This window comes from Pseudorasbora parva, chromosome 1 (assembly GCF_024679245.1).
Source record: "Pseudorasbora parva isolate DD20220531a chromosome 1, ASM2467924v1, whole genome shotgun sequence".
Classification (NCBI taxonomy): Eukaryota; Metazoa; Chordata; class Actinopteri; order Cypriniformes; family Gobionidae; genus Pseudorasbora; species Pseudorasbora parva.
This window is the reverse complement of record NC_090172.1, coordinates 27,051,744-27,117,468: the sequence shown is the minus strand read 5'-3', so window position 1 is coordinate 27,117,468 and position 65,725 is coordinate 27,051,744. Positions and strand designations below refer to the sequence as shown.

The 65,725-nt window shown below is 41.1% G+C and overlaps 1 protein-coding gene across 1 annotated transcript; it reads left to right on the top strand.

Annotated features, from left to right (window-relative positions):
• The first annotated feature begins 5,996 nt into the window (after positions 1-5,996).
• On the top strand, positions 5,997-43,104 carry lrrc4cb (leucine rich repeat containing 4C, genome duplicate b). Its single transcript, XM_067437446.1, has 2 exons — positions 5,997-7,058; positions 39,287-43,104. The coding sequence occupies exon 2, from the start codon at positions 39,337-39,339 to the stop codon at positions 41,230-41,232; it is 1,896 nt and encodes a 631-aa protein (XP_067293547.1). The 5' UTR covers positions 5,997-7,058; positions 39,287-39,336; the 3' UTR covers positions 41,233-43,104.
• Positions 43,105-65,725: the final 22,621 nt, after the last annotated feature.

Below are 65,725 nucleotides of genomic sequence, written 5' to 3'. Positions count from 1 at the left end.
TGTGTATGTATGTGTGTGTGTGTGTGTGTGTGTGTGTGTGTGTGTGTGTGTGTGTGTATGTGTGTGTGTGTGTGTGTGTGTGTGTGTGTGTGTGTGTGTGTGTGTGTGTGTGTGTGTGTATATATATATATATATATACAGTCTTGTTCAAAATAATAGCAGTACAATGTGACTAACCAGAATAATCAAGGTTTTTAGTATATTTTTTATTGCTACGTGGCAAACAAGTTACCAGTAGGTTCAGTAGATTGTCAGAAAACAAATGAGACCCAGCATTCATGATATGCACGCTCTTAAGGCTGTGCAATTGGGCAATTAGTTGAAAGGGGTGTGTTCAAAAAAATAGCAGTGTCTACCTTTGACTGTACAAACTCAAAACTATTTTGTACAAACAATTTTTTTTCTGGGATTTAGCAATCCTGTGAATCACTAAACTAATATTTAGTTGTATGACCACAGTTTTTTTAAACTGCTTGACATCTGTGTGGTATGGAGTCAACCAACTTGTGGCACCTCTCAGCTGTTATTCCACTCCATGATTCTTTAACAACATTCCACAATTCATTCACATTTCTTGGTTTTGCTTCGGAAACAGCATTTTTGATATCACCCCACAAGTTCTCAATTGGATTAAGGTCTGGAGATTGGGCTGGCCACTCCATAACATTAATTTTGTTGGTTTGGAACCAAGACTTTGCCCGTTTACTAGTGTGTTTTGGGTCATTGTCTTGTTGAAACAACCGTTTCAAGGGCATGTCCTCTTCAGCATAGGGCAACATGACCTCTTGAAGTATTTTAACATATGCAAACTGATCCATGATCCCTGGTATGCGATAAATAGGCCCAACACCATAGTAGGAGAAACATGCCCATATCATGATGCTTGCACCTCCATGCTTCACTGTCTTCACTGTGTACTGTGGCTTGAATTCAGAGTTTGGGGGTCGTCTCACAAACTGCCTGTGGCCCTTGGACCCAAAAAGAACAATTTTACTCTCATCAGTCCACAAAATGTTCCTCCATTTCTCTTTAGGCCAGTTGATGTGTTCTTTGGCAAATTGTAACCTCTTCTGCACATGCCTTTTTTTTAACAGAGGGACTTTGCGGGGGATTCTTGAAAATAGATTAGCTTCACACAGATGTCTTCTAACTGTCACAGTACTTACAGGTAACTCCAGACTGTCTTTGATCATCCTGGAGGTGATCATTGGCTGAGCCTTTGCCATTCTGGTTATTCTTCTATCCATTTTGATGGTTGTCTTCCGTTTTCTTCCACGTCTCTCTGGTTTTGCTCTCCATTTTAAGGCATTGGAGATCATTTTAGCTGAACAGCCTATCATTTTTTGCACCTCTTTATAGGTTTTTCCCTCTCTAATCAACTTTTTAATCAAAGTACGCTGTTCTTCTGAACAATGTCGTGAACGACCCATTTTCCTCAGCTTTCAAATGCATGTTCAACAAGTGTTGGCTTCATCCTTAAATAGGGGCCACCTGATTCACACCTGTTTCTTCACAAAATTGATGACCTCAGTGATGGAATGCCACACTGCTATTTTTTTGAACACACCCCTTTCAACTAATTGCCCAATTGCACAGCCTTAAGAGCGTGCATATCATGAATGCTGGGTCTCATTTGTTTTCTGAACCTACTGGTAACTTGTTTGCCATGTAGCAATAAAAAATATACTAAAAACCTTGATTATTCTGGTTAGTCACATTGTACTGCTATTATTTTGAACAAGACTGTATATATATATATATATATATATATATATATATATATATATATATATATATATATATATATATATATATATATATATATATATATATATATATATATATATATATATATATATATATATATATAATGATAATGTTGATGAGTCATTTACTATTAAATGTATGAGTCATTTAATATTAAAGTAAAACAGGAAAAAAACAAAAAAAAAACAAGAGCAGTGGGACAGCATTATTAATGATTTAAAACTATAGCCTTGGTATCTTTAGAAAGACTCTTCTCTTGTCTTTCTTTCTACTTTTTGAAGTCTGTCCCAGAAAGCTGGCATGTTTCTGAATGCAAGCTAGCTGGCTCTGAACTGCAGATGTGTGGGGCGTCACGAAAAAGAGTACAGAATTAATGTTTGAGGTATATGCTGCTACAAGCAACTGCTGGAAAATGACAGATTTTACAACAGATTTTACAATCCATCCATCCATGCAGCTGTTCATCCATGTTTGACAAACTGCACTGCACCATATAGCAAACAAAAAACAGCCTACCTGCTGTAGCAATGTCTCACTACAGTTTTATCAGAAAATGAATTAATTCATCCTGTCAGCATAAACTGCTGAGCTTCAGAAAACTGAATCAAAGAAGGCAACACAACTCAGAATTTTCTAATATGAAAGGTATTTTTTTGTTTTTGTTTTTGTGATGAATTTCATTTCAACAGTTGCTTGCTTAGCAGCATACTCTTCTCCCTCTACTAAAAGTATTAGAGCCCATCCCCACAAAAAATTAAAAAATACAAATCTCTTTATTTGCAAAGTACATGAACCATAGTTGAGGCAGCATTTTCCCCTCTGTCTTCGCTGGCAGCAGAACCAGCTGAAAGGGGACATCCTATAGCATAGCCCATCCTATCTATGAAATCATTATCAGCAAATGAAAGCGCAACAGGCACATAAGACAGTAAGGGGAAAATGAGGCTCGGTGTATACTGACAGTCACCCATTGGCCCTTATTTAGTGTGAGGGCTGGGGGCAGAACAAGTTTTACCCCAGACCTCAAGACATCTAGCCTGACAAGCCAGACCCACATCAAGATGTTTGGTCTGGAAACTCACCATTGATTGACAGGGCTCAATCTGAGGGGCGGGATAAACGGTTGTCTTTCAAACTCCCTCTGCACGCGATAGGATAGCGCTACACCAACCAGAGCAACGTTAATTAAACATTCGCCGTATCCGGTCAGAAAAACTCAGAACACATCTTCCCTTTTTAAGAATGACTTCAGTGCCGTTCTTTGTTCTTTTCTCAGAGAAAAGCTTAACTCCAAGTCTTCCAGACTTCCAGACAAAGACCGCAGGATTCACAGGATTGCTAAATCCCAGGATTGCTAAATTCACAGGATTGCTAAATTCACAGGATTGCTAAATCCCAGAAAAAAAATTGTTTGTACAAAATAGTTTTGAGTTTGTACAGTCAAAGGTAGACACTGCTATTTTTTTGAACACACCCCTTTCAACTAATTGCCCAATTGCACAGCCTTAAGAGCGTGCATATCATGAATGCTGGGTCTTGTTTGTTTTCTGACAATCTACTGAACCTACTGGTAACTTGTTTGCCACGTAGCAATAAAAAATATACTAAAAACCTTGATTATTCTGGTTAGTCACATTGTACTGCTATTATTTTGAACTAGACTGTACATAAAGTTTTGGAAATATGTATGTCATTTTTTTACAAATTATTCCTTTGCTGAGTGATAGTTTTCTACAGTCTGTTGTAGTAATGAGGTGATTCAGACAAACATATGACATCCACGCTCTATGCCTATGAATCATCATCCTTATTACGCATTCTCATTGGTTGGTCTTACAACTAACATTATACAAGGTAGAATTGCCCGATTTCAATTAAAATCACAATGCATCTGATGCCAACCTCTCACTATTATCAAATTAACACAAAGTAAACAATAATTGTATACTATCATGCTTTTCACAAACTGAAAATCCACTGAAAACATGTTTGACTTACAGTATGCAAAGTACACATGATCTGGACATGGACTAAATCTGTACACCTTATTTACAGTTTAAGCATTCTTAGTGAAGTTCGATCACAAAGAATGATCAGAGCATGAATTCCATCTATAAAAGAATAATGGGTAAGCATACTTTTAAAGTTGACGCACTGCACCTCTTTACAGTTTACTGCCTACATTTGTTTGCATTATGGAAAAGGGGAGTGGGCAATTCCTACCAAGCAATTTTGAGTTTACGTTTATGCTAAAACAAGGCCAAATTTGGGCTGACAGTAAAAAATTTAATAGACGTCTAACCATAGCCCAAGAATAGACAGTCATCAATCATGGCAACACACAGGCATAGAAAATGTCAAAGAAGTGGAACCAAACACCTTGTAATCACTGTTGACTTTGCTTACATGATGGAATGTCATACTAATTATCATACAAGTTATTTTAGCATAAATTATATGTAACCCAATTCAAGGTTCTTTTGGCTAGAAGTGGGTTACTCATAGCTGGACTATATTAGGTCTATAGTTAATCTAGAAGGTGGAATGACGGCTATTGCTTGCTGGGTTAGCACACCCGGATGAAAAATACAGCACACCCGGATGAAAAATACAGCACACCCGGATGAAAAAGTTACCACTTTGCATTGATTATGTATGCTGGAAATACAAAATGCATAATATGTGAAATATACTATACCAACAATGCAAGGTTCTTTCCCCCTCAAACTCACAGCCAGCTCACATTATATATGTATGTGAGATTGGTGTTATCTGTGTGGTAAAAGTTTAGAGCGATGGAATTATGCTTGTTCTTACATTAACTGCAGCGACTGTCCCCCCAGTTAGCTATGGTTGAGTACATAATTGTGATAAAGAGAATACTATCAGTAACTCTCCTTTCATTAGATCACAGAATAGTGGAATAGAGTGAACAGTATATTGCACTGATTAAACAAAAGGCTCTTTTAATGGACCATGTCACTATCAATGGCTGCTGTTACAATTTAACACAAGGTGAATATGCAAAAAATGCAGATATGCTATGGAGCACTAAAAAAAAGCTGTATATTCTCAGCCTATAAGGTTTACATGTGACGCCACATCCCTCCTAAAAAGAAATGTATCAAAACAATGTAATGAGGCCTGACGGGGCTAACATTGTTGACACTGACCTGGTATGATAGACTCTACCAGACCAGGTTAATGTCAGTCCTGGTAGTCCAAATGATCAATCATCTAGACCAGCGAATCACCAGCTTGGTCGAAGTCAATCCAGCTGCCATCAACAGCTGCATTTTCTAGAAGGGAACACAAGTGTGCTTTAGTGCAGCTGCAATAAGGCTATTATAGCATATTAGGAATCTCCAGGCTATCTGGCATGCTATCTCCTAATAGCATGATAATTAATGATCATTAAGGATCAAGTGTTCCACTTTGTGTTCTTTATAAAAGCTTATGCTTACGAGCATTCACATTTACTGCTGAATATGTATGTAAATGTGTGTATGTAACCGATGGGATCATGAGAAGTTTAAGTTTGATATGGGTCTACATTTTGGGGGTCACAAAAAATTTGAAGGACAATACATTCAAAATAATTTTACTTGGCATCAGCAAAAAGCATGCCTTTTCTTATTTAGTTGGATTTTTTTTTTTTCTTCTTTTTTTTTTTTTGTCATTTCACAATATTTCACTATTTACCTCCAGCGAAAAAAAATAAAAATACAAAAATACAACCCTTAGGTATACATAAATGATTAGGATTTGTTTTTGTTGCCATGCAGTGTTTTACGTCCAATGGTTCTTTAGTCATTCATTCTAAATGACTAAATCTTTAAAAAAATATAGTACAATAAATTGTTAAATGTGATAAATGGAATCATAAATAATTAATTAAAGCTGCATACAGTAGGTTTCATTGATCAAACAAATGAAACTATATGGCCTGTTAACACAAAAAAAACACCAAATTGTAAAATAAATAGATAAAAAACGAATGTGTCCATACATGTAGGAAAGAAAGAATGATAAAAATAATTCTGTAAATAACATTTAGAGATGTGGTGTTTCTGGTGATCGTTGGCAAAATATCGATAAATTCCGGTAGGTGGCAATCCCACATCAATTTGCCTAAAAAAAGAGGAGAGGGCAAATCACTACCGCACATTAATAACGCCAAGTTTGAATAAAAATATCACGCTGTTCTTTTGGCTTAGGACGAACGAAGTAAGTAGACTGCGCGCGCGCGCTCTCTCCCATTGCTGCGCATCATTCAGCAACAGATGCGTTTCAAACGCGCAGTGTCAGGTTTAATACATCGCCCGTCAATCGCTGCAAATATTCCCTTCTTTTGAGCCACATTTTCACAGACGGTGACTCTTTCTGTGTGCTTACACTTTCTATTTACATTTTCTGACGAAACATAGAGCTGCCTGGCGCAACAGCGATTTGTAAGCAACACGAAAGAAGGGGAAAACTGCAGCGCCAAACAAACGTCGCTGTAAATGAGCCCAGACGCGGTGAGCTGAGATTCGCGAAAGGAACGTGTCAAGTTTAATACGCCTGCATTAAACGACAGAATTAGTTAGAAGACACCATACCAACACGAATTAAAACGTTTGTGCTGGATGTTGGGTCTCAAGTGTTCAGACGAGCCGGTGGTTCAACTTTAAGGAGGCTCTGCAGTGGACATCGCTCACGAGAAATAAGGCGAGAGGAAGGAGTGCAGACTCAAGGAAGCTGTGAGGTGATGCTGTAACACATTCAACAGCATTCAGCGGAGTCAGCGCGTTATGTTACATCTATGGACTGCGGTGGTGGATGTGGGCAAGATCTGAGGAGCGTGGGGCCAGTATGCGTTGAAGAACGGCGGTGTATGTCAGTGGTTTTAAAGGGCACCTCTTGATCAGAGAAACCTGCCAAGTACTAACTCCACTGGATTTTACTCAAAGGGAGGCTGTTGAAAGCCCATGTGGTTTAGACATTTCCTTCCCGGATGTGGATACTAGGCTTATTTTATGTGTCCAGCAAAACATACCAACGGTGGTAGATGTATGCCCCCTATTCTTTACAGATTTTGTAGAAGATTTGTTCTCTTCCAGCCCCCCTCCCCCTTTTTTGCACCTGCTTTGCTTTGTCAAAGCTCACCGAGCGCTTTAGAGCGCACTGCTCTTACTTGCATCTCCGTACATCGTGCATGGATTCTACATGAACTGGGGTTTTGTGAGGGCTGCAGTGATGCTCCCATCTACTGATATCGCTTCACAGCTCGCATTTCCTGACAAAAATGGGTAAGGAACCGTACCCTAATCTAACCGGTCTGTGCAGATCTATTTGAAAGCGAACCTATATGCTATATTATTAAGTTGACGCTGAATGGATGCATTCTATCTATCTATCTATCTATCTATCTATCTATCTATCTATCTATCTATCTATCTATCTATCTATCTATCTATCTATCTATCTATCTATCTATCTATCTATCTATCTATCTATCATTGTTGCATGGGGTAATTGTTTTGCATTATTTCTGTGGCTATAATGTGGTTGATTGTGCAATATTTGTCATAGTGATCTGTCTTGTGCTTTTCTGTTGCTCTACTTACCATTACTTTTGCTAGAATATGGCGTTGGGTCATTCATATTCTGTTCACATGTGCATTGCTATGCTCTAAAGAGACAAGGGGAAAGAGGCAGTGTATCCATGATGGTCGACACAACTGTTCCTCATTGATTCTAATAGACCCCAGTGAGTTTTGAGGCTTCCTGGATACTGCAAGGAAATATTAGTAGTTAGCACATTGCAGCATAACCCACTGTATAATTAATTTGTGATTGAATTAAAAAAAAAAAAAAAAAAAAAAACTCCCAGCAGTGTAGATCCAGGAAGGCTGGCATCTCGCACTGGTGCTAATCTGCATTTAACATTCAACCCTCACAAGGCTTCAGAACTTCACTATACTGAGGTGCTGTAATGGACACTGTAAGCAAATCTGATTCATTGGAAAAGCTTCTGAGCCATGTATTGGTTTTTGAGAGAGCTTATGTAATTTATGATGGATGATTCATGGGTTCGTGGGTTGTTGCTTCACCAGGGGTATTGAGGATTGAGGAGCTTTTTTTGGGGGGGGGGGGGGGGTGCATTGCAAGTTATGGCAGAAAAGAACATTATGAGATGACTGCCTACCTCAAAGTTGCTCAATTACTGTGTTTTAGAGAAAATGAATCAAATTTAAATAAAAAAAAATTAAATCTCTAAAATTAAAAATCCTTTGCAGTAACAAATCATTATTAATTTTCTAGTTTGCAAGGATGGAGTGCTTTTTGGAACAAAATTAGTTACTTGTTTGTTTTCTGGAAACTTACTTGTTTCCAGTAAATGATCAACTGGTTACCACACTTTTCTGAAAACATACTTATTCAGTTAGTACGTATCAGTGGCTAATTTTGTTCCAAAAAAAGTTATGTCAAATTTAAGTTTTAGACAGATAAGTCTAAGAGGCTAGCAATTGCTAGTTATTTTTGAAAGCATGAGATAACTTCACCCCCCTAACTTCAGACTGTCTCTGAAACATGCATCCTCCAAAACACATGAATGATCACCGCCATAGCTGAGTCTGCAAAGCATCATGAGAGGCGGCGTTAAATTACCTAATGTCTCAAAGCATGTAACATTACAATAAGAATAACTAGGTGTGTGACGAGACACTTATTTCACGAGGCAAGACAAAACACGAGATAGGGTTTGAGGAAAAAACACATTTTTGCACAGCATTTTTAAGAAATCCTCAATGACAACATTCATGACTGGAAAAGTGGTCTGCAGATGCATTGTGAAATGTTTTATCTTGTAATGAATGTCATTTCAGTTCTACTTTCTGAGTATGAATTATCATATGCATTGAAAGACAACAATGTAAAAGCACTCTAAAAAGTTTTGCCACAAACTCAGCTGACTGGCTTCTCTCCTGTATGAGTCTCTTCAGACCTTGTACATGAATTATGAGCCTCCAGCACTTCTTGTTGAGGCCTAATAAAACTCTTTTCCACAAATTGAAATAAAATAAAAAATAAAACAGTATACATAGCAAATATAATAAAACTTAAATAAATAAAAATAAATAAAACTGTTTTTTCTTATAGTCTTATTAAGTGCGAACAAAAACAAAGTGCAACAATAATCAAAGTAGTCTCTCAATATTCAAAGTGCAAACAGAGACCAAAACAGAGGCCAGAGCTAAGAGGTGGTTACAACTTCACACCCCAGCCTAAGATCCCTTGATATCGGGAGACAGGCTATTGTATGTAGGCTAATTTGTGCCCATCAGGGAGCTTGCGTTTTTCTTTCGGGAATCGAATTTAGTCGCGAGACAGATTTTCACTCAACATGAAATCTCGTCACATTTTAATAACGCGAGATCTCGCGGCACAAGATCTTGTTACATCCCTAATAATAAGATAAACAATTTACAGTGCTCTAACTTGTACCACCTGACTGCTGCAGATTAATTTCAACATTGACAGTGTTGCGATAGAAAGGCATAAAATCGAGTCTGTGGATATGAATAGCTCCAAATAGAATATCACGGGTTGCCATATCTTCGTTACGGTTACAGCATGGCGTGAACGCAGCATTGTTTTTTCGGTTAAAAGGTGGCTGCTGTTTGTTTGTATGCTGGATGATTGTTTGTGTACAACTCTCTGCATAGCCTTACAGTACATGCTGATGATTTGTGATTTCTGCACAAATAGGGTGCACAGAGGTATGGAAATACATAGTATGACAGGCAGGTATAGCAGGACATCCTAATATTGCATTCAAACCAAATACAAAGATTGGACAAATATTTTTTTGGTCCTGGGGAGAGTCCATATTTAACAAAAAGTGTTGAAAAACATTTTGAACTTTTAAACAAATGAGCTAATTCATTGTTTTTCTTTTTCTTTTTTTGTCCTTAATACATACTTTTCTCCAAGCGCTGCCTAAGCTGCTAAGATAAAAGAGAAATAACAGAACAGCAACAATATTTGACAAATTAATGCTTGCAGATATAATAATAATGATGTGTTTCAGATAAATATATGGGCTTTAACTTTGCCTTTCACTGCAAATAATCCATGACAGATGTTCTGAGCATATTCAGTCCACCGTGGACTATAATCATTTTAGCCAGCTTAAATGAAAGCTTCAAATAGCTTAATTACAGTGTTTTAGAGAAAATTAATTCTCTAAAATTAAATATGTGATTAATATCCATATCCATTGGGGTCACTATGTAAAAAAAAAAAAATATTAATTTGCAGTTTGAAAGAATTGAGTAATACTGTTCACAGTGAAACATCACCTGATAATCACACCTTTTTGTTGTGAAAACATTCTTTTTTTCTAAGATTCTGGCCTGGAATTAATTCCTGGGCTGGACATTCCTCATCCCCTCTTTTTTGATTGATAATATGTCACAAGCAGTTCAAAGAAACAAGGTTCAGTGTGTAATACAGACACTGACATGCTGTCAGGATGAGTGTTAATGTATTGAATGTGTCTGCAGAGCCAAAAAAATGCCAGATACCATTCAGTTCCCCTAAGGCAAGGAGGAGCCTGTAAACGAGAGCATTTAGCCAATATCACACACATTAACCTCAGTAATCTCTGCCATTTAGAGAAAAATGAAGCAGTTCAAATGCTTCTGCTCAACCTGATGCTTCATAAAGACCATCTCTAATGTGAGTCAGGCTTTGCAAAATTAAAAAGTTCAATGACAGAGACTGAAGGGATAGTGTGGACCAGCTTCTTCAAACGCACAAAATATGTGCTAAAAGAGGATTTTGCTTTTGTGAAATATACTAAAACAACAAAACCTTTTGACCGCACCGTGGTGTACTGTTCTCAAGTCAGAGGAAGTAAAGTTAGACAAGATAGCCTATAATCCAGCCTACAATGAGACTCCTTCTGCAGTTTTGTTAATCGTGTGGCGTCCCTATTACTCCGTCCCAGCAGAATTTAAAGTAACAATAGTACAATGATGGAATATTAAGTGGGATAAATGCCTGACTTCCTCTTTAGCTAAAATGTTTGACCTTTGGACCATTACTGTAGAATCGATAGCACTTTGTTAATGCATTTATGTCAACCATTGTGAAATGTACAACAAACATTCAATTATTTTGCGGTTATTGATGAAATTTATATGTTTGAAGGTAATATTAGCTACACTGTACATCGCTAATACCATACTAGCAAAGATAGTCACTCAATTTAATGCAAAATAATATCTTTTGAATAATGCCATGCCATTACTGTTGAATGTTACTGTTACTGTTGATGTTTCGTGTATTAGTCATACCCATGCATTTAATAATCATTGTGCTAAAATATTGGATACAAGACTACAAGGCACAAGCTTGTAAAGCTTTGTTTATCCTGTAACTTTTAACAATCCTCATATCTGATCGACGCCCGAGACGACTGAGCAACGGAAAAAACCCTCTGGTTTTGATGTGTGATATTCAGGCTTTATGTTTATGTTTAATAAGGTCTCCAGTGGCAGATTCTTGCTGATGATAATTCTGGAATCACCAAAGGCTGTTGCTGGGTCATGTGGCCTCTGTGAATGCCTTTTCACATTACTCTTCTGTGAATTTGTACTGGAGCGAAGATACCGTGGTTTATTACCTGCAGTATGTTGGTTGTCACAGTAGATCTCCCTTAACAATTTTGACTGCACTGAGGTGAATGTGCTCCTGGAATGGCCTAACCTGGTTTCCTTGCTCATTGCCTACTTGCCTGCCAAGCAATATTGGGGTCATAGGTTCAAATCCCACTTGGAGCCATAGTAAAATTCATCAAGCATATATGTAATGAGCTACCCTCCATAGTGACACAAGCTAACAATTAGATCCATCCAGAATGCCTTCATTTATAGTCCTGTGAAGCTGTGTGAACTAATATATAAGCACGTCCTATTGATGTTTTTAGCTCGAACACATTTTATATTCTTTATCGTCTCTTTTATTATGGGAAAGACGCAATGAATCACTTGTTGATGTAGATATATCAGTCTGTGATTTATAATTAGTCTGCCTGTGGCCATCGCAAGATCGCCTAATGTGAATTACGTAAGCAAAAGATGTAGGTCTTGGGGAAGAGGATGCAGCCCAAATGGCTACAGATAAATGATGGAGCAAACATGCTGCACTGGTTTTAGTTCAGCAGCAGATGTCTAATGCCATACACGGACACAAAAACCCTTTCTGAGAGACATTTGGGCACACTGGAGAGGAGCCAGAGTGTTGCACAGATGCATAGGCACAGAGGGGTTAACGTTCATGCATTTTAAATCTATGGCGATAGGTCCTCTGAGCAGCTTATTAAGCAAACCTCTCATTTCAGTGAAAATGAAAATTGACTCCCATACCCCTAGGCCTCAGTCACTGTAATAAATGTCTGTGCATTTGAAATACTCAGCCTTTGCGGTTCAGACAGAGCCGCCATAGAGATTGTGCTGTCACACAATAGCGACAACCTCTGCGCTGATTGTTAATTCAGAAATCCTATGTCAACACTATATCCTACAGATGAGCCAAATGGCATAAATTGTACTGTTCAGTGAGATTAGTCAGGGGAGACAGAGAGGGAGGTGTTCTCAGCTCAGCTCAGCTTATAAATATCACTTTGCCTTGATTGCACTGTATGTTTGTCATCACCGCCGTGGAAGGCACAGTACAAATCTGGGTTGCTCATTATATTGGAACCCCTTTTTAAACAGCAACCCTCCCCTCCCCTTGAGGATGTCTTCTCTCACTCTCAGCATATTTCGGATATGGGGAGAGGAACTTGAAGGCAGTTGGCTTTTTCAAGCCTCTCAGATCAGTTGGCCCGGATTCACAAACACAAGTGTGTCAAAGAGATCCATGTCTTTGAGGCTGATAAATCACAGACTTCCTAGAATGCCTACTGTTGTGACAGGGTCCAGGATCGAAGCTGTTCCACAATAAAAACATTTGCCAACCAACAGACTCTCCTAATATGATGGCAGAGGCGGATATCGGAACAGCTTGGCATCTCAGCAGACACTGCAATACATGAGCCAGTGTCTGAACAGAACGCTTGAGTCGCAAATGCTGTAATTAATAAATGCATTCACATTCTGTGCTGAAACCTCATCTATCTATCTGTCTATCTATAATCTATATTTCGGTCTGTCTGTGTGTTGTTCTATCTATCTTTGTCATTCTGTCATTCCATCATTCTTGTTCTATCATCCTTTTTTTTTTGTCTGTAAGGCCTATACATTTAAACTTTTAAAGGGTTTTTAAAAAGTTAAAAAAAAAAAAAAAAAAGGGGAAGGGGAAAAAGAAGGAATTTGCCTAATTATTGAATGTTTTTTCTTGTCCAAACCAGATTTGAATTTCTCCATTTATTTAATAATTATTATAATTATTTTGTTAATTATTTTATTATTATTTTATTAAGTGTTTTAATTGTCCTTGTTTTTATGATTAATTCTTACACATGGTACTCGTATTTTGCATGCATATTTTATCACTATTTTAATTCATTTCTATGTAAAGCACTTTGAATTGCCATTGGGTATGAAATGTGCTATACAAATAAACTTGCCTTGCCTTGCCTAATCAAACTGCATGTGTTTTTGGCACGTGTGAAAAAGAGTAATATCGTCATATTCTTTGTCATAAACTCCTCGTGTGAACCATTATATGCAAAACGATCCATTCAATTATTAAAATCTGTATTGCTACAGAAATAAAAGTACTGTATATACAAATGTGCATTTCTAAGAAGCATTAACACAATAGCAGTCAGCTAGACAAAATGACATTCTTGTATATTATAATATATTATAAGTGGTTAAGCAACAAAAAGTTGAACAAAAGTTTTTTTTTACTTAACAAACATCATTGACCACCATGGTGAAAAGTCATCTAAACCTTTTGACCAGTACGGCTCATGATGATGATGCCAAGAAAAAGGAAGGAAAAAAAAACTTTTAATTTTGGTCACAATACACAATAACTATGTTTATAACTAGAGTTACTCCATTGTGCAGGCATGGAAAGTTGTGATGTCCCAGAGAACAGTTGTGACAGTTACAGTTTAGAGAATCTTAAGACTATTTTGTGTTTATTAAGTGTTATATAGACTGCAGTTGTGTTTGTTTTAATGCACTCATCTAGTCAGATTTTAGAGACAGATCTGTTTTAAAATTGCTCTTGATATTTTTTACAATGGTTAAAAGCATTTTGGAGGTAGCCAGAATACTTTTTTTTATCAATCTGTTTTTCAGAGCTTGATAAGATATGGTATTACAGGTACAGTCGAAACTAAATTTATTCTGACACCTTCAACATTTTCTCACATTATCACAATTTATTCACTATAGTTTAGAAAATGGTAATAAAATATGAGAATATCTCAGAATTAAACTGCATCAGGACAAATTCATCTTGATAATGGTGGATAACTTTGATAGAAAGGTGTGTAATGGATTACAATCAGCAAATCAACTGTCAGCTGTTAAATCAAAGCAGCACTGGGTAACTTTTGCTCTCGGGGTCCCCCTACAGTTGGGAAAAAATAACGTCCTCAACTACTGTCGTAAGCTCTGTCATCCTACAACAGGGGATGCCATCGCGCGTGCATTTGTTGACATGACCCTCATAGCCCTGAGCTAGTGATGCGCGGGTCGTCTCATAACCCGCAGACCCCGTATGTTTATTTAATTGTCGCGGGTGCGAGGCGGGTTGTAAAAATGTACACAGTGGTGTGGGGCGGGCAAAATAATTTCATAAAAGCGGCCCCGCGGGTTGGTGCAGCACTAACAGTTCCCCTGAACACTGCGGAGGAGTTCACATGCAGGTGTTCTTCTGGCGTCGCGTGTGAAATGTCTTCATCCCAGGTACAGTCAGTGGCATATGTTTCAGCATGTCATATGAATATAATTACATGGGTTTTATTTTTTTCAAACGCCAAATAATCGCAATGCTCAAGTTTAAAAGCCAGCGTCATTATAGTAGTCTATTGGTTAGCGTTTTACAGAATCTATATGATACTTCAGTTCAATGTTTGAGTGGTATGTAATCACCATAACAAGCAGGACAGCATTGGTCGGGCACGCCTCCTTCAGCTCACGCCGACGAGCAAACGCTGGTCACATGTTGATCCTCGTCCTGCCTTTAATCCCATCACTTTTTCGTTTCCTCTTATTGCTTTCCACCAACAAAACCTTTTCTTTCTTATTTATCTGTGCTGCTTCGGACATGACTATATTATCCGACAAACAAAGTTGGGCTCGCACGTCCGAATTTAAGGAAGTGTGGGTGTTGGTGGAAGTGACGTATATGCCGTAAAGCAGTCGAATTTTGTAGTTCTACCAGAAAGACTCAGGAGAATATATTGACAATAGTGCATTTATTAATAGCTCAGCAAGCTGATAGTGTACAGAGTCATTTGGCATAGCCCCCGTCCGAAGAGCATAATCCGAGGGTCTCGGATCTGCAATTCCTGCCTGAAGACGAGGGCAGGGGCGCAGCCGACCCCCCGGCAGGGTATGGACAGGGCCATCCTGGTGGTGGTGGAGAGGATGGGGGTAATCGTCGCTTCAGTATCTGCGAACTCAAACATGTGTAAGTACAGAGCCTTTATACCGTGAGCATGAGAATATCATTGGATTAGAGTGAAGGCATTAAGTGATGTAGTAATTGAGTCTTCCCAGCAGAACTTATGCTAAAGCTTTCATTGCTTTTTGTTCTCGGATTACTACCCAAAACCCGAAATTTAAAAGTACGATTAAAAACGATACAGACCCCGTCAGGTTATGGCAGATGTGTCATTCAACCTATTGTAAGTCGATTTATCATCACAAGAGTCTTGAAAATATATTATGAAGGTTGAAAAGTTACCTAGTGCTGTTTAAAGTAACACTTAGATAATACAGGTTCACAAATTACCAAGCAATGTTTAATGTTGTTCAGTCTGTGGTGTAACAGGTCACATGAGCAATTCAAGAAAAAACACTTAAGCAAAACATGTTCAGGTCAAAGTGTCTGAATAATTTTGGTCCCAAATTGTTATGAATTTTACTGGTAGTCCATTCTATAATGAATTATTTGGCTATAATGTGTCACAGTTTACTTTATTTTTCTATCCTCACTTTGAACTATAGTGTCCTGCACCCACTAGTAAAACATGATATCTATGAATTTTTTGTTTGACAATATATGGTATATGGAAACCTGACTGTTCAATGGATATCAAAACTTAAAAAAATATAGGGTAGGAAGAGAAGCCACTAAGAGTTGTCAAATGTTTTAAAACAGGCACACACACACACACACACACACACACACACACACACACACACACACACACACACACACAAAAAAACTACTGATGACCAACACATCTTACATGAGATTTTTAACCACCTTCATATTAGGTGACCTTAACTACCAAATCAAAAAATAAGTACAATGTACTTGTGTTTATATTGTACTGCACACACTTTTGCTTATATTGAGGTGGGATACGGCTAAAGTTAGGGACAGGTGTGGCGGTATGGGTAAGTTTAAGGGTAGGGTTAGGGGTAAGGGAAGAGTCAACAGTGTAATAATAAATGTGTTACAGAAATTAATTACAGACGTAATTACAAGCAGGTTTTTTTTTATGTAAGTAAATGTAAAAACATGTATGTACATCAAATGCATTGTATCAAATAATTGATTTTAATGTTAGTACATAGTATAAGGCCACCTAATATAAAGTGGCTCCTGTAATAAAACGTAAATAAAACATAACATTAAATTTAGACCTAGTCCGCTCTCATCCTTTACTGCTGTCGCTCCTCCTTATATGCGTCCGAGCTCCTCCGTGAGAGGATTCGAGACCGTTGTGACTAGTGCAATCAGCAGTAATCTGTGGAAGATCTTGCAAGTCTAAAGTCCGTGTTGACGACGCTCATTGAAACGGTAGGCAGAAATGTGGGGCAAATGAGTCTTAATGTCGAAACCATCTTGCGTAGAGCTCATTGTACGTACACTGTAAAAGATTATTTTTAAAATAAGTTACCTGTTTGCCTTAAAATTTTGAGTTCATTGAAATTAAAAAATTTGAGTTAATACAATAAACATTTTTGAGAATCGCCAAAAGTTTCATGATTTATAAAAAAATAAAAATATTTGGTTCAGATACCATAATATTTTGAGTTTCTATTTATTAAACCAATTTCCTTCATTATATCAACTCAAATTTTTTATTTATATAAACTTAAAATTTTAAGGCAACCTGGTTACTTATTCTTTTAAGTTAAAGCAATAATATATTTTTTACAGTGTAGAAACATGGATTCGGCGAGAACGTAAAACATGAGATAATAATGTTGTTGCAGAATTGTTTTAAATAACAGTATTTTGTTAAATGCTTGACATAGTTGAAAACAATTAGGATCTTCTCGGGTCCATTTGAAAAAAAGTACATTTATTTTTAATTACCCGAACGAGACTTGAACCGCTCGGGTCTCAGGCCAGACCTCGGGTTCTCGGATCCAGGTGGACACGTGAACACCTTTACCCACAGGGAGACTTTAGGATTTAGATTTTATTAGATTTAGAATTATTTTGTGCCAACTGCAGTTGATATTTTTAGATTTGTAGAGATTTAGATTTGTATATATTTTATTTTTTAATATATCTTGGATGGATTGTTGCATTTGTTATTATTATTGTATTGTTTGTTATGGTATGTATTATGTGTTTTGTCAGTCAAATGGTGTGCACTGGCCATGTCATCAATGTCCAAGACAAATTTCCCAAAAATGGGACAATAAAGTAAAGTATAAGCCTATTCTGTTATATTCTATTAAAACATATTAAAAAAAAAAAAAAAAATCGTTGCATCAGTATTGATTTCATCCTAAGCTGCCCTGGTGACTTTCTGTAGGAATTTTTATCACACACTACTATCCAAATATTTCAATTGTTTTATAAACTTGAAAACTGGAATGAATTGAGGTAATATGCTGGCCTCCTCAGAGAGACACGCAGGGGCTTGAAACATACTGGATTTATGTGTGCCGGCATGCTTGCAGCTGAGTGCTTCAATTGGCCAGGCTTCATGCAGAGTCAATACTAATGACGGAGGAGACTATACGGCCACAGTCAGATTATAGCTCGGAGGCCCTCAGCTGCTCCTATTGTCATCTCAAGCAGGGAAAGTAATGGTTACCACTGTTTGCCTCCCCTGTTCTCTTCTGCATTGTCTGTGTTGTGCAGTCATTAAGGTTAATGACTAGGCGGATATATTTGTTTTGAACAGTGAAAAACATAGCTCACGGGAACATGTCGGTGTGCTGAATGAGATTTGGGGCAGTGTGCTTTCACGCCATATTTCTCCACCAGAAAAAAGTTGTTGGTCTGAGTAGAGCATACCATTCACTTCGGTGGAGTGAGCGCTGCCGCTCGAAAGCGCATGCTGCAGAAGCTCGCGTTGTAATTCATGTTTTTTGTATGTGACAGCACCGCGTCGGTGTGATAGATACCTCGGCAGAGGCGGCACTTCAGCCGCATCTCATTCCCGCAAATGGATGCCGAGTGTCCAGCCGGATAATCCCTCTGCTGACAGGGGTGCAAACAAACGAGGGCGTTCCATACGTTGCTAAATTAATCAAGATTGTCATCACCAACAGCCCATCTCATTTGAAGCCTTAAACACAGGCCTCGGTTTATCCACCTCGAGTCAATATAAGAAGCGTCTGCCCATATGTGCTAGTTTTCAGAGAGGAATAGGTGTAGGTGCGATAAAAAGAACAGCTAGTGTTTCGCTAACAGGGCCTTCATCGATATTGGTTGATGAGTAAAACAGTCTCCCTTGTATTAATCGACCATGGGGGACCACTTAACTGAGTCAAACTGCCCGCTTCCACACACTAAGGCATGTCAGTGCATTAGAGGAGCAAAGGCTCTTTGATTGGATTGGCTGTGTAATGCAATCTGTATGCATGGGATGAGCACCATGCTAGCTGTGGCTCCTTCATTTGTGCTCAACCAGCAGGGTCAGGCTGTTTTTTTTATTCCTCACTCTTCTTGCCTGCTCTATTTTTGCCTTCCACAATCATCAAGTTTAATTTAAGCAGATGCACAAAGCGAAACGCCAAGTTCTCATGGCAACACTGAATCTGCCACATCTGTAGTATCTGTATAGTGACATACATCCCCATTGAATGATTATTTTGAATGCAATAAAAACCCTGCTGTACACTACCAACCTAACTATAAATCTAACGGTGGAAATGACAGTGTAGAATCATCTACTGAAGCGATTTCTGTTGTAGACAAAGGTGTTGTGTTTTAATTACTACACATGGTAACTTAGCTAATGAATAATGAATGTGGCTCTGCACTGTATGTGCTCTGCCTTTTAATGCACCACTATCACTCTTTGCCTCAGTCTCCTGACTCTCTCTATTCTGCTCTATCTTCATCTGTCTCTTGAGTTCAGTTTAAGAGGAAGACAGACTTGATATGTCTTCACATCTGCTTCTCAGAAATAAATGTGGATTTAGGAGATATTGAAAGGAAAGTGACTCTTGGTCAAGTTAATGACTCTTTCTGATCGTGGGCAGAGTAGTCTCATTAGGAAAAGTCACTCTTTAGAGAGTTTTAGAGAGTTACACCACCAAAATGCCACTGTATTTCAAAAATACACTACTATTGCAAAGTTTTGGGTCAGTACGAATTTTAAATGTTTTTGAAAGACGTCTGGTGTGCTCACCCAGGCTGCATGTATTTGATCAACATTACACTAAAACAGTAATATTTTGAAATATACATTTATAGTTAATGTTTTAATATGTTTTATTCGGGGGTATTTTAATGCAAAGTGCCATCCAGTGAGGGCAAAGCTGATTTTTCAGCATCGTTACTCCAGCCGTCAGTAGCCGCGTTTCCATTACAGATTTGCGCAAAACATTTGCAATATTTTCTAAATGTTGATAAAAAAAAACTATTGCAAAATGACAGTGTTTATATTAGCCGCAGTTACTGTATTGAACTAAAACATATTATTTTCCTCTCACGATAGGTCATTCCAAAATGATGGCACTTAGGTTTGTATATCCCATCCACTGCACTAGCCATTATTTTTATTGGAAGGAGACTTGTGTGTGTTATCCAAGCATTAATGGCAAGGAAAGCCCCTTAGGTTACTTAAGCAAAACGTAGGCTATATGAGGTGTGTGTGTGTGTGTGTGTTTCTCCCTCAGATCTGCTTCAAGGTCTTCATGATAATGTGGCCTTTCTGTGTTTAGAATCCAGTATTCCTGTAATTATATTGTATTGAGTTTAATAAAGAACTTTTTCTCGTCTTCTGTCCAAGCAAACCGTCATCTGTAAAGAATGACCGACTTTTTCGCAAGCCAGGTTGACGCATATAGAAAAGAGCGAAATGTTTACATTTGCATGGTGGAAACTCAAAGGTTTTTTTTTTTTTTTTTGTCTTTACCACTTGTTTTTACCACTTTACTACCATTTTTTTTTTTTTTAATAAGACAGCGTTTGGAGTGAGAACATGCAAAGCAATCCATTCCCTGAGTCCACAAATAAAAGTAGGCAGGTTATAGTTTATAATTATGTCTTGAACGTGTTTGTATGGCTAAAAATAACGGAGTATTGCAAGTTTTTTCTGCTATCTTAAAGGAAGAAAAAAAAGAAAAAAATCCTGCGACTTCATCAGCCGTGGGTTAAAGAAAACATAGCCTAACTACGTTTAAGCCAACCTGATCTCATAAGCTGTGTCTCATTTCGTTAAATTTTGAAGGCTGCATCCTCCGGAGGACACGTCCTGTGTAGGATGCAGTATACGGAGTGTCCTCAATCAGAAGGAAACGAGACGTCCTTCATATCACGTTGCTATGCCAACACATTCAGCCTCGTTGCGCTCTCACGCCAGTTATATGAATGAAAATTATTTATAACTTGAAAATTACTATGAAATGTTTCTTGTCATGACAGCAATGTACTGTTCTAGACGTTTAAAAAGCACTAAAGCGTTGTAATCCTGTTAAACACAACTATCTGTTTGAGGTAATAGAGCTTTAAAATAAAAACAAGCTTGAACTTACATTTTAAACACCACACCTACGCTCGCATGTATATCTGGCAGTGGTGCAGTTTTTCATATAATATAAAAAAATATATATGACGGTTGTTAACGGCGACGCAAAGAATTATGGGTTATCTCCAGCTGCGAAGGATACAGCTCATGCACACTCCGAATTCCTGTGAAAGAAGGACGCATTCGAAGGCCGCATTTGGAGTGTCCTACTCACTTTTTTGAAATGAGACGGCCTTATGACGTATGCACCCTTCAAATGCGACCTCCGAAGGACGCAGCCTTCTGAAATGAGACACAGCTATAGAATTCCATGAAATGAACACGGACCCTTAATTCAAAAATCTGTGGTAGTTTCACGGAAAATTCAGTGATGGGTTCACAGAAGTGATGCCTATGTAAGTCAAGGGCAGGCAGCATCCGTGGTCCACACACGGATTCCCTGTTCCAACACCTTATATTCGTCAGTTTGATTCAGTCAGCATAATTTATTTACATTTATTTTTCTTTTTATTCAGACACGTTTTGAACACTTAACTCAATCCCTTCCATAAACCTACCCATTTGTGTATTATAAAAAAACAGGATACAACAGGCAGACACACAGATACGGCAGGCACAATTTATTCAGAAACTACAAATATTCTAAGAGTTCTGAGGCCAAACGATTGATTTCTGTGAAGAAAATCCCCAAAGCGATCAGTAACGTCGAGTCCATCCGCCGAAAATGAATACATTTCAAATATTGTAGAATCAAATAAGAAACGTCACATCATTTTTGACAGCATTGGCTGTTGTATGTCGCGTGACCAATTGCGTCATTACGTCCGCTTGGATTGTAAAATGCCATTGGCTCTCGTGTGTCTCGTGACTGATGCCGTCATGCTGAAGAGTCGTTTGTATCATTTGAATCATGAGAAATATGAATGAGTGTGTGTGTGGAGCGCGATCATCATTTCAACGATTAAAACATTAAGATTTGAAGATATCGTATGACTTCAGAAGACTTGGAATGCAACATGCAACATATATACTTCTATACTGTTTTTGGTCCGTTTTTGCAATAAAAAACTGTCTGTGACTGTAGTCTACATTTATTTGCCTGTTATGTGTTTTATATTGTTGACAGTGGGTAGGTTTAGGCTAGGAGTGGAGTTAGTTGCTCCGAAATATAAAAGTAGGCTAGGCTATAAATATTAATAAAATCATGTCTACTTTTTCAAATGCAAATAATTAAATGTGTGTTGGGAATCCGTGTGTGGACCACGGATCCTGCCTGTCATTGACTTACATAGGCATCACTTCCGTGAACCCATCACAGAATTTTCAGCGATTCCGTGAAACTACCACGGATATTTGAGGTTCATTTCATAGAATTCTGTGAGACCAGGGCTGCGTTTCCCAAAACCATCGTAAGCCTGAGTTAATCGTAAAAACGATCGTACGAGTGATCTTAATATTAAGGTCTGTTTCCCAAAAGCATTGTAACTTAAGTAGCACTTGAAAATGATCGTAGATCTACGAGTGCTCGTGTATCGTAAGAAGAGAGAGTTATGAGGTCACCTACAGGACAACCGGCAGTTTACACCTTTAACTTTATTCAAGTGCATTGTGATAATACTATAAGGTTTTGTTGTTGTTGTTGTTTTTTATGAGGACAGGTAACAAACAAACAAAAAAAGTAACGTAGAAAATATACTTCAAAAACTGGGAAAAATAGAGATAAACTTATATGACTTGCTGACGTGCACAAAAATCAGCCATGTATTGGACATTCCTCTGCAGTGCCCTCTTCCTTTTTGTCAGGCTTACAAAATCCTGCCGTTTCTTGCAGACCTCTTTACCTGATCTTTTAACTAATAATTTAACTTTTAATTTGGTAGCAATGTCCTTCCAGATGTTTTGTTTTTCTTTGTTTGTACGATGCCCTTTAAATCTGTTGAAAATAATATCTTTCCCTCTCCACCTCCTCTAGAAGGATATTGATTTCTTCTTTTTATTTTTTATTTTATTTTTTTTGTTCAGCCATTTAGCCTGTAGGTAGTTGCTTATTTGCTTATAATATATATAAAAGTTGCTTATAATTATTAGGTGAACCGTTCAGAGGAATCAATTCCATATAAGGTTATATTTCAGCACTTCGCAAATGGACAGCGACTCTTAAGTAGCAGTTCATGTTAAGTACATTTTTGGGAAATGCATGTGGAATTGCTGCGAGTGATCGTAACTTTGCTCGTAGAACGCGTTCTTTATAGCTAATATACATCGTTATTGGGAAACCCGGCCCAGGTTGGTTTAGGCCTAAATATTAGCCTGTAATATTATTATTTTAATTTATATGTTGAATATGAAAAGTGAGCAGTATGAGTATGATATAAGATTCGCAATACGTCTGAGACTTGGGGTCACACATGATTTTAGACCACTTCGAATTTTATTTTCTAGAAAGTTTTTATTAAAAAATGTTTACAAAAATTTTGTATAAATTATATTTAAATTTTGATCAATGTTTCGTCAACTAATTGCCTGTATATTAAATAAAAAGCAAACCAAGATCATCTGGAATGGATTGACGTGCGTAACTGGCCTCGTTTCCTCTGCCTTTGAGTAAGGCTGAAACTATAGCTCTTTCTGTTTTAATACATTTCTTGAATATATGTCTTAATTACCTATATTATGATATTATTTGTGGCTGCACCAGGGTCCGTCATTATGTCATTTCAGGATCTTGTTATTATGAGAAAAGATGTTGTTAAAACACATAACATCTCGTTATTACGACACAATTGAGTGGAAAAATATAAAAATAATATATAGGCCCAATGTGGCAGCAATGCGTCACCACACCAGGTGACCTGTAAATGCGAGAGAAAAAAAACATTTGAATATTATCACTATTAAAAACAGAAAGTTTAGAAAAATATATATTTGAAATATCAATCTATTGATACAATGTAAAATTCTTTACTGTCATTGTTGATCAATTGAATGCACCCTAACTGAATACATCCATTACTTTACCCAATGCTGAACTTATAAAAAGAAACAATAATTAAAATAAAATAAAAACTTTTTTAAAATTGGTGTCATTGTTTAGTAGTTACTTTATTATCCTTTTTTTGTGTGCAACACAAAGTATCATAAAGTAGGCTATTCTCTGATTTTCTGTATTCAGTGGAGCACAAAAGAAGATATTTTCAATGTCAATGGGGTCAAAAAATAACTTTCATTTTGTTCTGCCAAAAAAAAGACATTTTTCAAAAATATTCAAAAAAATGGTTTGAAACAACATGGAGATGAGTAAAGGATGTGAGCATTTTCATTTTTAGCTGACCTGTCCCTTTAAGATGTTATTCACTCTTTCCTGCCCCCACAGCACTCGAATCTCACATTTATTTAAACATTCAGAAGTTGCTGCTTCCTGAAGAGTTACAACAAATTCGTATAAGCATTGCTAGAGTGACATTTCCCTTTTAAGATGCCCTAGACAGAGGTAGTGAACATGTTGAAGTTTAGCCCCAATGACAGCTAAGTTTTGTGACTCAAGATCCACATGTCCACAGAGACAGTATAGGGGATGGAGATGGACCACTTATAGAAATATAGCGATTATAGAAATGTAATGTCCTTCTGAGTAATGTAATGTCCTTCTCTAGTATGCACATGAGTGGTCTAAATAAATGCAGTTTTATATAATGTGTTTGCAGTTTTTAGAGATTTCAGTCTTTTCCTAGATTCAAGCAGATAGTAGCTGTACTTGTATACCAGTTGCCCTCATTCAAAATAGCTTCTCATGGTCGCATAATAGTATCTTGTACAAACGAAGAAGGACCCCAGGTTTTTACTTAACATAGTGTGCCGTGCAGCATTGTAAATTCCCATTCCTTTTGATGCAGGATGAAAACAGTCATGCTGTATACTCTTGACAGTGTCTCTTTCTCGTTGTCAGTGCAATGCTTAATGGACTGGCTGTGCAAAAGATTTAACAGGAAATAATGACAAGCACTTCAAAGTGGAATTGGGCTTGTTTGATCTCAGCCATTATTAAAACACCCATTTCGAAGATATAGACAATCAAAACTGTAAACAACAATATCAATTTGCTTTCGCAATTGTTTGGTAGTAACTGTGGAGGCTCTAATGCAAAGCCATGAATTATTCCTAAGCAAGCTGTCTGTGTGAGAGAGAAAGGGAGACAGAAAGATGTAGACGGACAGAGAGACCGAGAGAGGGAGTGAGTGTACGCTCTGACTCACAACTGCTGTGCAACAGCCTGGACACAATGAGGGGTCCAGTCGCTGAATTAAAATCACAGCAACTTGAAAGAGGAAATCCTGAATTCACTGCAGCAAAACATGGCACGGTTCTCCTAAAAACCATAAGAGATGGTGTGCTTCACTCTACATGCCACCTTTTTTCTTATTTTTTCTTAAATCATATGAGCGTCAAACAGAGACCAGCTGCTCCAGAGAGCAGAGCTGGGCTTGCATTTGGTCATGCCCTGCTTTTTGATGTCTTTTTAGTCTTTTTCTCTCTGTGTGTGTGTGTGTGTGTGTGTGTGTGTGTGTGTGTGTGTGTGTGTGTGTGTGTGTGTGTGTGTGTGTGTGTGTGTGTGTGTGTGTGTGTGAGTGTGTGTGTGTGTGTGTGTGTGTGTGTGTGTGCGTGTGCGTGTGGGGGGGTGGGGGGGGGTGTTTTAGTGACATATGAGGACACGAATGTGTATAATGACATGGGTATGACATAGGTATTACAAGGAGAGGGTGAAATATGGCAGGACATTGGCCATGTCCTCACTTTTCAAAATGCTTATAAATCATACAGAATGAGGTTTTTTTTAGAAAGTAAAAATCCAAAATGTTTCCTGTGATGGGTAGGTTTAGGGGTAGGGGCAGTGTAGGGGGATAGAAAATACGGTTTGTACGGTATAAAAACCATTACGCCTTTTGAATCTCCCCATATTCACAAAAACAAACGTGTGTGCGTGCGTGCGTGTGTTTGTGTGTCTGCTCTATGGGACTAGTTGAGGAGAATCATTTTAAACAGACTTTATTTTAGTGGTCAGGCAGTTTTTAGCATATTATGTCTGTCTACTTCTTTCTTGCCACAGCCATATTACTCTGGTTGCCCACAGAAGCTAAGCAGGGTTGAGCCTGGTCAGTTCCTTGTTAGGAGACCTCCTGGGAAAACTAGGTTGCTGGTGGAAGAGGTGTTAGTGAGGCCAGCAGGGGGTGCTCACCATGTGATGCGTGTGGGTCCTAATGCCCCAGTACAGTGATAGGTACACTATATCAGGGTTGCCAACTCTCACGCATCTGGCGTGATTCTCACGCTTTCAGGCTCTGTCTCACGCTCTCACTCCGCCCAACTCAATCTCACGCCAAATTGCCAAACCTGCTTTTGATATTAAACAAAGCTATAAGCTTTAATTTTTTTAAATGTGTTTTAATGAAATTCAAACAATAAATAGCGTTTTGGCGCTAATGTGGCATAATGTTAAAGCTAGAGGCGTTGAAAAGCGGAGTTGCTCATGCTCTCGTCTCCCTGCGGCGCGCGCTGGTCACGTGGCCCATGAGCGCTCAATACTTCTAGCGCTGTGCCAATGAATTTAAATGGCTTAAGCGGATACACAACAGTTTCACCATATAGATGTTTGCTGCAAGTTTTGGTAAACAGTACAGCTTAGTGTTTATTGATTATTAAGTCAGCCATATTTACAGGATCGTTTTATTATGGAGAGTGATAGAGATTCAACATTGTTAACATTAATGTTATTCTTGTATTTAGCCCTCAGGTATTCCTTACTAATAGGTCACACTCATACTCATTAAATTATATTTATTGAATATTTTGAGGAGGTCTTAAATACTATTTGTGCAACAATTATTTTCAATAAATGACCACTTAAAATATTTTTCTTCTAATATTTGTATTTCTTCTAAAATGTATATTACAATTAGTGTAGTAATTAATATTAAAATGGAGAATTCCAATTCAAAGAGGCAAATTAGAGTCATTTTGTGGCTAAAAAATATTAATGTTTATTTGTAATGCCATTAGGTGCCTTATGGCTCTTTAATAAATATACATGTATCTAATCTAGTTGCTCAAAAATATATTGCAGTCTTTGCATTCTAATAAATATTTAGATATGATGATCAAACACTAGATTTCTTTAAATGTGAAATTTCAAAACTTAAATAACTTGCATCCTAATCTTTTTAATAAATAATGATACTTATATAAGCAGTCACAAGTGAATATTAAGGAATGGCACATATAATTTGACCCAAGAAATCTTTAAACTAGTGCCAAAACAAACATATTATTATGTACAGTATATATACTAGATATTAACTGATACTGAATCAAGATCAAAAGCATTACCCCCCCCCCCCCCCCCCCGGCCTCCAAAAAATCTCACTCCAACCTGAACTTAAAAGTTGGCAACCCTGCTGTAATGAGCACCTTCCTTCAGATGAGATGTTAAAACTGAGGGCTCTCTGTGTGCCATTAAAAATCTCAGGGCACGTAAAAGAGTAGGGGTGTAACGCCTGTGTCCTCGCCAAACACCCTCCATTAGCCTTTATCAATCAAGGCCTCCTAATAATCCCCAATCTACTGAACTGGCTCTATTATACTCTCTCTCCTCTCCTTCTATCGCTGGTGTGTGGTGAGCGCACTGCTGCACACTGGTTTTGATGAGGAGAGACCCCCTGATTTGATTGTAAGGTACTTTGGGTGTACAGCATAGTAAAGCACTATATGAAAAATGACTAAAAACTGCCTTATATTTCACATTTTAAAGGGTTATTTCAGTGATTAGCATATGGCTTTGTATCAGTAGAAACCCTGGAGTATATGCAAATGATTGTGCTAACTCGCGTTCTGAATGTGAGTTATGCCGCGAGCGCGTTTACCTCAGCTCTCATCACGAGAGTTCATTCAGCTCAGTCATGATGGTAAATGTAATCTGACTCCTGCAGCGTTAGTGCTGTGATACTCGCGCGGTGACTCGCTCATTATATTGAACAGACACGTTCAGTATGTAATTGTAGTGTCTGTTCTCTAACTCAGTCACAGTGATTCAGTAGTGGTGGCTTTGGGAGTAGCCTCATAGGGCAGCAAAGGATTCTGGGAATTGTTGTCTCTCATCCCCATGGGACAAAAATACATTTTCTGTCTTTTCTCAGTCTAGAAGGCACCAAATTCAAAAATAATTTCACATTTCTACTACATTAATGACCCAGTTTAAATACAGATTCATCTTCCCAGCGCTGAAGTACCCCTTTAATATATTTAAATATAGTGAAATATTAAATGCTACATACGTTGGCTAACTTGGCTAACTATGCATACAACATTTTTGTCTTATAGGTAGCTCAGAATACACAACACTTCACATCAACATTTTATCCACATGGGTTTTTGAAAGTCTAGACAGCAATATATATATATATACATATATATACACTCTAAAAAATGCTGGGTTAAAAACAACCCAAGTTGGGTTGAAAATGCACCGACCCAACAATTGAGTTGTTTTAACCCAATGGTTGAGTTGTTTTAACCCAGTGGTTGAGTTGTTTTAACCCAGTGGTTGGGTTAAATGTTGCTTAAGACAACCCAATTGCTGGGTAAGAACAACTCAACCATTGGGTTAAAACAACCCAATTGTTGGGTCGGTGCATTTTCAACCCAACTTGGGTTGTTTTTAACCCAGCATTTTTTAGAGTGTATATATATATATATATGTAAAATTAATGAAGCTGGTTTGAAATATGCATCTTTAAAAATCAGATTTGAATCGCATTTCAAATGCAACACTCTGGACACTCTGGCTGCTCAAATCAGATCTCAAAAGGCCTCAAGTATTACCAAATCTTTCAGAAGGAAATACTAATTATTTGGATCAGTATTCTAAAGTGAAAAGAGTGATAATTTTTCTAGTAATGACTGAAGTCAGTATAAGCTTTTGAGGTTTTCCTAGGTTTTGGACAGTAATGACCCAAGTGTTACTACATCCTTAAAGGAATTACTAATTATTATAATCAATTTTCTGAAGTGAAGATCATGGTAACCCAGTAATGACTCTGAGTGTTACCAAATCAATCAGAAGGAATTACTATCCAAAAATGTACAAAAACCTCAAAAGCTTATAATGACTTCAGTAATTACTAGAGAGTTATCTTGTTTTTCACTTTAGAATACTGACCCAAATAATAACTCATGAATAACTTCTGAATGATTTGGTAATACTTGAGTAATTACTAGTGGGTTACCATGCTCTTCACTTTAGAATTAATTATACATTATGCATTATTCGGTAACACTTTACAATAGGGGTAGCCTAGAAATCTAGACGCACCCTAGCGGCAGCATATTTAATCTGCCCGCAAGTGTCGTCTAGGAACTCTCAATACACTTCTGAGCTGTATTCCTCTCAATCTGGAAGGGCCAATCACATCGTGTATAGAGTCGGCGGGCGGGGCCATAATGACGACGGCCGAGTTGCGTTTGAGTGCTTCTAGTAAACACAGAAACTGGCGAACGGCGGCGGTCTTTCAAATCAGCTTTGGATTGAGCCCTGTCAATGGTGAGTTTCCAGACCAAACATCTTGATGTGGGTCTGGCTTGTCAGGCTACAATAGGGGTGCACTAATATACATTAATTTATGCTTAATTAATGCACAGATAATCATAAGTTAATGTATTACTAATGGTGAAGTAACCCATTTATTAATGATTACTGCATCAGCAACTAATGAAGATTCTACATGATTAATAGATTAAGTAATCATTAAATAGTTGTTAGTTTAATGTCACAATGTATTAATTCATATTAGATTAACTAATAATGTAAATTAATGTGTTAATTACCACAAGGGGTCAAAGCCATGCATTTTCAACTTCCAGTTGTCTGCTTTAATTCATTATTAGCTAATGATTTGTAAAGGTGCATCAGAGGAGTTCTGCGCCGCAAGTTGACAGGGCGCTAATTTGGACAGTGAGGTATGATACACCTCCATTATTCCTGCGCCCGTTTTTCGCCAAAAACACATCTACACCTATGTCAGACCCAAAGCAACCCATGCAGAGACACTTATGTCTGGACACACAAATCTTATTTGATCCCTTGAAATTAATAGTGTGGACAGTCTGTCTAAAAAAAAGATCTGATTTGCCTGCAGTCTGAACATAGCCTTAGTGGATTCTCTAAATCAGGGCTGGGCAACTATGGCCCTCAAGATTCAGTGTCCTGCAGAGTTTAGGTCCAACCCTAATCAAACATATCTGAACAAGCTAATTAATGTCTTTAGGATTACTAGAAAGACACAGGCAGGTGAGTTTGATCAGGGTTGGTAATATCTGAAGAAAAAATGATCTCAAGGGCCAGAGTTGCCCAGCCTTGCTATAAATGCTACTGTATATAGCTAGGTATCTTCATTGAAAACACAGTACTACATGGTATTATTACTACAGGTACTAGACATGCCGTAAAATATTAATTTAACAATCTATCATACTATAGTCTTCAGCACAAGATGCATGGATAGGCTCCAGCATCCCTACCACCCTACACAGGACAAGCGGTTTGTACAATGGTTGGATGGATTTTACTGGTAGCTTATTATTTATGGTTTGAAACTAGGAGTTGCTATGGTGTCGTTATTTTTGCTATGGTGTCGTTATTTTTTTTTATTATTGTCCGCACAATAACATAAAGAGAGACCATGAATTTTTAATTACATTTTGAACTAAAAATTTTGATGAAACTAAAAAGATAAAGAAAAACACTTAAATGTTATTTGTAAATCAACATATAGAGAAGAAAAAAATGCTATGTTATTGATTTTCCTCCTTTTCAATTTTAGTGATAGCATCAGAATAGGATATTAGGATCTGCTTGTATTGTAATAGGATATTACCTCACAATACAAGCAGGTATCGTTGTGTTACCACAGCAACTATTTGTTTCCACAATAAACACACTACTATCATGTAAAAAGTACCTGTACAAATGAGACGTGGCAAGATCACACGGATACTCTGTAAGATGCTCATTAGGTGACAACCCACTAGGCTAATGTGTTTTTTAGGATATTGACATTTTATAAAAAGGTACTTTTTTGTTTGAAACTTTTCAGTGCAAAAACTTTTCAGGTTTAAATTTAAATACAGTATCTATATAAGATTCTCATTGTACAGCATTTTTTTTTCCTGTACATGGGCACAGGGTGAGGTCTAGAATACTGTAGGTGAATGCTGAAAGGTGACTCTTGATTTTGCATTTCATATTTCATGAGGTACTGTCCCTGTGATTCTGGATTCGTTTATATTGCATTCAGGGGTCAGTGCGGTGCGCTTTTAAAGATTGCTGTCTGCTGTGTTTTAGCATGGTCAGCACTCTGCCTCCCTGGTTTTCAATTTGAACACTGAAGTAAACTGAAGGGGCCAAGCTCAGGAGTGATCGCTCTGCTCGCATAGTCTGGAAGAAAAGCATCTTATGCTTTGTCACTACAGATTTTACAAGTACTTTGACTTGACAGTAGGGGGAAACAGCAGGGACAATACGTGTTTTAACTAACCAGGTGTTACAAACAAATTTGTCCTCAACCTTTCTCTTTGAAATGTATTCACTTTTGCATTGCACACAAAGAGTTGGGAACGGCTTACTAAAAAATTCCAGAACACAATGAGAATATGCAATATCCCCGTCCCTCCAGCTGTGTATTTCCAGCAAGGCCGTCTCCTGCCAAGACTCTCATTGTCTTGTAATTGTATTCTTACTCAACAACTTAGCCCATTACAATATGGATTTTCTCCAAGGGATGTGGTTGGAGAGCCACATACGAGTTGTTCGAACACTTCCGCTCTGAAAGATTATCTGCTAGGGTCTATTGTGTTGAGTAATGTCATTATACGGGCAAATCTGATAAAATCCTGACGTTTCTCATGTAGTGTGCCTAGAGTAGCTAGACAGAAATATTCAGATGCAGCTATGCCGCAGTGACATCAATTTGTCGAGAACTGCTGTCAGTAACTGCTTTAACTGGCCAACACATTCTATGTGCTTTAGCTTCATTTCCTATGCTGGTACGTTTCGGTGCATCAATATGATAAAGATGGAGATTAAATCTTCACTAACCAGCTTTTTTTCCCACTAACCTGCTGCAGTGCTGTGGGATGTGGTTTTGGCAGGAGTCCTGACAGTTTAAAAGTGCACCAATATTTTTGCTAACAAGGCCCTCACGACATCAGGAAACATGGGGGTGCACCATCCCACAGCCAATGAATTACTTCCACGACTCCTGCCTCTGCTTGAAATTTTGCAGTCACATGCGTACATGCCATATCTCATGGTTAAATGATTCCAGTCAATATTTAAGGCCATCGCAAGACCATAAAGCTGACTATCGGCATGAGGTCCTCTAATGATTTAGCAAATGGCCATAAATATAGACAGCAGATTTGATTTAAGTCAATATCTGTAACTCATCTATAACTCCAAGTTTCCCTGAAGTATTGTACGGCTAAGTGTTGTTCATTAGAGAATGCAAGTTCCCTTTTTTGCTGTGAATATAAATAGGTGACTAAATTAACTGTGGAAGGTCATAATTTCCCAAGTGAGGGTTGCTAACATGCTTACAAGTAATGATTGCAATTTCATTTTCTTGATTTAATAGGCCAGAGGAAAACAATTAAATTGCAAGTGATTCTCTCTCTGTGTTTGTGCCTGTGTTTATCTCTGTAGATTCAAACTCTTGGAAATTGCTCTCAGCTGAAGGCCCAAGGGAATCTAGGCTGAGCTAATGATTTTTTTTTTTCTTTAACAAGTTCATCAGACTAATACTATTACTAGTGATATTAAAAGCTGCAAGACTAATGGAATGATTGAATATCAATAGTAGTTACACGAATGTATTAGATAATTGTTGATAAATGTTGGCAGAATACCTTAAAGGCACAGTGTGTAAGTTTCACCACTAGAGGTTGCTTATTCAAAACAATAAAAAGGTGTAGCTTGATGATGGCGCCGCGAATGAGTGTGGAATCATAGGAGTTGTCATATTCACCTCCACAGCCGATGGAAAGCAAACCAACAGGACTCATGACACTCACAAAACATGTTCATGGGTGATCTAATCTAATCTATTAACATCGCTGTGGTATGAAGCCGGGTGGGGCCAAAGCCTGGGAAATGTTGCTGTTTTTATTTTGCTTATATTCTGCAGTTGGCCGCTGGTTAAGCCTTGCATAGTGCTGACTGCCGGAAGCTAGTTTTTTTAGTCTATAAAGTTTTAAATATGGATATTTTTCTTACACAAACATGCCACTTGGCTTCAGAAGGGCTTAATTAAGCCCCCGTAGCCATGTGGAGCTGTTATATGATAGATAGATGCACTTTTATGGACTTCAAAAATGAACCAACAAGTCACCGCCATTATAAAGCTTGGAAGAGTCAGGACTTTTTAAATATAACTCAGACTGTATTCATCTGAAAGAATAATGTCATATATGCCTAGAATGACTTAAGGGTGAGTAAATCATGGGCTAATTTTCCTGTGTGAACTTTCCCTTTAAGCTAGATCAATATTAGAATATTATATTAATAAAAGCTGGAGGACTTGTGTTGCTATTGCATGCAATGGTATACAAATACATTTAATAAATATATTGTATGGTGGAGAAAATGCTGTAGTACTGTAACTAAAGCTTTTTCTGGTTAAAATGTTAGCCACTTGATAAAATAGCATTGTCTCTGAGACATGGTACAAATATGTTACTTACGGTAAATCAAGAAAACAAGAGATTGAAACAATAACACTAACCGTGTTGCGATATAACGATTTGTTTTCTGACGATAAAGGTATCCAAACATTTGCTCGCCTGTCTAATAAAACATAATATATTAAACCAACTTTGGTGTTTCCATTGACTATGGAACTAAAATCAAGGGTAAGGCGGATATGACATAATTGACGTAATGACACGGGCTGTTATACTGGTCAAAATAACTAATTTCTCTGGATTTAAACATTATTGAAACATTTTGGATAATGTAAGTGCACAAATCAACAAAAAATATATAACATTATTTGATTGGTTTTCAGATATTTTAATCTAAAAATATTACATCTTGTGCCTTTTAGAAGATCCTACATTATGAGGTTTCGGCTTCTGAAATATTTGGTGGGATGCATTAGATGCATGGACAAGGTCTCCCTGCAGTCTGATCCACCCACACAACCAGAAAAGAGCGAGGGGGGAGTGATTATGGCCATTTCATCTGATTATTCATCAGTGTCATTATGATAATGGAAGCTGCATAAGTTATTTTGGCACAATCCAATGATTGTGGCGATTATACCTGGACATAGACGCTTCAGTCAAAATGACTTTACAGACTAAGACTCCTACCGGATGTGCAGGGGAAGTAGAGGAGCTGAGAAAGATCTATGTGGGAGTAATTTGCATTACTCCCTCGTTTTGTATCTATTTTCTCTGGCTAAACTGCTTGAAAAGGCCTTCTAAGAGACAAGTAAGGTATTGATTTTTTTACTTGTTTAAACACACCGGTAGGATAGGACTTCAATCATTTGAAAGATGTGCATCACACTCTTTAGAATATACTGAAGCTCAGATGCTGAATGAAATTGTATCATACTCCATGGTTTAATGTTATTTGGTTGTATTTTGTTGAGCTCGAACATTGCAATAATTTTAATGTGTGTGAAATAAATCGCACAATCATACTTTTCAAAATTACTTTGAAATCGTACTCTTTCAGAATAAATCGTCAGTTTTATTCCATTGTTTAATGCTATTGTATATTCAAGGTGAACATGACATGTACTTATGGTGCACTTCAGTCTTTGTAAATTTAAATGGAGGGCTTCCATTTGTAAAGCCTCTTCTTTGGCTTCAACACAGTCTCCCCATTTAAGTAAAGACCTTGGCAGGCATCCCATAAGAAAAATCCTTTCTGTAAGCCATTGTTTTCAGGTCCTGAGGAGTCAACACGTCTCCTGAGAACTCACTTTAGTGTGTTGTTTTGTTTTGTCCTTTTCATACTTCTAGGGCAAATAAGCAGAGAACATTAAAGAACATTGTACTGCGTATGTAAGTTTTTACATAATATTTCGATTTAGTTAGAATAACTGATTATGCATTTTTGTGTTGTCTCAAAGCCAACAATGAAAATGCAAAAGGGAAATGATGCATATTCTGTTTACCTATTTACCAGAACGGCATTCTGTATTTTAAAAACATTTTATTAGGCACACATTTGTTTGCAGTCTGAGATGCTCACTGCTTGTACTTGACTGCATTTAGATGTGTGTTCTTCCATAACACTGAATCGATTGCTGTCCTTGTGGAGACCCTTAGTTTCCTAAATGTAGGAAACTGAGATTTACTGAGATAACAACGGGAGGAGCACAGAGTGTACCAAAGGATTGCTTCCAAAAAATAAGCTATAATGTTCTGTGAATATTAATTGGCTGATTTAATACCGAATACATAACCCTGCTAGAAAAAAAGATCTGTTAATAATTCAGATTATTTTGAACTTTGTCTTGTTTTTATTATATTATATTTTCATATGTTTTAACTGAAGATAAACAACATTGAATAATGATGAGCAATATGAATAGAGTGCAGTTGGTAGAATGACTTTAATCAGTGTCCTGCAGTGACCTTCATCATATGCCTTCTCTCTTATTTCACCCATTTAAAGGAGTTATCAGATATTGCTTGAGAAGTAAAATGCAGCAAGATGACGGAGAACAAGTTATAGCCACCAGTGAACCTATACAAGAGACTCTCAGATGTGTTTTTGATAGCGAATGACAATGTGAATATAACATGTAAGCAAGGATAGGGTGTCTGTTTGAGACTATAAATTAAAATGAATTGGTCTAAAATCATTCAGCAGCGCTCTGAAGGGAGGTTCATGTTTATTAGATGTTTATACTGATGTCCCTTGATTATATTCTTCTTGAACTTCATAATGAGGCTTGTTTTAATTTGTTTACTCAAAGAACTCGTTTCATCAAACCTCATCTTTATCTCTATTTTTGTTTGTGTGTTATATATGTGTTAAAGCTTTATCTGTAAAACAGGTCATTCATTTGATTGGCATTAGCGACCGCAAGGAATATGCAGGCTTTGGAAAGAGCACTGCGGGGGGAAATTCAGTCAAAATGCTTTAAATTAGCACATAACTCTCAAGATTCATCACTATCAACAAAGAGCAAGGACAAGCATTGCATATTAATTTTAATAATTATTAAATTGTTGATGATTATTAAACTGCTGTTGTTACTTAGGGGACTCAAAAAGTGTTTGTCTATCATCAAATTATTTGGGATATTTCCCTGCAGCATATTTATTTCTTGACTCTTGATTATATAATTTCTTATATAATATAATGAGGCATAGGCAGTCATAGATGGTTTGAGATACAGTATGTTAAATACATGCGAGTTTGAATGTGAGAGTTGTGAAAATTGCTAAGCGTGTGTCCAAAAATGTGCCTAAGACTATGCATGTAGCATACACATTGCTATTATGTAATTGATGAGATAAAAACGGGTTTTAAAGTCATTCTTGTTTCTCCAATTTCTGATGCAGGCCTGGAGCTAATCACTCAATCAATGCCTGAGAGATTAGTGTGCTTCCTCTGTATATTTGTTGGTTATTTTTGGTAGTGAAAAAGAGGCTCCTGCCAGGACATGCCCTGATTACCTCACGCATCCCATTAAATGTGCGTCCATTGGAAGTTCCCTCAGCTTCTCACAGTAAGGTGTCAATTACGCTGGTGCTAACTAACATTCATTGCCTACCAGCGAGATTAATGTCTCACTGTGACTAAATCAATCACAGTTCTCAGTTTTAACAATTTTATCAAATGATCAGCAGCACAGATGCACAGTGAGACCATCTGAGACATTTCATAGCATAATGGGATGCCAAAGACAAAAAGAGGGTTAAAGGATTAGTTCACTTCAAGATGAAAATGACCTGGTAATTTACTCACCCCAGCGCCATCCAAGATGTTAATTATTGGAAAATAAATTACGTTTTTTTTGTGGAGAACATTTCAGGATTTTTCTCCACACAATGGACTTAAATGGCAACCAAAATGTTGAAGGTCCAAGGTCCAATAAATGCCGTTTCAAAGGGCTTCGGAGGCCCTGCACGATCCCAGCTGAGGAACGTGGTCTTATCTAGCGAAACCATCACTCATTAAAAAAAAAAACATACTTTTTAACCTTAATTACTCAAATTGCACTGCTCTTAAACACTACGGATTCCACAATCATGCTGGAAAGGTTAGACGTAGACAGAAGTACTGCCCCGTGTTTACAAAGCGCTTGTGCAAAGATATACAAATATCCTTTAGCAAAAAAAAAAAAAAGTTAAACAACTAAATGGAGATGGAGGCTTTTTTGTAAAGGGCGTTTGTATTAGTCTTTGCTTGGGCCTTTACTTTCACCTACGTCTAGCGGGACTTTTCCGACGTGATTGCACAATCCGTGGCACGTCATAGAGCAGCACAGAATGAGAAATTTAGGTTAAAACGTACATAAATGCTAATTATTTTCCTGAAAATAGCCAAAGGTTTCGCAAGTTAAGACCGTATTCCTCATCTGGGATCACACAGAGCCTCTGAAGTCCTTCAAAGCCCTTTGAAACTGCGTTGATTTGGTCCATCAACATTTTGGTTGTCATTAAAGTCCATTATGTGAAGAAAAATCCTGGAACGTTTTCCTCAAAAACAAAAACAAAATTCCACTGAAGAAAGAAAGACACGAACATCTTGGATGAGATGGGGGTGAGTAAATTATCAGGAAATTTCCATTTTAAAGTGAACTAATCCTTTAATTCAAATTGAATTCTAAGAAGAATGATATAAGACACATACTATTTTGACTTGATCCTCACTGACAAAAGTATGTGATTTTTTCCAGTCTGGATTTAGACTGCTTCTAGCAACATCTAATACTCACAACAATAGTCAAGCTCACAATCATCTGGAATGTTTATTTATTGTATAATACCATTTATTAACCAACATGCAGCCCACATATTCATTGAGGTTGTCGAGGAGGTGTTATTGGTGTCATGCGACTTCAGCTCCTGTTGCCATTTTGATCGGAGAGCTCCCTGTATTGTACTTTATTTATTTTCCTACTGTGGTGGGAGATTCTGAGAGTAAAGTTATGTAATTATGACAGAGCTTGCTTGATCTTGTATATGAAAGTGTTTCTGTTTATTTCCAGATACTCGACTGCCTCATTTTCAGTCTCACTGAAATAAAATGTTGCTTTTGGTCAAAGTCAGTTTGTAAAAGACTTGTGTCAGGGGTCCTGAATTCCTCACCCCTTTTATTTCCCTCTCATTATAAATGAGAATACTGATTATAGTAATGTATTTGCAAACAGCGTAGGTAATAAGACATCTCATTTTTCATAAGAACACTTGAGCAGATAATGAGAGCGGAGACTTGTGGGGTGAAAGAATTTTAAATTTAATGTGTGCTGTAGCAGTGGCACATTGCTTGTGGGTTTTGACAATTCGGCTTCTATGTATCTTCATAGTATGTGTAAGTATAGAGTGCTGAATATACAAGGCAAACACACATCCTTATCTGTAGATATCCCCAGTGATGGACCTGTCTAAAGCTTAATCCATCCCTCTGACAGCGTGCTGTGACATGATTTCCATACATCTTATTTTAGTGCAGAGCATAAAAGATTCAGGACTGTTTGTTTCACACTCAAGCTACTTAATATTTTAGTAAAACATGCACACAAAAAAATATATTTTTTAACATTACAATAATATCACACAAGCACATTATTTACGGGTACGGCTAGTTTCTCCCTGAATATTTTTTAAATTATTATTCTCTTTTGAAACCAGCTAGTTTTTTCCTGTGTTAATTGCAGAAAGTCTTGATTTGGTTAAAAAAGTGTGGACAGAATCTTAGGTTAGGTCAAAAGGGAAATGCATGTCTGCTAAAACAAAACACAAATCAAGAAAATGACATCTTTCCATCACTTATTTTTTGAATTCTTTGTGGTGTGTGTTTCTGTGCAGGCTCATTAAACAACCATGACAGTAATGATGCACAATTTATCAGCCACATTGGAGAACTATATTTTGCATGTACATTGCCTAAACAGCAGTACTTGTTTTTGTTCGACATCATCAGAATATCAGAAATGTGCATGCAGCACCATTTGACAGAAGAATGTTCTTTTTGTTATGACAAATTGCCGAACATCAGCAGAATTTGATGTTCTGTTTGACTGCCATCACGTTACACTGACATTTCAACATGACACATTTTGCTAACAAATTTATTTTCCTTTTCCTCTGTTACAGACTGCCTATCAATGTTTGGGGAGAGAAAATCAGCGGGCATTAAATTATGAATGTTGAACAAGATGACCTCTTACCATCAGCGCCAGATGTTGAGAGGTCCTAGATGGAAAGGGGCTTGGTTTGACCCCTTGTTTCTCCTGCTTTTAGCCCTGCAGTTGCTTGTTGTCGCCGGATTGGTGCGAGCCCAGACCTGTCCCTCTGTATGTTCCTGCAGTAATCAATTTAGTAAGGTCATCTGCACGCGCAGAGGGCTAAAGGATGTCCCTGATGGCATCTCCACCAATACACGGTATCTAAACCTTCAGGACAATCAAATCCAGGTCATCAAAGTCGACAGTTTCAAGCATCTACGACACCTTGAGATTCTTCAGCTTAGCCGAAACCACATCCGCAACATCGAGATTGGCGCCTTTAACGGCCTGACCAGCCTTAACACTCTGGAGCTTTTTGACAATCGCCTCACGACCATCCCAAATGGCGCCTTTGAGTATCTATCAAAACTGAAAGAGCTGTGGCTTAGAAATAACCCTATTGAGAGCATACCGTCGGATGCCTTCAGTCGCTTGCCCTCCCTGCGGCGGTTGGACTTGGGAGAGCTGAAGCGCCTCTCCTACATCTCGAGCGGGGCATTTCAGGGCTTGAGTAACCTTCGCTACCTGAATCTGGGCATGTGTAACCTCAAAGAGGTCCCCAACATTCAGCCCTTGATTCGTCTGGATGAGCTGGAGATGTCCGGGAACCAGCTCACTGTCATCCAGCCCAGTTCTTTTAAGGGTCTTGTCCATCTTCAGAAGCTCTGGATGATGCACGCCCAAGTCCAAACCATAGAGCGGAACTCCTTCGATGACCTGCACTCTTTGCGAGAGCTCAACCTGGCTCACAACAACCTTACCTTTTTGCCCCACGATCTCTTCACGCCTTTGCACCACCTGCAGCGAGTGCATTTGCATCACAATCCCTGGAACTGTAACTGTGATATTCTTTGGCTCAGCTGGTGGCTGAGAGAGACCGTACCAACAAACACCAGCTGCTGCGCACGCTGTAATTCCCCTCCCAGTCTCAGGGGACGCTATATCGGTGAGCTGGACCAGAGCTACTTTCAGTGCTATGCCCCCGTTATCGTCGAACCACCTGCCGACCTCAATTTAACTGAAGGAATGGCGGCAGAGCTCAAATGTCGGACAAATTCAGTGACCTCTGTCAGCTGGCTAACACCAAATGGCTCCATCATAACACATGGGGTGCTCAAAATGCGCATATCCGTCCAAAACGACGGAACGCTAAACTTCACCAACGTCTCCGTCCAGGACACAGGAACGTACACTTGCATCGTAAGCAACATGCTAGGCAACATTTCAGCTTCTGCTGTCCTCAACGTGACATCTGTTGACAACAGTGGCATTAGTTACTTCACTACTGTCACCGTAGAAACAATTGAAACCCTTATCGATGGGGAAAGTAGGACCCCTGTGCAGCCTTCTTTTGGCTGGGCATCCTCTTCGACCACAAAGGGAACACCCATTGCCACCGAGAGAGCTTACACTATTCCTGTGACTGACATGGACATCGATGGCGCTCTCAATGGTCTGGAGGAGGTGATGAAAACCACCAAGATTATTATTGGCTGTTTTGTGGCCATCACACTCATGGCGGCCGTTATGCTTATAATATTCTACAAGATGCGCAAGCAGCACCACCAGCAGGATCACGATGGGCCGACCCGCACCATTGAGATCATCAATGTCCACGAAGAGCTCACAAGGGTTCCGGCCATGGAGAGTCACCTGACTCTTCCGCCCCTGGAGCATGATCATTACAACCATTATAATTCCTACAAAACTGCTTATAACCATGTGTCCGCTCTAAGCTCGCTGCATAGTTCAGTGCATGAACCTTTACTAATCCAAGCCAGCTCGAAGGATAATGTACAGGAGACTCAAATTTGACCATGTTGGACGAATGCTGTGTTAAATTTTGGTTGTGGACATGCTGTCGTCACGAACTTGACAGCGTGCATTAAGACGTTCAGCAATGCCAGTCAGAGCCAGGGTGTATGTATCATTATTTTAACAAGTGTCTTTACAAATCTTATTTATTTAAAGATATTGTGAAGTGACTGAATCATGGAATCATTAGATAAAAAGGGTTAGGGTTTAATATATTCTTTGTTTCATTTTCAGTTCTGTATTTTGTAAACTGGGGAACTCAATGATTTACTTTCATGTGCTGGTAGAATTAAGGTCAACTGCAATGCTTATGAGAGCAATGCCACAACTGTTGTTGTTGGGTTTTTTTTTTTTGTTTTTGGTTTTTTTGTGGCATATTACATCCCATTGATCCAGTGTGTTTTCATTATTTTATTATTTTATTTTTTTGAGACAGTAAAACAAAAACTGGCAACTGAAAACAGCAGACTTTAAACCGCATGGAGCACTTAGATATGAATGCTGGGCCTGACGGATGCAGCGACTCTAGAGAGGTGTATAAATGGTTACATTTCCCCATGAAAAATCCTGTTATTGAACAAAAAAGGGAAAGCTTTCATTATCAGGGTCTGGATTATTCTGCAAATGCAGCTAGTGTGAAAGGAAACATTTTTAGTATTTATAGAAGCCACTGTTCTAAACACACATCAATTGACTTCAGAAAATAGGTTTGAATAATTGGCTTGAATTACAGTTCTTAAGTCAAGTTGAACAAGTTGAACTAAAACATGGCACTTGAAATTCGCCATTTTGTTGTTGTTTTCCCCCTAAAAATCTGTAAATATATTTATAACTGTAAATGCCACAGACCTATAAATATAAAAACGAATTTCTATACATCAGTGAACATCAGGGTAGATCTATTATAGCTCCAATGCCACATGTGTGTGGAATAGTATGATCGTGAAATAACCCTGAGTAGCTGAGGACAAGGGAATATGATTTCTAAGATTGTGTGGATTTCAGAAAATATGGCTGAGGAAATAAATAATGAAATAGGAAAAATAGCCTGTTATTGTCACTATGGAAACCGATAACCTAGTGAAAAACACACTGGACAAAATCAGAGTGCACCCAGTGCATAAAGCATGTATTGTTTATCTGCATTCTTTTCGAGAGAAGGGATTTTTAACCGCAGGTTTTTACTGTGAGTGTGTGCTTTTGTATGTCTGTGAGTTGTGTCTGCCATATGTACCACCCGTTATCCATTATGTTACCATTGTCTATAGAATTTTACGTTCATTCTGTTGTGTGTTTTTAAATGAAATGTTGGAATGGTTTATTGGACTGGCAACTGCAAACCTCACCTAACATGATGATGATGACGAGTGTGTGAACGTGTCCGTGTGTCCATGCGTGCAAAGGGTTGTTCGTTTGTATGCTTTACCATGAAACAGTTTTTCACCAGCTTGTGTACTGCTTTCTCAAAACGTTGATAAAAGCTTATGTGTGATGTCTCTCTCCCCCCTTTTAATAATTTTGGACGGCATGATAAGAAGACGTGATACTGGTCTCACCAGTCAACTGCTAAAATAAACCTAATAGGTTCATATGTCAAAGGCATCAGAAAGGTACATGAAGAAAATACCTCTAATTCATTACATGTGCTGACAAGTCACACAGCATTTTGTATGCAAAGTTGTATTCTCTTACATTTTAGCATTGAATTAACAGTCGTCTACTGAATGTGACAAATTTCCTTTATATTTATTTCTACGTTTCATTTTGTGGTGGACCCAGTCTTTTACATTCACCCTCATTGCCATTCATAAATGGAAGATGAATTGTTACATGTTAAGCATTTCATAAAGGATAAACTGTTGCTTCCCAGCACTTGTGTTTTTTAATCAATTATTTTTTTGTATCCAATTAAAAAAAAAATGTTCCTACCATTTGTATTGTACATAGCAGGTGGGATAAATTGGAACACATAAAAAACAGTATTGTGCTGTTGAAAAAAAGAAAAGAAAAAATGATGATGCTGAAAATGTCAGAGGGGTCTGTACATGAATGCTAGCTTGCTCCTATCTGCTACAGTGTTCCTGAGCACTGCATCAGTTACAGAAGCTACTACGACAAGATCATTGAAACCTACATGGCCGGCATAGAAAACCTGTGGTGTTGGACAGCGGATTCTCTTTTGTTTTCTTCTTGTGATTTGTTTGTTATTAGATTTCTATGCTGAACTGAAGTGATTTTTTTGGCAAGAGAATGTCTCTTTGTTGACATATTTCTACAAGAACTGTTATTGAAAATAACCAATAATATTTCTGTCAAACTACATATTTGCTGATCAATTCATAATGCTATGGGGATACAGCTAACTAAGCGTTAACCATGAAAAAAATATATAAAATATCAGAGATTGTAGTTCATACAGTACATGCTGTAAATGTAAATAAAATGTTTTTTTTTCTTTCTAAAGTTTGGGGACTACGTATTTTTCAGTATTTTTAATTATTTGTGTTAGCTGTTTATGCTAATTTCACCAAACCTGTACATTTGTATTTGTATTTTCTCTGTCTGTTACAAAAAGAAATAGAGCTGCAAGCAGCAATGAATAGGGTTCAATATCTTTAAAGGGTTAGTTCATCCAAAAATGAAAATTACCCCATGATTTACTCACCCTCAAGTTATGTCCTGGCTCTTCAAGCTTTGTAATAAATATCAGGAATGGTTGTTTCTCTCTGCGTCTGTTTTTGAAGTCCATAAAAGTACATCTGTCTGTAATAAAAGTAATCCACACAGCTCCGGGGGGTTAATAAAGGCCTTCTGAAGTGAATCGATGCGTTTGTGTGAGAAAAATATCCATATTTAAAATCTATATTCTCTTTTTTCTAACAGAAAGTGAAATAATAACAACTAAACTGATGCATGATGCAAAGAATAGATCAAAGCCTCTGTGAAATCTCTATGCATGCACAGGATAAAGCAAAACCTCTGTGTAACCACTACGCATGCCCAGGGGATAGAGCAAAATCCCTGCACATGCATCAGTTTAGTTGTTATTCTTTTGCTGTCTATCAGAATTATTTTACTTAATAACATTTAAAATGTAGATATTTTTTTCCACACAAACGCATCGATTCACTTCAGAAGGCCTTTGTTAACCCCCGGAGTGTGGATTACTTATATGACGGACAGATACACGTTTATGGACTTCAAAAACAGATGCAGAGAGAAACAACCATTCATACCATTACAAAGCTTGGGAGAGCCAGGACATGTGTTTAATACAACTTGATTGTGTTGGTCTGAAAGAAGAAAGTCATATCCACCTAGGATGACTTGAGGGTGAGTAAATCATGAGGTCATTTTATTTTTTTATTGAACTAATCCTTTAAGGCCTTTAAGCACATGCATAAAAGTCTATTATGTTTTATTTGGCAAGCCTGTAAACACCTATAGATCATAAATAGGAAAATTGCATTAACATTAAGGAAACATTTTAACAGTTATCAAGGGAGATCAAAAAACCTTCCACGATTCCGTTGACAGTGGTGGGTCCCAGAGGTAAAGTTGCTCAGAAAGAATAGTTCTACAGCATAAATGTCGTGGGTATGAAACGTGGAGAAACACAAAGGTGCCAATTTCTACCTTGAGTCTAACAGGCCCAACGAGTTTCCGTTCCCATCAGCCTCCATGTCTGACAGCCAGTCGAACTTCATTGGCCAGTGAAAAGGTTTAGAGATACGCAATTTCCTTGTAAACGATCGTAGCACCTTAGACAAAGATACTATACATGCTAATTTTCAATTCATTTGGACTGAGTGCTGTGTAGCAGTTTTCATGGTGGGGTTTTTCTCTTCATTTTGTAGCGCCACCAAGTAGCCAGGCGCCATGTCCACAACCACAACCACAAACCGAGTTTGTTCTTAGATGTACCAAGTTTGGTGAAATTTTCTTATTCCATTCAAGTAAAAAGGTCCACGCCCAATTCAAACGGTTTGGTGTCATGGGCTAAATTGAAATTCTGACTTTTCTTGATAATTGTTGACGATCAAATTGCCCATTCAGGCAAAAAACCTAGGACCAGTTTTTAAAAGCCTCGTGGATGTTATAGATTGGGTGGATACTACCAAATTCCTTGAAAGTTTCAAGACTATGAATTGCGGTTTGGTCTGCCCAATCACTTTTAGGGGAGAATGCTGATCCTTGGAAATTCTAACAATTACAATTTAGTGCTACGTACTTGAACCCCAACAATTAATTTCAAACCAATAACGGCTGGAGAGTCACATTCAGAACAGCCATACCATACAATTCCATTTGGTAGCAGATGTAAATTTTAACCTCGCCTTGAACTATATTTTAATAAGATGTTTCTGAGGTGGAATATATGTTCGATAAATGGAAATATTTCTGAGTTGTGGCCCAAGCCTTGATTGGGAGTGTGAGCAATCAAGGCTTTGGCCATAGGATGCATTAGCTCTATGTTACGTTTTCAATATTTTGTTGAACTTGTATACACCAAGTAGTCTTACGTTTATATTCATTGATCATTGCTTATGTATTAAATATGTGTCAAATCCCATAAATAACTTTTAAACTAGTAAATTAAATGATGCATATGAGGACCCTGTCTGTTTGAGAACGACAGTACAGTACATACAGTATATAGATGGACAAATCATAAGCACATTTTATGATGTTGTTCGATTTATATCCTGATTTGAAATATGTCATTTAAAGGGATACTCTGCTTTTTCATATTAAACTATGTTATTCCCTTAACTAAAACGAGTTGATACATACCTCTCTCGCCTCAGTGCGTGCACTTAATCTCTCTGACACGCGGCAACATTCTGATAGCATTTAGCTTAGCCCACTAAGCCCAGTTAATTCACCATGGTACCACTATGGTAACCAGAGATCAAGTTAGAAGTGACCAAACACCTCCACGTTTTCCCTATTTAAATACAGTTGCACAAATAGTTGAACGACCTAGTATGGGGGCATAAAATAAAACGTGGTGCTTTTCTAAGCGGATTAAAAAGGAGAACTATAATGTATGGCGGAATAGCACTTCTGAGAGTACTTCGACTCGGCACAGTAAAAAGTCCCGGCTGAAAAATCCTCCCTCACATCTCCCCCTCACTCTCTCATTTCTGTCAATAGAAGGAGGGGGAGATGTGATGAAAGATTTCAGCCGGGACTTTTTACTGTGCTGAGTCAAAGTACTCTCAGAAGTGATATTCCGCCATACATTATTTCTCCTTTTTAATCCGCTTAAAAAAGCAACACGTTTTATTTTATGTCATCATACTTGATCGTTCAACTATTCGTGTAACTGTATTTAAATAGCGAAAATGTAGAGGTGTTTGGTCACTTCCAACTTGATCTCTGTTTGGTTCCATAGTGAATGAACTGGGCTTAGTGGGCTAAGCTAAATGCTATCAGAATGTCACCGCGTGTCAGAGAGATTGAGGCGAGAGAGGTATGTATCAACTCGTTGTAGTTAAGGGAATAACAGTTTAATATGAAAAAGCGGTGAAGTATCCTTTTAAATGTGAATTCATCAAACTCCAACAGATTTCTCTCTTTCCACATTCAAGTAAATATGAGTTGAACTTGCATGGCTGGAAATAGCTGCCTGTGGGCGTTAAGAATATGGCTGAATAAGTGAACTGACATGCCTTAACAGGACTTTGGAAAAAGCCACATGTTTGTGATGTCCCTTGTGATCTATATACTATGCATAAGTCCTCCACAATAAGGTCACAATATCTGACATCTATTCACCTATTATTACTCTATAACTATGTTTTCATCTGAAAAAGTAGACACGCGTTTCAGAAACTATAGCACTACAGTATGTGGGTGGAAGTATGCAAGATGTTGATAATGAAACCTTAGCATATGTCTTTGGTAAAGAGATGTGTTCTGTTGAATCATCAACATGAGTCCTGCTCTACCACTTTAGGATACTACCTTAATACATCCATTGACATACAAACGTGCAAAATATACTTTAAAATGTAAGTTATTACTTACCGTATATGAAGTGAAGTGACATGAAGGCCAAGTGGTAACCCACACTCAGAATTTGCCCTCTGCATTTATCCTCCCCATCCAAGTTAGTGCGCACATTAAGCAGTGAGTCGTAAACACACACTGCAAACCGTGGCCTGGAGCAGTGGGAAACCATTCAATGAGGCAATTGGGGGTTAGGTGCCTTGCTCAAGAGCACCTCAGTCGTTTCATGCAAGTATTGAGAATCGAGCCTGCAACCTTCCGGCTGACTCTCTAACCATTAGGCCACAACCACCCACAATATAGGATGATTTTGAAAGCAAGCTAGGAGTTTTTCTATCACCTGTGGATCTGCAAACCCACTGAGACTTAATTTTCCATGCCAAGAAAAGGCTGTCTTCATGTGTTATTTCGTTCATATGAGGAAGACTGCATGAAGCAAAGCCACAGGTTCACACTGAACACTTTATACCACTGACATCAAATTGAGAGACGAGTGACCCCTAGACAGCCAAAGGCATATTTTGGTTTAGGATGGACTTGATTTTACAGCACCTTCTGTTGAGTTATGAGCCACTTGACATCTAATCCATAGGGCTTAGACTGAGGTCTTCACAGAGCTACAAACTTGTGAATTGAATTTATAGGTGCCCTGCATTGTCTCGTTCCCCATGTGATTAATTGTGTAGGACCACCTGACAGACGGAAGTACATCAGTTAATTAATTTTGCCAGGACAACGCCATTAGCCACACAGGAAGAGGACGGGTGTGCATTGGAATAGAATACAGGTGCAGTCTGCGTGTCTGGCTGTCCCAGGCCACAGCGCCGCCTGTAATAATTCATCTCTTCAATGATTCACACAAGCTGTCAGCAGCCCTCGTCTTTTCACAGGTAGCTGTATCCCCCATCACTGCAATTACTGCGATATGGAAGGGATCAGTTACAAAAACATATACCATTTGAGCGATGACTGGTTCCTCTACATAGAAACTCCACAGACTTTGGCATCTTTATCTTTTAAATAGTGCTGATATAGTTATCTGCCGTTATGATCTTTTCTCTTGTATTGGCAGTGAAAAGGCGATGAAATACGGAAAGCTCTGCTTCTGCCAGGAAATCCACTTACTCCTCCGTCTGCAGAAACATTTAGACATCACATTAATTCATCTTCAGCTCATATACTTGGCTGCTAGAGGAGAAGATATGAATAGATGAATATGACAAAAACAAAGTACACATCTAAAATAAAAATAAAAAATTTCTTGTGGATTAAGTGAATGATAATACAGTCACGAATCCGGAAATGATTACTGCAAAACCCTGACAAGGTGATCAGGACTCACCAACTGAACAAAAAATGGGAATGAATTAAACATGGTAACATTCAAATCAGCAGGAAACAGAACTTGCAATAGTTTTTTTTATTTCTTATTGTGATGTATACACCGATCAGACATAACATTATGACCACCTTCCTAATATTCTGTTGGTCCCAATTTTACTGCCAGAACAGCCCTGAACCATCTACGCATGGGCTCCACCGGACCCCTGAAGGTGTGCTGTGGTATCTGGCACCATTATGTTAGCAGCAGATCCTTTAAGTCCTGTAAATTGCCAGGTGGGGCCTCCATGGATTGGATGTGTTTGTTCAGAACATCCCACAGATGCTCGATTGGCTGAGATCTTAGGAATTTGGAGGCCAAGTCAACACCTTAAACTCATTGCTGTGCTACTCAAACCATTCCTGAACCATATCTGCTTTGTGGCAGGGCAAATCATCCTGCTGAAAGACGCCACAGCCACCAGGGAATACTGTTTCCATGAAAGGATGTACATGATCTGCAACAATGCTTAAGAAGGTGGTACGTGTCAAATTAACTTCCACATGGATGGCAGGACCCAAGGTTTCCCAGCAGAACATTCCCCAAAGCATCACACTGCCTCTACTGGCTTGCCTTTTTCCCATAGTGCATCCTGGTGCCATTTGCTCCCCATGTAAGCAACGCACACATACACACCCAGCCATCCACATGATGTAAAAGAAAACATGATTCATCAGACCAAGCCACCTTCTTCTATTTCTCCATGGTCCAGTCCTGATGCTCACGTGCCCACTTTTGGCGCTTTCGGCAGTGGACAGGGGTAAGCATGGGCACCCTGACTGGTTTGCGGTTATGGTTATATAATCAACAAACTGTGATGCACTGTTTATTCTGACACCTTTCTATCAGAAGCAGCATTCATTTCTTGAGCAATTTGAGCTACAGTAGCTTGTCTGTTTGATTGGACCACATGGGCCTTCACTCCCCACATGCATCAATGAGCCTTGGCCACCCATGACCCTGTCGCCGGTTCACCACTGTTCCTTTCTTGGACCACTTTTGATAGATACTGACCACTGCAGACTGGGAACACAACACAAGAGCTGCAGTTTTGGAGATGCTCTGAACCAGTCATCTAGCAATCACAATTTGGCCTTTGTCAAACTCACTCAAAGCCTTAAGCTTGGAACATACTCTGCAAGAACAAATACATTTGTTCGTTTTCTCAAGGTGGCAAGAACAACTTCTTCCATACTTCACGAGACAAGCAGGTGCCAATCATCTGCGTTTCTCCGCATTAACCACATCCACATTAAATGTATGACCAATCACGCAATAGTTCTCAGACACCCGCAAGAAAATAGTTGCTTTTGTTTTTGTTTTTTTGCTTTTTTTTCTGCTCAGGCGATGTGTAGAGAACAAGCTGCGAGAACTCCTAAACTAGATAACTTTTTTCTCTGTTCTTGCGGAGTATGATCCAGGCTTTACTCATGCCCATTTTTTCTGCTTCTATCACATCAACTTGTTGCCTAATATATGGTGCTGTGCCGTGATGAAGAGATAATCAGTGTGATTCACTTCACCTGTCATAGTGTTATGCCTAATCGGTGTATATTCAAGTGAAAAGGCTTCTTAAGCAAGAAAAAAAAATTTGTCCAACAGGAACTGAACGAATGATTTGGATTGTTGTTGTTTGCTATTGCTGTAAGTGACAGGTCTTCCCATCACTGAAGAGGAGAGGAGAGGAGAGGAGAGGAGAGGAGAGGAGAGGAGAGGAGAGGAGAGGAGAGGAGAGGAGAGGAGAGGAGAGGAGAGGAGAGGAGAGGAGAGGAGAGGAGAAAGAGAAGAGAAGAGAAGAGAAGAGAAGAGAAGAGAAGAGAAGAGAAGAGAAGAGAAGAGAAGAGAAGAGAAGAGAAGAGAAGAGAAGAGATTTATTGCAAGAGGGAGGGAAAAGTTATATAAGTAGTTCTATTTATTGAATGATGCAATATTCCTTTAAAAAAAAGAATTTTGATTTAATATGGTGATTTTAAATATTGATTTGAGCTTAAATTGTTTTCACGCTTCCTCCATTACATTGTCTAAAGCAATTGGCCAAGCAACATTAGGAACACAGCAACAGTTATATTAATATTGTGGCCATTTTTAAAACAACCGCTAATTGAATCATAAGATGGAATTTAAATGAAGAAGGAGAGAGAGTCTCTATAGTGTGATGTGGGAGAGATGAAAGTAGAGCCTGGTTTTTAGTTACCCGAAGAGTGGTCTAATACAGCGTAACCATGATGAAGATGAATATAAGAAAACATTAGAATGCGGAATTGACCAATCAGACTCAAGTATTCCAGAGAACCGCAGAATGGGTAAATAAATTGATTTACTGGCTGTCACTCCATGATGATGTTTGGCTGTAGGCAACTTTCTGACTGTTTTGTTTTTATTCATTGGGCATTATTATTTCATGAGGAAAAGCTGACTCAATGCCAGAGAACCAACTCAACCCAAGATGTTAAAGCTCTGTAAATTCCAAGGTCTGTTTTCCACCTCATTAGTGAATAACTCTACAGGAATAAATGAGGAACATAATATTTTATTAACTAACAAGAATCTCTGATTAACAAACTATTAAGTAATAGCACTCAGTTTAATGAGGTAGTTCACTATCAGCTAATCAATAACTACTATTGTTTTCATACCTCCCAGAGGACTACTAAGAACTAAACAGATTCATAATTAATATGAATAATGCATAATGTATAATTCATTCTAAAGAGAAGGTCATGGTAACCCACTAGTAATTACTCAAGTATTACCAAATCCTTGCCAATCCTCCCTAGTAATGACTGAAGTCATTATAAGTTTTAGAGGTTTTGTAAGGTTTTGGATACCTCAAGTGTTTCTGCATCCTTGGAATTACTGGCCATTTGGATCAGTTTTCTGAAGTGAAGATTATGGTAACCCACCAGAAATGACCAAATACAAAGAAATCATTTGATTTTGTTGTTAGTACTGTTACGTCAAAGTATGTACACTCTTAAAAATAAAGGTTCTTAAATGGTTCTTTGGCAGGGTGTATGGTTCTATTAAGAACATTTAATATCCAAAGAACCTTTCCATTGCACAAAATGATATTTGCAATGCAAAAAGGTTCTTTAGACTATAAAATGGTTAGAAAAAAATGTTTCTTTAAAGAATGTGGCAAGGGGGGCGTGGTTCAGCGAGGTCTGCAGCGGGAGAGAGAGCCGCGGGACAAGCGGTACGTGAGTGGGTTGGAAGCAGATTAATAACACCTGTCTCTTGTTCTAGTAATGAGCGCGGAGAGGGGATAAAACAGCAGTGGAACCGGAGATCGAGGAGAGAGAGAACCCGGACGGTTGATGCGAACCCCCATGTACAGAGACTGAGTACCGGAACCCGGAAGTGCCGACCCGGAAGTGATCGAGAGATCGTGTTATGAGATTCCACACTTGAATGTGTGTGCTGACAAGTTTATTGAGAAAATAAAGAGCAAGCATCAACCGTCCAGCCGACCCCTTGTCCTCTTCCTTCCTCCTGATATCGAACTTTGCTACAGTGGTGCCGATACCCGGGAAGGAAGTAGGACCGCGCCGCCGCCATGACTACTCCAACGCCCTCCGCCACGCCGTTTGCGGACATTATCACCTCTCTCGCGGCCCTCCACCAGGAACAACATCAGTCCATGCTGGAGCTGCGGGCGGACCAGGAGCGCCGATTCGAGGCCATCGTCCGCGGCCAGCAAGAGGACCGCGAGAGGTTCCGGAGCTGGATAGACCGGGAGGTTCGCACCGAAGCCGCCGGGCTCGCCAGCGCACCGGTCCACGTGCCCCTACACAAGATGGGGCCACAGGACGATCCCGAGGCCTTCATTGACCTGTTTCAAAAAGCGGCGGAGGCCTGCGGGTGGCCCCGGGCACAGTGGCCGGTGCGCCTTATTCCACTGCTCACCGGAGAAGCCCAGGCGGCCGCCCCAACAACTGCCGGTGGCGAACCTCCTGGATTACGAAGATCTGAAGAGGGCCATCATCCAGCGGGTCGGTCGGACCCCCGAACAGCACCGTCAGCGTTTCCGCTCGCTGGAGTGGGGGGAGACCGGCCGGCCCTTCGCGATGGCCCACCAGCTCCGGGACGCCTGCCGCAAATGGCTATTGGCCGGTGGAAGCGACGTGGACCACATCGTCGATCTGGTGGTACTGGAGCAGTTCATCGCTCGGCTACCCAAGAAGACCGCCGAGTGGGTCCAGTGCCACCGGCCCACGTCGCTGACGACGGCCATCAACCTGGCGGAGGACCATCTGGTGGCGTGCCCAGGGGTCGGCGAACCCCGACTAACCTCTCCCTCTCTCTCTCCCCCCTCTGTCTCTCCTTCTCACCCTGTCCCTCTCCCTAGGTCCCGCCCTCCAGGGCCCCCTCGCATTCCCCCCAGAGGTCGGGGTGGAATGGGCCCAGGGCAGTACGGGAGTTCGAGGGCCCCGCCCGGGGGGCGGGGCTGCTGGGGTCGGGCGGAGATAACGGTTCCGGTTCCACCCCCCCTCCGCGCTCATATTCCAACCCACTCCCCGCCGCAGGGGCGGCGGGCAGGCCTGGGCTGGCCTGCTGGCGGTGCGGCGACCCGGACCATTTTGTGGACCGATGTCCAATGATGGACATCGGGACAATGATCCGGGTCCCGGACGTTCAGCGGGCCACCCCTGATCAAGCAGGAGAGTACCAAGTTCCTGTGAGTATCAAGGGGGGTACATATCAGGCCTTGGTGGATTCAGGCTGTAACCAAACCTCGATCCATCAAAGCCTGATGCAGCCTGGGGCATTGGATACAAGCCGCATGGTTAAGGTGCGGTGTGTGCACGGGGATGTGGTGGAATATCCGGTTGTCCCAGTCACGATACAGTTTAGGGGAGAAAATCATAGTGTTGAGGTGGCGGTTAGTCCCCACCTCCGGCATCCGCTAATTCTGGGGACAAATTGGCCCGCCTTTCCGGCGTTATTGGGGTCGATATGCGCGGATGCCGCTTGGGGGAACAAGGCTAGGAACGGGGCGGTGCGAGTGCAGGTTGGTGAGACTGATACGGGACCCTCGGGAACTGCTTCAGAGGAACCGAGCGGGGTCGAGAGACTGATTCTCTCGGACCGCGATGACTTCCCTCTGGAGCAGTCTCAAGACGATACCCTCAAACATGCTTTCCACCAGGTCCGCACGATCGACGGTCAGTCCCTTCAACCCGCCTTGCCCGTCACGTATCCTTATTTTGCCATAATTAAGGATAGGTTGTATCGAGTGACCCAAGACGCTCAGACAAAAGTGGATACAACCCAGTTGTTAGTACCAAAGAGCCGCCGGGAAATGCTTTTCCAGGCGGCTCACTCTAACCCAATGGCGGGCCACCTGGGACAGGCGGCCACGCTGAATCGTTTAATGACCCGATTTTTTTGGCCAGGCATTCATGACAATGTGCGCAGGTGGTGCGCGTCTTGTCCTGAATGTCAGTTGGTGAATCCCCTGGCCTCCCCAAAAGCGCCATTGCGCCCCCTTCCATTAATGCAGGTCCCCTTCGAGAGAATTGCGATGGACCTCATCGGGCCATTAGAGCGATCCGCACGCGGACATCGTTTTGCGCTAGTTATCGTGGACTACGCAACACGATATCCGGAAGCAGTGGCTCTCCGCAACATCTCGGCGAAGAGTGTTGCGGACGCACTGTTTCGTTTAATCTCCCGAGTGGGGATTCCGAAGGAAATCCTCACTGATCAAGGCACGGCGTTTATGTCACGCACGTTAAGCGAATTATACGGGTTATTGGGCATCAAATCGATTCGGACAAGCGTCTATCACCCACAAACAGACGGCTTGGTCGAACGATTTAATCGCACTCTTAAATCCATGATCCGTAAATTCGTACAGGAAGACGCCAAAAATTGGGATCGGTGGTTAGAACCCCTCTTATTCGCTGTGCGAGAGGTCCCGCAAGCCTCCACGGGGTTTTCCCCCTTCGAGCTTCTCTACGGACGACAGCCCCGTGGGGTGCTGGACGTCCTACGAGAAACTTGGGAGGAGGGGCCTTCTTTGGCCAAAAACGAAATTCAATATGTGCTGGACTTGCGAACAAAACTCCACACCTTGGGGCGGCTATCTAGGGAGAATTTGTTGCAAGCCCAGGACCGCCAAAGCCGGTCGTATAACAGGGGTACGAGACTACGCAAATTCACACCGGGAGAGAAAGTGCTTGTATTACTCCCGACATCGAGCTCTAAATTAATGTCGAAATGGCAGGGGCCGTTTGAGGTCGCTCGACAGGTTGGAGACCTCGATTATGAAGTGATACGGTCCGATAGGAACGGAGCACGGCAAATATATCACCTCAATCTCCTGAAGAAATGGAATGAGGTCGAATCAGTGTTGTTGGCGACGGTGATCGGGGGAGAGGATGATCTCGGGCCAGAGGCGAGCATCAAAGCACAATCGGTCGCACTGGCCCCTGGGGGAGATCACCTCTCACCGTCCCAACTCACTGATCTCTCAAAACTACAGGCGGAATTCGCCGACGTGTTCTCGCCCCTACCGGGCCGTACCGACTTAATTCAGCACCATATCGAGACCGAGCCGGGCGTGGTAGTTCGCAGCCGGCCGTATCGTTTACCTGAACACAAAAAAAAAGTAGTTCAGGAAGAATTAGGGGCAATGCTCGATATGGGAGTAATAGAGGAGTCCAACAGTGACTGGGCGAGCCCGATCGTTTTGGTCCCAAAAACCGACGGCTCGGTCAGGTTCTGTGTGGACTACCGCAAGGTGAACGCAGTGTCGAAATTCGACGCGTATCCAATGCCGCGGGTTGACGAGTTGCTTGATCGGCTGGGCACGGCTCGATTTTATTCGACATTGGACTTAACGAAGGGCTATTGGCAGATCCCCTTGTCTCCATTGTCCAAAGAAAAAACAGCCTTCACCACGCCATTCGGATTGCACCAATTCGTCACGCTTCCCTTCGGTTTGTTCGGGGCACCCGCTACCTTTCAGCGCCTCATGGACAGGATTTTGCGTCCCCATGCCGCATATGCTGCTGCCTACCTGGACGACATCGTGATTTACAGTCACGATTGGCAGCGGCATATGCAACATGTCCGGGCGGTCTTGAGGTCGTTGAGGGGAGCGGGGCTCACGGCCAACCCGAAGAAGTGTGCAATTGGGCGGGTGGAGGTAAGGTATCTGGGCTTCCACTTGGGTCATGGACAGGTGCGTCCCCAAATTGATAAGACCGCCGCAATTGCGACCTGCCCGAGGCCCAAGACCAAAAAGGAGGTAAGGCAGTTCTTGGGGCTGGCGGGATATTATAGACGGTTTATACCAAATTATTCGGACCTCACCAGCCCCCTGACTGACCTTACTAAAAAGGGGCTACCAGATACGGTCCAATGGACGGAGCCGTGCCAGCAGGCCTTCACCCGAGTTAAGGCTGCTCTATGTGGCGGGCCGCTTTTACACTCCCCTGACTTTTCTCTCCCTTTTCTGTTGCAGACTGACGCGTCGGACAGGGGGCTGGGCGCAGTCCTGGCCCAGGAGGTGGAGGGGGGAGAGCGGCCGGTGCTGTACATTAGCCGTAAGCTCTCGAAGAGAGAGGCTAAGTACAGCACCATCGAAAAAGAGTGCCTTGCCATCAGGTGGGCCGTTCTCACCCTCCGCTACTACCTTCTGGGGCGGGAGTTCACCCTCTGTTCGGACCACGCTCCTCTCCAGTGGCTCCACCGCATGAAGGATACCAACGCGCGGATCACCCGTTGGTATCTAGCTCTTCAGCCTTTTAAGTTCCAGGTGGTCCACAGGCCGGGTGCTCAGATGGCTGTGGCCGACTTCCTCTCCAGAAATGGGGGGGGGGGGGCTGCAGGCCGGACGGCTCCCCGGCCTGAGTCGGGCGGTGGGGGTATGTGGCAAGGGGGGCGTGGTTCAGCGAGGTCTGCAGCGGGAGAGAGAGCCGCGGGACAAGCGGTACGTGAGTGGGTTGGAAGCAGATTAATAACACCTGTCTCTTGTTCTAGTAATGAGCGCGGAGAGGGGATAAAACAGCAGTGGAACCGGAGATCGAGGAGAGAGAGAACCCGGACGGTTGATGCGAACCCCCATGTACAGAGACTGAGTACCGGAACCCGGAAGTGCCGACCCGGAAGTGATCGAGAGATCGTGTTATGAGATTCCACACTTGAATGTGTGTGTGCTGACAAGTTTATTGAGAAAATAAAGAGCAAGCATCAACCGTCCAGCCGACCCCTTGTCCTCTTCCTTCCTCCTGATATCGAACTTTGCTACAAAGAACCTTTCACAAAATGGTTTGTCTATGGCATCACTGTGAAAACCCATATTTGGTTCCTTCTGGCACCGTTATTTTTAAGGGTGTATGTTTATTTATTGTTAAGGTGTGTTATGTATTTGTGGATTTTTTGTATTCCCTGTCCTCTTTCTCTATTGCATTATAAGATCAGCATTCGATCTCACAATGCCTAAGGTGACTGGATGGTGAAGAGCAGGAGCAGAGATATAAGCAGTAGTAAATCTGTGGAGAAGAGAGAGATCAGAATCTTGTTATAAGTGTTCTTTAACAGAAATGTTAAAGGGGTCATGAACTACGTTGTTTTATTGCTTTATAATGTTTCCTGTGGTGCAATTATAACGTTGGTATAGTTTTTAACATCAAAAATTGCCATAATTTAGAATTTAATAATTTAAATGTTTTAAGGGGCGTGTTTGCAGTGAGACTTTAGTGTAAATGCCCACTGCTGTGATTGGCTTACAATTTTGCATATGAAATAGCTAAGTATTACGTGTTCAACTCGCTTGAAAACCTTTAGCACATTTTTACTAATAGACAAATAGACTATTACACAAATGCTTTCATCATAACTAACTGTGCAAACACAATGTAAATGAGATTTGCCATAACTCAAGTCACTGATAAACTGTTAATTGCTATTTGATTAACAGCTCCAGCAATATAGCTAAGGAAACATTCTTTGATCAGTTTCTATATAGAATTTAATCACAGTTTAAATAACTGTTATTTTCATGCTACTTAGAGAAAAAAATGTGAAGTTGATCAATTAGTTATTGTCTATTCCAGTAAATCAAACCAAAGAACATCTTACTCAACATGAGTCATTACTAGTGGTGCCGTTATCGGCGTCAACGATAAAAATAAAAAAAATAACGCCGTTAATCTGTTCTCAAAGTTGGGTTGGGAGCTGGGTCTATACCAGCGTTTCCCAACCGGCGTGCCGTCTGATGTGAGCCGGGGTGCCGTGTAAAAGGTGCCGGGATGCAATTGCACCGCGGTTCATCTCACATCTGATGATGCACCTATAATAAGGGCTTCAACTTGAAAATAATGCTTTATGTATGTTTCTGTCGATGGATACACATGCTGGCTCCTCAGTGATACATTACAACAGTGATAATAAAAGAAAAACGTGGGCAAAACGGTCTCTCTTTGTAAACTGTGTAGTGCATGCGAGTGCTGCTGTATGTCCAAATATGACCAGTCATTTTGCCGTCATCACCCGGTGTAGACCTGGGGGAGACGTGAATGAGAACCTGTGCACGCTGAGAGAAGATCTGTCTCTGTGCACTCGTCCCAAAGCGCGCACTCTTCTCACAGCGCGCAAATATTTTATTTTTAGATAAAAATAAAATATTTTTTTAAGTCTCAAATAAGTTATTTTTTTAAGTCTTGTGCTTGAACGGACAAACTTACAAAGAAGGTATGTCAACATGTCCGTCTTGATGAGTATCCAAGCAGACATAGTCTGAATATGCCTTAAGTAACTTTATACATTCGAGAAAGACGACACATATCCTTATCCTTCATTGGGTCTTAAAGGGGCAGTAGCCTTTACTCTGTTTAATGTCAAACAAAAGATAAGGACATCACTCACTGCTCTTGATTGAATAGCTTGTGTAAGTTTAATGAGGATTAATCTATAATTTAATTTAAACAGTGAAATATGCAATTATTTTATATTTGATTCTACTTTATTAAATTTTTCTACCTAAAAACAAATGTTAGACCTGAAAAACATTATTTTATTAGTATCTTTGCTCGTTAGTATTTATTTGTGCTGCTGCTGGTATTTAAGTTATTTGTTCTTATTTTCTTTATTTTTATTTGACAGTAGTCCTTTTTTCCCTGAACACAGTAAATACAGAACCGTACCGAAACCGTGAACCTAAAACCATGATAGAAACCAAACCATGAGCCGTGACCAAACCATGAGCAAGCTTTCACACATGCTGAAAGCCTTCGCTAGAATTCAGTTGAATCATTTTAATCTAGATTAATTTCAGAATTAATCTAGTTTAATCTAGATTTTTTTTTAACTATGCCCACCTCTAGTCATTACATATCAGAAATCACTGGTCACAGATCAGGCATTAGAATTTACACTCTTATTCACGTCACATTATTGTGGAGTCCATAGTAAAAGTCTGTTTACAAAGCCTATGCTTTAAATGCAGGTTAAATATACCACATACAAATAAATAATGCTCAACTGAGACATTCGCTTTGTTGAAAATAACCACACATAGCATTAGGATCCTTTGGAAGGTAATGTTTTTTGCAGTCCACTCTTTATCACTCTTCTCTCCTTGTCATCTCAGTCACCAACATGCCAGTGGGCGGGTCCAAAGTTGCAATGATGAATTAGGCTTTGATATTTTTCTGCAGAGCGGTCTGTCATGAGTTAGGTTTGACTCTCTCTGGCTGTGTTCGAAACCTGGAAAATGCTGCCTTCGGAGGACACATTTCAGGGCTGGAAGGCATGAAGTCATGTCCGAATCTATTGTTAGCTTCACTTCCTGTCTTCTGAGAGACCTTCATCTGATCGATTTTTGAAGGTAGCATACATAAATCATTCGCTGCCTTTGCTGATATCCCACAATCCTGTGCTTTCCATTCTGTGACAATTGAAAAAAAAGATGCCATCCAAAAGCTGCGTTTGTGTGTATATAAAAAGTCAGTTTGTATGTAAATGTATGTTTTTTACCAATAGTTTCCACTTCTGATGTCATTTCTAGCAAAAAAATCTCACCAAAGCTCGCTCTATTTTTCTGTAGATCATTAAACTGTCACTGCCTTAAAAGTCTGTCCGAAATCAGTTTTGTGAGGTGCCTTCATGCACCAAACACTGCCTTACAAGTCATTTTCTGATAAGGCAGCGAGGCAACGAGTAAACTGGCTAGGTTTTCGGATCCAGCCTCTGGCCGTTTCTCAATGCAAAGTACGCAAACTTATGACTTGCGTCCTTGGTAGTTCAAACTTGCCAAATTCGACTCGGGAGAACGAACTTCATAGGACGGGAGGAATTGTCATCAATCTCAATTGTGAATAGCTGGTCAAGTACTGTTCCAGTTCAAAGTTCACATCTAGCAAAGTACAGTTCAAATCCTCGGATGTGTCCTTGATCCTCCCCTTTTATCGAGGATGCATCAAGGGGTGACTTGTGGACTTCAGACAAACCAGTATCCCAGAATGCATCTCGCTCTCGCACCAACCAGCAAGCGTCAATAGCAGACGAGAAAACCTGCACAGGTTAAAAATACTAGTTAATGTGTCACAAAATGTAGTTTTAAGACTTTCAGATGATAATGAAGTTGTTTAAACCTCAAATCTGTGGTTTATTTATAAAGAGAGTGCTTATTTGGCAATTTGATCTAGCGTTTAGTTGAGATCCAATCGATCAGCAGCGCTCAGCGCTTATTAACCCGCCGAGAGCAGCCTTTCCTCGGCTAGTCCGTCTGAAGTCTGCCGCTGGCTCTGAAGTCTCTGTTGTGGTTAAACATGACACGAGATATCATTTGTCTTTTGTAGATCTAACGGGAAATCTTTGGTCTCATTAATCTATAATTTGTTCCCTGACAGATCGTTTTTGTTGATGGCAGAGTGAAGTTTTATATTTTAGGTTATTTAACTTAACGTTTTAGATAGCACCAACTTTGTTTGACTGAATTGTTCGCTTTTGTGGCAAGGGGGGCGTGGTTCAGCGAGGTCTGCAGCGGGAGAGAGGGCCGCGGGACGAGCGGTAAGTGAGTGGGTTGGACGCAGATTAATAACACCTGTCTCTTGTTCTAGTAATGAGCGCGGAGACGGGATAAAACACCAGCGGAACCGGAGACCGAGGAGAGAGAGAGTCGGACTGTTGATGCGAGGAGACCCTGAGATATCCGGAAGCCGGAAGTGCGTGACCCGGAAGCGAAACTGAGCATATACAGAGACAAACACACGCTGAAGCGTGCACGTTTATTGATTTGAGTTATTGAGAATAAAGAGCATCAACAGTCCTGCCGACCCCCGTGTCCTCTTCCTTCCTCACTATATCGAACTTGTTACACTGGTGCCGAATCCCGGGAAGGAAGCAGGACAGAGCCGCCGCCATGACAACGCCCTCCGCCTCGCCATTTGCGGAGATCATCACCTCGCTCGCGGCCCTCCACCAGGAACATCACACGGCGTTGCTGGACCTTCGGACTGAACAGGAGCGCCGCTTCGCGGCCATAGTCCAAGGCCAGCAAGAGGACCGCGAGCAGTTCCGGAGCTGGATGGACCGGGAGGTTCGCGCCGAGGCCGCTGGGCGGGCCAGCGCACCGGCGCACGTGCCCCTACAAAAGATGGGGCCGGAGGACGATCCCGAGGCCTTCGTGGACCTCTTCCAAAAAGCCGCGGAGGCCTGCGGGTGGCCCCGGGCACAGTGGCCGGTGCGCCTCATTCCACTGCTATCCGGCGAAGCCCAGGCGGCCGCGCAACATCTACCGGTTGCGAACCTCCTGGACTACGATGATCTGAAGCGGGCCATTCTTCAGCGGGTCGGCCGGACCCCAGAACAACACCGCCAGCGTTTCCGCTCCCTGGAGTGGGGCGAGTCCGGTCGACCCTTCGCCTTGGCCCAACAGCTCCGGGACGAGTGCCGCAGATGGCTGCTGGCCGGCGGCAGCGACGTGGACCATGTCGTCGATCTGGTGGTGCTGGAGCAGTTCATCACTCGGCTCCCCAGGAAGACCGCCGAGTGGGTCCAGTGCCACCGGCCCACGTCGCTGGAGACGGCCATCAATTTGGCGGAGGACCACCTGGTGGCGTGCCCGGGGGTCGGCGCACCCCCACTAACTTCTCCCTCTCTCTCTCCCCCTTCTCTCTCTCTCTCTCGACCTGTCCCTCTCCCCAGGTCCCGCCCTCCAGGCCCTCCTCGCGTTTCCCCCAGAGGCCGGGGTGGGATGGGCCCTGGACCGTCTGGGAGTTCGCGGGTCCCGCCCAGGGGGGCGGGGCCGCTGGGGACGGGTAGTGACTATGGATCCGGTTCCGCCCCCTATCCGCGCTCAGCCTCCAACCCACTCCCCGCCGCCGGGGCGGCGGGTAGGCCTGGGCTGGCCTGCTGGCGGTGCGGTGATCCGGATCATTTTGTGGACCGATGTCCGATGATGGACATCGGAACAATGATCCGGATCCCGGACGTCCAGCGGACCACCCCCGATCAAGCAGGAGAGTACCAAATTCCTGTAAGTATCAAGGGGGGTACATATCAGGCCTTGGTGGATTCAGGATGTAACCAAACCTCGATCCATCAAAGCCTGATTCAGCCTGGGGCGTTGGATACAAGCCGCGTGGTTAAGGTGCGGTGTGTGCACGGGGATGTGGTGGAATATCCGGTTGTCCCAGTCACGATACAGTTTAGGGGGAAAAAGCATAGTGTTGAGGTGGCGGTTAGTCCCCACCTCCGGCATCCGCTAATTCTGGGGACGAATTGGCCCGCCTTTTCGGCGTTATTGGGGTCGTTGTGCGCGGATGCCGCTTGGGGAAACAAGGCTAGGAACGGGGCGGTGCGAGTGCAGGTTGGCGAGGCTGATACGGGGCCCTTGGGAACCGCTTCAGAGGAACCGAGCGGGGTTGAGAGACTGATTCTCTCGGACCGCGATGACTTCCCTCTGGAGCAGTCTCAAGACGAGACGCTAAAACATGCGTTTCAACAGGTCCGCACCATCGACGGTCAGCCCCTTCAACCCGCATTGCCCGTCACGTATCCTTATTTTGCCATAATTAAGGATAGGTTGTATCGAGTGACCCAAGACGCTCAGTCAAAAATGGATACAACCCAATTGTTAGTACCAAAGAGCCGCCGGGAAATGCTTTTCCAGGCGGCTCATTCGAACCCGATGGCGGGCCACCTGGGACAGGCGGCCACGCTGAATCGTTTAATGACCCGATTCTTTTGGCCAGGCATTTATGACAATGTGCGCAGGTGGTGCGCGTCTTGTCCTGAATGTCAGTTGGTGAACCCACTGGCCGCCCCAAAAGCGCCATTGCGCCCTCTACCATTAATGCAGGTCCCCTTCGAGAGAATTGCGATGGACCTCATCGGGCCATTAGAACGATCCGCACGCGGGCATCGTTTTGCGCTAGTTATCGTGGACTACGCAACACGATACCCGGAAGCAGTGGCTCTCCGCAACATCTCGGCGAAGAGTGTTGCGGACGCACTGTTTCGTTTAATCTCCCGGGTGGGGATTCCGAAAGAAATCCTCACTGATCAAGGCACGGCGTTTATGTCACGCACGTTAAGCGAATTGTACGGATTACTGGGCATTAAATCCATTCGAACCAGCGTCTATCACCCACAAACAGACGGCTTGGTCGAACGATTTAATCGCACTCTTAAATCCATGATCCGTAAATTCGTACAAGAAGACGCCAAAAATTGGGATCGGTGGTTAGAACCCCTCTTATTTGCTGTGCGCGAGGTCCCGCAAGCCTCCACGGGGTTTTCCCCCTTCGAGCTTCTCTACGGGCGTCAGCCACGGGGGGTGCTGGACGTCCTACGAGAAACTTGGGAGGAGGGGCCTTCGTTGGCCAAAAACGAAATTCAGTACGTCATGGACTTGCGAACAAAACTCCACACATTGGGGCGGCTATCTAGGGAGAATTTGTTGCAAGCCCAGGACCGCCAGAGCCGGTCATATAACAGGGGTACTAAACTGCGCAAATTCACACCGGGAGAGAAGGTGCTCGTTCTACTCCCAACCTCGAGCTCAAAATTAATGTCGAAGTGGCAGGGGCCGTTTGAGGTCGCACGGCAGATAGGAGAGCTCGATTATGAAGTGATACGATCCGATAGGAACGGGGCACGTCAAATATACCACCTCAATCTGCTGAAAAAATGGAATGAGGTGGAATCGGTGTTGTTGGCAACGGTGATCGGGGGAGAGGATGATCTCGGGCCAGAGGCGAGCATTAAAGCGCAATCAGTCGCGCTGGCCCCTGGGGGAGATCACCTCTCACCGTTACAACTCGCTGATTTATCGAAATTGCAGGCGGAGTTCGCCGACGTGTTCTCGCCCCTACCGGGACGTACCGACTTGATTCAGCACCATATCGAGACCGAGCCGGGCGTGGTAGTTCGCAGCCGGCCGTATCGCTTGCCTGAACACAAGAAAAAAGTAGTTCAGGACGAATTAGGCGCAATGCTCGACATGGGAGTAATCGAGGAGTCCAACAGTGACTGGGCGAGCCCGATAGTCTTGGTCCCCAAGACGGACGGCTCGGTCAGGTTCTGTGTGGACTACCGCAAGGTGAACGCTGTGTCGAAGTTCGACGCGTATCCAATGCCACGGGTTGACGAATTGCTTGATCGGTTAGGCTCGGCTCGATTTTATTCGACACTGGACTTAACAAAGGGCTATTGGCAGATCCCCTTGTCTCCATTGTCCAAAGAAAAAACAGCTTTCACCACGCCGTTCGGATTACACCAATTTGTCACGCTTCCGTTCGGCTTGTTCGGGGCGCCCGCGACCTTCCAGCGACTCATGGATAGGATTTTGCGTCCCCATGCTGCATATGCTGCTGCGTACCTGGATGACATAGTGATTTATAGTCACGACTGGCAGCGGCATATGCAGCATGTGAGGGCGGTCCTGAGGTCGCTGAGGAGAGCGGGGCTCACGGCCAATCCGAAGAAGTGTGCGATTGGGCGGGTGGAAGTAAGGTATCTGGGCTTCCACTTGGGTCATGGGCAGGTGCGTCCCCAAATTGATAAGACTGCCGCAATTGCAACCTGTCCGAGGCCCAAGACCAAAAAGGAGGTAAGACAGTTCTTGGGGCTGGCGGGATATTATAGACGGTTTATACCAAATTATTCGGACCTCACCAGCCCTTTGACTGATCTTACTAGAAAGGGGCTACCAGATACGGTCCAGTGGACGGAGCCGTGTCAACAGGCTTTTACCCAAGTAAAGGCTGCCCTATGTGGCGGGCCGCTGTTACACTCCCCTGACTTTTCTCTCCCTTTCTTGTTGCAGACTGACGCGTCGGACAGGGGGCTGGGCGCAGTCCTGGCCCAGGAGGTGGAGGGGGGAGAGCGGCCGGTGCTGTACATTAGCCGTAAGCTCTCCAAGAGAGAAGCTAAGTACAGCACCATAGAAAAGGAGTGTTTGGCCATCAGATGGGCCGTTCTCACCCTCCGCTATTACCTCCTGGGGCGGGAGTTCACTCTCTGTTCGGACCACGCTCCTCTCCAATGGCTCCACCGCATGAAGGATACCAACGCGCGGATCACCCGTTGGTATCTGGCTCTTCAGCCGTTTAAGTTCAAGGTGGTCCACAGGCCGGGTGCTCAGATGGCTGTGGCCGATTTCCTCTCCAGAAATGGGGGGGGGGGGGCTGCAGGCCGGACGGCTCCCCGGCCTGAGTCGGGCGGTGGGGGTATGTGGCAAGGGGGGCGTGGTTCAGCGAGGTCTGCAGTGGGAGAGAGGGCCGCGGGACGAGCGGTAAGTGAGTGGGTTGGACGCAGATTAATAACACCTGTCTCTTGTTCTAGTAATGAGCGCGGAGACGGGATAAAACACCAGCGGAACCGGAGACCGAGGAGAGAGAGAGTCGGACTGTTGATGCGAGGAGACCCTGAGATATCCGGAAGCCGGAAGTGCGTGACCCGGAAGCGAAACTGAGCATATACAGAGACAAACACACGCTGAAGCGTGCACGTTTATTGATTTGAGTTATTGAGAATAAAGAGCATCAACAGTCCTGCCGACCCCCGTGTCCTCTTCCTTCCTCACTATATCGAACTTGTTACAGCTTTATTTCTTGTATCTTGTATAGCTTCTTATACCTT

Bases quoted from the DNA above. Each gene is read 5' to 3' on its own strand.
- lrrc4cb (XM_067437446.1), top strand. From the start codon at position 39,337: ATGTTGAACAAGATGACCTCTTACCATCAGCGCCAGATGTTGAGAGGT.